We start from the raw sequence: 71583 nt of genomic DNA, 5'->3' as shown, positions 1-71583 counted from the left end.
AGGAGAGGGTGGTGGAGGGGATGTTGGGGAGGATGTATGGTGGAGGAGAGGGTGGTGGAGGGGAGGTTGGGGAGGATGTATGGTGAAGGGGAGGGTGGTGGAGGGGAGGGTGGTGGAGCAGAGGGTGGTGGAGGGGAGGGTGGTGGAGCAGAGGGTGGTGGAGGGGAGGGTGGTGGAGCAGAGGGTGGTGGAGGAGAGGGTGGTGGAGGGGAGGGTGGTGGAGGAGAGGGTGGTGGAGGAGAGGGTGGTGGAGGAGAGGGTGGTGGAGGAGAGGGTGGTGGAAGGGAGGGTGGTGGAGGAGAGGGTGGTGGAAGGGAGGGTGGTGGAGGCAAGGGTGGTGGAGGAGAGGATGGGGAGGGTGATGGAGGAGAGGGTGGTGGAGGAGAGGGTGGTGGAGGAGAGGGTGGGGTGGGGAGGAGAGGAGAGATGCAGGGAGAGGAGGCTGCTGCTGCAGCTATGGGCTCATCCTGTGACTCAGCATATTCCACAAAACAACAACTGTTCTGTTCACCTGGTGGTGATAGAGAGGCTTAATGTCACACCTCAGTTACTAGAGCAAACACACTCCTATATGTACTGCATACCTGTCCGGATGTAGTCACTGAATACTCTTCTTGTCTTGATACAGTACCTAACAGTCATTTTGTATAGGTCTTGTTCAGTTCAACACAGTAGCTACAATTGATCTGGTTCCTTTCCCAGTAAATTCTCTGATCTAATAATCACTAGTGTCTCTGTGATTCTGTTACCGTGGTAACGTAAATTAAATCATTGTGTGCAGGCACTGTTCAGTTACTATATGCGTTTGAGTTTGTTTGTTATTTATTGTTATCATTTACAATAACACCCTATGGACTGCTTTCTCAAAATAAATCACGCAGTGAATACATGTACACTGTACTGCTCTGTAGCTTTCTGTAGTAGAAAATGCCGATGTGCACCATTGTGGCACATGTATTTGTATGTGTAAATAAAACCAATGTATTGTAAGGGATTGTGTTGCATAGTATAGCGAAGGTGCATCAACCTCACACAAACTTAATGAGGCCAGAAGAAGGAACGTCTCTCAGCCTCAGCGTCGACCGCAGAGAGTGATAATCAACCTGATAATTGAGGTATTGATAGATCTGATAATTGATGTATTGATAGATTTGGGCCATGTCGTGACATTGATAAATGTGAGACTGAAGGTCTTGTATCCAATGGCAAGGATGGCAGTCAGGGAGAATATTGACTTGCTATTGAAATGAATCTCTACACCCCACAGGCCTTTCTCTCCACATCACATCACAGCTACACTACTACAACCTCTGGATGGGAGAGGAGGAGAAGGATTAAAGAGTGACAGAGAGTGAGAGAATGTGGTAGATATTTAAAGAGAGGGATAGGGAGAGGCTGAGACAGAATAAATAGAGGGAGAGCGAGAGAAAGAAAGAGAGAGAGAGAGAAAGAGAGAGAGAGAAAACGTGAGAGAGAGAAAAAAGAGAGAGAGAGAGAGAGAGAGAGAGAGAGAGAGAGAGAGAGAGAGAGAGAGAGAGAGAGAGAGAGAGAGAGAGAGAGAAACGTGAGAGAGAAGAGAGAGAGAGAGAGAGAGAGAGAGAGAGAGAGAGAGAGAGAAGAGAGAGAGAGAGAGAGAGAGAGAGCGAGAGAGAGAGAGAGAGAGAGAGAGAGAGAGAGAGAGAGAGAGAGAGAGAGAGAGAGAGAGAGAGAGAGAGAGAGAGAGAGAGAGAGAGAGAGAGAGAGGGAGAGAGAGAGAGAGAGAGAGAGAGAGAGAGAGAGAGAGGGAGAGAGAGAGAGAGAGAGATGCAGAGAAAGTAGGGTTTAAAGGTTCAGAGATGCCATTCTGTGTACTTGGACAGCCGTGTAGTGCAGGATGGCAGAACAGAGCTGAATGCTGTAATTCTTCGGTGCACTGGACCAAAACAGAACGTCCCTTCTGGCTAACTCACAGGAAGTGGCATGTTATTGCCAACTGAACACAAATGTGTGTATTCTTAGTCTCCATATGTGCATGTGTGTGTGGGTGTGTACTGTGAGTGTGTGTTTACTTGAGCATTTGCATCAGGGGATAAAACATTGGAACAGCTGAGATCCTCTTGCTGCATGACTTCATTTTGATATGCCCCATGAGTAGATGCAATGAGTTCTCTATCAAAATTGAAAAAATGATTTCTAATGTATGAGGATGATTAGGATGTCTAGATAAAGCTGGTGACTGCTGAGTAGACGAAGAGAGACGTTATATTGTTTTAAAGACCCTGTGAGAGAGTGCAGTCAGTGTGCCATTGGATCACCTCCATTTTTAGATTGACATTTTAGTCATGTAGCAGATGCTTTTATCCAGAGCAACTTACAGTTAGTGCATTCATCTCAAGATAGTTAGATGGGACAACCACATATCACAGTCATAGTAAGTACATTTTCCTCAATGAAGCACCTATCAGAGGCAGAGACAGAAAGGAAGGGATATTGTGCAAGTGTTGGTTCAGGAATAACTGTTATTATTATTTATTATTTTTATGTGTGTGTTCCCCTCGACTAACCTTGCAGTGCTCTTCGGGGGATACTTCATGCTCTGTGTTGGCCAGTGCTCTTCGGGGGATACTTCATGCTCTGTGTTGGCCAGTGCTCTTCGGGGGATACTTCATGCTCTGTGTTGGCCAGTGCTCTTCGGGGATACTTCATGCTCTGTGTTGGCCAGTGCTCTTGGGGATACTTCATGCTCTGTGTTGGCCAGTGCTCTTTGGGGGATACTTCATGCTCTGTGTTGGCCAGTGCTCTTTGGGGATACTTCATGCTCTGTGTTGGCCAGTGCTCTTTGGGGGATACTTCATGCTCTGTGTTGGCCAGTGCTCTTTGGGGGATACTTCATGCTCTGTGTTGGCCAGTGCTCTTTGGGGGATACTTCATGCTCTGTGTTGGCCAGTGCTCTTTGGGGGATACTTCATGCTCTGTGTTGGCCAGTGCTCCTCGGGGGATACTTCATGCTCTGTGTTGTCCTGTTTCTGGGTTATGGAGGTTAGCGTTCTGGTCAGTCAATCAACTCTGCCATAACCACCATCTCCAGGTCCATTACTGATGGTTGGTAATGTAGTAGTCTCTCCAGGTCCATTAGTGATGGTTTAGTAATGTAGTAGTCTCTCCAGGTCCATTACTGATGGTTGGTAATGTAGTAGTCTCTCCAGGTCCATTAGTGATGGTTTATTAATGTAGTAGCCTCTCCAGGTCCATTACTGATGGTTGGTAATGTAGTAGTCTCTCCAGGTCCATTAGTGATGGTTGGTAAATGTAGTAGTCTCTCCAGGTCCATTACTGATGGTTGGTAATGTAGTAGTCTCTCCAGGTCCATTAGTGATGGTTGGTAATGTAGTAGTCTCTCCAGGTCCATTACTGATGGTTTAGTAATGTAGTAGTCTCTCCAGGTCCATTAGTGATGGTTGGTAATGTAGTAGTCTCTCCAGGTCCATTACTGATGGTTGGTAATGTAGTAGTCTCTCCAGGTCCATTAGTGATGGTTGGTAATGTGGTAGTCTCTCTTCAGGTCTGGTGTGTGGGGGGGCTATATTGAGTGTGTGTGTGTGTACATGTTGTGTGTGTGTGTGCATGCACATGTGAAACGCTGTTAACACCACTACGTGCATGAACATGTTTTATCTCCACAGATTGAACACGAGATTAGCTACACCTGCACCTGCATGTTGCTATGGCAACAGGGCATCCTCTCTGCGTCACCTGCAACCATGTTTGGTTAGGTTTCCTTTTCCTTTTTTTCTAAAACAGAGAGAAGCAACATACTTCTGTTCCTCTTTTCTCTAGTTTGTGACATAACATAGCATAGCATTATTGTCCTTGAGAATAGAGAATATAATCGAGTTTCTGTGTCTTTTATCCACACAGATGTAAACAAATGATCATTATGAAATAGTGATGAAAGAATGGACAGTACTAATACAATAAGCAGCCACAGCTGTGGAAAAGTCACAGTTCAGAGAAGCTATTTAGCGACAGCTATTTTCTAGAAAGAGAGAGAGCGAAAGAGAGGGAGAGAGGAAGGGAAAGAAAAAGAAAAAGAAAGAGTGAGAGAGAGGAGAGAGAAAGAGAGTGAGGGAAGGAGAGAGAGTGTGAGAGAGAGAGAGAGAGAGAGAGAGAGAGAGAGAGGAGGGAGGGAGGGAGGGAGGGAGGGAGGGAGGGAGGGAGGGAGGGAGGGAGGGAGGGAGGAGAGGGAGGGAGGGAGGGAGGGAGGGAAAGAAAAAGAGAGAGTGAGAGAGAGAGAGGGAGGAGAGAGAAAGAGAGTGAGAGGGAGAGAGAGAGAGAGGAGGAGGGAGGGAGGGAGGGAGGGAGGGAGGGAGGGAGGGAGGGAGGGAGGGAGGGAGGGAGGGAGGGAGGGAGGGAGGGAGGGAGGGAGGGAGGGAGGGAGGGGGAGGGAGGGAGGGAGGGAGGAGTGAGTGAGAGTGAGTGAGAGAGAGTGAGAGAGTGTGAGAGAGAGGTGGGGCAGGGCAGAGAGTCTCCACTGCAGTGAAACAGTACCCCTGAACCCCAACCAGCCAACCAGCTCTATTGATTCAGTGTAGCAGAGGGGGGAGCAGGCGCAGGTTGGCACATCCACGCTTCAGGCTCTGCAGCACTACACAGTTTGAGGAAAACACTCCACTCTCCCTCCCTTGCCAGAAAGAAACCTCCATTCCTCCTCACCTCAGCTACCTTTCAGAGATTCTCTCTTTCTCTTTTTCACCAAGTCCTCATTCAATGTCTCTCAGTTTGTGGTCAACTAAAATAAGTCAAATGAAATCTAATTTGATTTGTCAATAAAACCCAGTTTACAACAGGTATAAAAGGTGCAGTGAAATGCTTACGTGCTAGGTCCCTTAAAAAAGAAGAGATAATTAGAAGAATCACTCAGTCTGTGTTCCACATGGCACCCTATTCTGTAGTGTGCTACTTTTGACCAGAGTCCAATGTGCCCTTTGGGATGCATCCATGGGCCTTCTCTTGCCTGTCAGTTGGGGTGATGTGCTGTCGGTCAGACCATTCCCTACAGCAGCTCTCCTCCTCCGTTTGTCTTTACATAACAGCCCATTGCATTATACATAGAGTCATCAGATGCACTTCCTCATCCAGGATGACTTATATAACATTCATTTTTTGGGAATGTGTTTCCCTGTTGCAGTAGTTTGATTAAAGGTTCTTTACCCAAGGGTCCATCTGTTGTGTTTGCATATGAAATGAAACCCTAGTTTTCCACATAAGGCATTACTTTAGCCATAGGCCCTGGTCAAACGTAGAGCACCATGTGGGGAATAGGGGGCCTTTTGGGACACCGTCTCTCATCAGGGAGAGGATTTGGCCAAGGAAGTTGTTGTTGTTGATGCTGTTGTTGATTTGGCCTGAGAATGAGACAGTTTGGGACGGGCGGGAGAGGCTGATGGAGCTGCAGGAAAGAGCCATTTGCAGTTTAGAATGCATTATTTATTTATTCCATTTATTTATTATAGGAATATTAGCTGTCTCCCAGTCATCCAGAAATTACAACCATTTTGAACATTTCATTTCGTTATGTAACTCCTGTTTGTTCCAGCATTATTATTGTCTTTAGGTTAAGATTGATGTGCATCCTTTTGGATGGATTAGGCTTTGTGAGTCATAAGAGCCTCTGCATCTTACCAAACTATTTAGAATCAGAGTCATCATCAAAGAAACTCTTCGTCTTGCACCAAATAGTTACTTATATGTCTGGACTTTTTTGCAACTGAAAATGCTGAATCATTGGTTCCGTAAGAATCAATCACTGCACAGAGCTGAGGACAGAGGGCTATCCTCTAGTAACAGCCCTATAAGCACAGTCAGCCAATCTTACGTGAAATATGACCTTTCATTAATAATGTATACGAGTCGCATATCACATCCACAAAGCAAACATTCCTTTACTATACAGCTCATTCCTATAGTGTGTAGTGTTTTTAGAGTTGAGAACATTCCTCTACTATACAGCTCATTCTTATAGTGTGTAGTGTTTTTAGAGTTGAGAACATTCCTCTACTATACAGCTCATTCTTATAGTGTGTAGTGTTTTTAGAGTTGAGAACATTCCTCTACTATACAGCTCATTCCTATAGTGTGTAGTGTTTTTAGAGTTGAGAACATTCCTCTACTATACAGCTCATTCCTATAGTGTGTAGTGTTTTTAGAGTTGAGAACATTCCTCTACTATACAGCTCATTCCTATAGTGTGTAGTGTTTTTAGAGTTGAGAACATTCCTCTACTATACAGCTCATTCTTATAGTGTGTAGTGTTTTTAGAGTTGAGAACATTCCTTTACTATACAGCTCATTCCTATAGTGTGTAGTGTTTTTAGAGTTGAGAACATTCCTCTACTATACAGCTCATTCTTATAGTGTGTAGTGTTTTTAGAGTTGAGAACATTCCTCTACTATACAGCTCATTCTTATAGTGTGTAGTGTTTTTAGAGTTGAGAACATTCCTCTACTATACAGCTCATTCTTATAGTGTGTAGTGTTTTTAGAGTTGAGCTCTACTATACAGCTCATTCTTATAGTGTGTAGTGTTTTTAGAGTTGAGAACATTCCTTTACTATACAGCTCATTCCTATAGTGTGTAGTGTTTTTAGAGTTGAGAACATTCCTCTACTATACAGCTCATTCCTATAGTGTGTAGTGTTTTTAGAGTTGAGAACATTCCTCTACTATACAGCTCATTCTTATAGTGTGTAGTGTTTTTAGAGTTGAGAACATTCCTTTACTATACAGCTCATTCCTATAGTGTGTAGTGTTTTTAGAGTTGAGAACATTCCTCTACTATACAGCTCATTCTTATAGTGTGTAGTGTTTTTAGAGTTGAGAACATTCCTCTACTATACAGCTCATTCCTATAGTGTGTAGTGTTTTTAGAGTTGAGAACATTCCTTTACTATACAGCTCATTCTTATAGTGTGTAGTGTTTTCCTCTATACTACAGTTGAGAATACAGAGAATGCATTTCAAATGGCACCCTATTGCCTATAGAGTGTATTACTTTTGACCAAGGCCCATAGTGCATTGATCAAAAGTGGTGCACAATGTAGGGAATAGGGTGCCATTTAGGATGCAGAAGAGAAAGCAGAAGTAAAGGACCTTTATAGCTAACGTATGATCCCTGTAGAATGAGATGAATGGGTCAGCAGATAAATAATACAACAAGCTCTATTGGAGAACCTTTCACCTGGCATATGTATTGTTAGTTCAAGTGCATTCATTCAATAATAAGAGGAGAAGCATTATGACCCCTTGACCTTCTCAGACACTGAGTCATTTATGGATGACCTTCAAAGTAATCACGTGTTGGCTTCAATGCATCTTGTCAACTCTTTGACAAAAAAAAAAGTGGATCCTACTTGGCTGTTGCTAATGGACTGATTGATAGGTTATTCCTGGCCGTCAATAGGCATGATGTTGTTGGGTAACACTGGAGTGATGATGGCTCAGCTCATACATCACAATTCTGCCACCTGTTCATTTCATCTTCTGTTATTCATGAATGTCTCCAATGACGACATTCTTGTTTCCTTTGTCAGTAGTGCTACACTAATCAAGCAGGTCTTTACTTTCTGTAGGCCTATAGTTATCCACACCGTGACTTCAGGTCTCTCTCTCGCTCTCTTTCTCGCTCTCTCTAAGATATGGAAACAGGGAGTGAGAGAGCGATAAATAGTGACAGACAAAGAGAGAGAGAGAGAGAGAGAGAGAGAGAGAGAGAGAGAGAGAGAGAGAGAGAGAGAGAGAGAAGTGAGTGAGTGAGTGAGTGAGTGAGAGAGAGAGTGCTATGTTCTGCTCATGAGGAAGTGTAGTGAATGAGTACAGAACCTGGCCAGGCCAGAGCTGTCCCAGTGGGTAGTGGGAAGTGAAGGAATGCTGAGTAAGCATTGCGTTGTGCTCCGGGTGCTCTGAAACACTGCAGTGCTGCGGGGAGCTCCAGACATTGATCTCAGACAGCAGCATAGTAGAGCCAAGGCAAGGCCCAGACAAGACTGTTCATCAGAGAGAGAGCACACAACCAGACAGGACTGTTCATCAGAGAGAGAGAGAACACACCCAGACAGGACTGTTCATCAGAGAGAGAGAGAACACACCCAGACAGGACTGTTCATCAGAGAGAGAGCACACAACCAGACAGGGCTGTTCATCAGAGAGAGAGAGAACACACCCAGACAGGACTGTTCATCAGAGAGAGAGCACACAACCAGACAGGACTGTTCATCAGAGAGAGAGAGAACTCACCCAGACAGGACTGTTCATCAGAGAGAGAGCACACAACCAGACGGGACTGTTCATCAGAGAGAGAGCAGACACCCAGACAGGACTGTTCATCAGAGAGAGAGAGAGAACACACCCAGACAGGACTGTTCATCAGATAGAGAGAGCACACACCCAGACAGGACTGTTCAACAGAGAGAGAGAACACACCCAGACAGGACTGTTCATCAGAGAGAGAGCACACACCCAGACATGACTGTTCATCAGAGAGAGAGAGAACACACCCAGACAGGACTGTTCATCAGAGAGAGAGAGAACACACCCAGACAGGACTGTTCATCAGAGAGAGAGCACACACCCAGACAGGACTGTTCATCAGAGAGAGAGCACACACCCAAACAGGACTGTTCATCAGAGAGAGAGAGAACACACCCAGACAGGACTGTTCTTCAGAGAGAGAGCACACACCCAGACAGGACTGTTCATCAGAGGGTGAGAGAGCACATACCCAGACAGGACTGTTCATCAGAGAGAGAGAGAGAGAACACACCCAGACAGGACTGTTCATCAGAGAGAGAGACAACACCCAGACAGGACTGTCCATCAGAGAGAGAGCACACAACCAGACAGGACTGTTCATCAGAGAGCGAGCACACAACCAGACAGGACTGTTCATCAGAGAGAGAGCACACAACCAGACAGGACTGTTCATCAGAGAGAGAGCACACAACCAGACAGGACTGTTCATCAGAGAGAGAGAGCACACAACCAGACAGGACTGTTCATCAGAGAGAGAGCACACACCCAGACAGGACTGTTCATCAGAGAGAGAGCACACAACCAGACAGGACTGTTCATCAGAGAGAGAGCACACAACCAGACAGGACTGTTCATCAGAGAGAGAGCACACAACCAGACAGGACTGTTCATCAGAGAGAGAGAGCACACAACCAGACAGGACTGTTCATCAGAGAGAGAGCACACACCCAGACAGGACTGTTCATCAGAGAGAGAGCACACAACCAGACAGGACTGTTCATCAGAGAGAGAGAACACACACCCAGACAGGACTGTTCATCAGAGAGAGAACACACATTCAGACAGGACTGTTCATCAGAGAGAGAACACACATTCAGACAGGACTGCTCATCAGAGAGAGAGAGAACACACCCAGACAGGACTGTTCATCAGAGAGAGAGAGAACACACCCAGACAGGACTGTTCATCAGAGAGAGAACACACATTCAGACAGGACTGCTCATCAGAGAGAGAGAGAACACACCCAGACAGGACTGTTCATCAGAGAGAGAGCACACAACCAGACAGGACTGTTCATCAGAGAGAGAGAGCACACACCAGACAGGACTGTTCAGACAGGACTGTTCATCAGAGAGAGAGAACACACCCAGACAGGACTGTTCATCAGAGAGAGAACACACATTCAGACAGGACTGCTCATCAGAGAGAGAGAAAACACACCCAGACAGGACTGTTCATCAGAGAGAGAGCACACAACCAGACAGGACTGTTCATCAGAGAGAGAGGAGCATCACACCCAGACAGGACTGTTCATTAGAGGGGAACACACACCCAGACAGGACTGTTCACCAGAGACACACACAGATAAGACTGTTCATTAGAGGGGGAACACACACCCAGACAGGACTGTTTATTAGAGGGGTTAGAGGGGGAACACACACCCAGACAGGACTGTTCATTAGAGGGGGAACACACACCCAGACAGGACTGTTCATTAGAGAGAAAGAGCTTACACCCAGACAGGACTATTCATCAGAGACAGAGAACACATCCAGACAGGACTGTTCATCAGAGAGAGAGAACACATCCAGACAGGACTGTTCATCAGAGAGGGAACACACACTAAGACAGGACTGTGCAGCAGAGAGAGAGAGAGAGAACACACCCAGACAGGACTGTTCATCAGAGAGAGAGACAACACCCAGACAGGACTGTCCATCAGAGAGAGAGCACACAACCAGACAGGACTGTTCATCAGAGAGAGAGCACACAACCAGACAGGACTGTTCTTCAGAGAGAGAGAGCACACAACCAGACAGGACTGTTCATCAGAGAGAGAGCACACACCCAGACAGGACTGTTCATCAGAGGAGGGTGCACACACCCAGACAGGACTGTTCATTAGAGGGGGAACACACACCCAGACAGGACTGTTCATTAGAGGGGGAACACAAACCCAGACAGGACTGTTCATTAGAGGGGAACACACACCCAGACAGGACTGTTCATTAGAGGGGAACACACACCCAGACAGGACTGTTCATTAAAGGGGGAACACACACCCAGACAGGACTGTTCATTAGAGAGAGAGAACACATCCAGACAGGACTGTTCATCCGAGAGAGAGAGCACACAACATGACAGGACTGTTCAGCAGAGAGAGAGAGAGAGAGAGAGAACACACCCAGACAGGACCGTTTATCAGAGAGAGAGCACAGATCCAGACAGGACTGTTCATCAGAGAGAGAGAACACACCAAAACAGGACTGTTCATTAGAGATAGAGATAACACACCGAGACAGGACTGTTCATCAGAGAGAGAGAGAGAGATCACACCCAGACAGAACTGTTCATCAGAGAGAGAACACACCCAGACAGAACTGTTCATCAGAGAGAGAGAGAGAGAACACACCCAGAAAGGACTGTTCATCAGAGAGAGAACACACCCAGACAGAACTGTTCATCAGAGAGAGAGAGAGAGAGAACACACCCAGACAGAACTGTTCATCAGAGAGAGAGAGAGAGAACACACCCAGACAGAACTGTTCATCAGAGAGAGAGAGAGAGAACACACCCAGAAAGGACTGTTCATCAGAGAAAGAGCACACATCCAGACAGGACTGTTCATCAGAGGGGGAACACACATCCAGACAGAACCATTCATCAGAGGGGAGCACACACCCAGACAGGACTGTTCATCAGAGAGAGAGAGCACACATCCAGACAGGACTGTTCATCAGAGAGAGAGAACACATCCAGACAGGACTGTTCATCAGAGGGGGAACACACACTAAGACAGGACTGTTCATCAGAGGGGGAACACACACTAAGAAAGGACTGTTCATCAGAGGGGGAACACACACTAAGAAAGGACTGTTCATCAGAGGGGGAACACACATCCAGACAGAACCATTCATCAGAGGGGAGCACACACCCAGACAGGGCTGTTCATCCGAGAGAGAGAGAACACACCCAGACAGGACGGTTAATCAGATAGAGAGAACACACCCAGACAGGACTGTTCATCAGAGAGAGAGCACACATCCAGACAGGACTGTTCATCAGAGGGGGAACACACACTAAGACAGGACTGTTCATCAGAGGGGAACACACATCCAGACAGAACCGTTCATCAGAGGGGAGCACACACCCAGACAGGACTGTTCATCAGAGAGAGAGAACACATCCAGACAGGACTGTTCATCAGAGGGGGAACACACACTAAGACAGGACTGTTCATCAGAGAGAGAACACATCCAGGCAGGACTGTTCATCAGAGGGGGAACACACACTATGACAGGACTGTTCATCAGAGGGGGAACACACACACACATACCGTTTATGCAGACATGTGCTCTGACACGTACGCAATTGTCCTACAGACACAAACACCCTAACACACTCACTGCGTCATAGCTTTCTGACCGACAATTAGAGCCTCCGGCCTTGTTTACTCCTACTAACCTGTATAGCATTGATTGTGGTAGAACAGCCCTCCTCTCTCCACCCTCCTCCCCGCCCTCCATCTCCTCCTCCCCCAGCTCACTCACCCTTACTGACTCACCCTGCACTGCTCTCACTCCCCTTCTCTCCATCTCCTCCTCCCCCAGCTCCCTCCCCCTCACTGACTCACCCTGCCCTGCTCTCACTCCCCTTCTCTCCATCTCCTCCTCCCCCAGCTCCCTCCCCTCACTGACTCACCCTGCCCTGCTCTCACTCTCCTTCTCTCCATCTCTCCATCCCATTACACACATGCATGTCACTACAAGGCTTTCTTTCTCTCTCTCTCTCCCTCTATTGTGTTAATTCAGTCATCTTTTCTTTCTTGCTCTTTGCCATCTCTCTCTCTCTCTGCTGTCTCTCTCTCTCTGTCGTTTCTCTCTCTCTCTCTGTCATCTCTCTTTCTCTCTCTCTCTCTCCCCGCGTCTCTCTTTCTCTCTATTTTGTATCTCTTGCTCTCTGTAGTCTCTCTCTCTCTCTGTCGTCTCTCTCTCTGTCGTCTCTCCCTGTCATCTCTCTCTCTCATCTCGCTCTCTCTCTCTGTCGTCTCAATCTCTTTGTCATCTCTCTCTCTCTGTTGTCTCTCTCTGTGTCAGGTTTAAGCTACATCCCTGTCTCACCCCAAGCCCTGTGGAAAGAAATGTGTGAGTTTATTGACAATGTTAACCACACACTTGTTGTTGTGTACATGAATTTTATAACGTATTATGTTTTCCCCCCAACACCACTTTCCATCCATTTTTATAGCAGACCCTCATGCCAAATTGAGTATAAAGCTTTTTTGAAACCAACAAAGCATGAGAAGACTTTGCCTTTGTTTTGGTTTGTTTGTCATTAGGGTGCGCAGGGTGAATATGTGGGTCTGTCATACGGTAATTTGGTAAAAAGCCAATTTGATATTTGCTCAGTACATATTTTTCACTAAGGAAATGTATGAGTCTGCTGTTAATGATAATGCAGAGGATTTTCCCAAGGTTGCCGTTGAGGCATCTCCCCCACACCCGGTATTTATTACGTTCAAATGTGTCTCCACTTCTGTGGATTGGGTGATCAGTCCTTGGTTCCAAATATTGGGAAAGATGTCAGAGCTGCAGAAGATGTTAAAGAGTTTACGTTTAACCAGTTTAACCAATTTGTGGTCTGTATATTTTATAATTTCATGTCGGAAACCATCAACACCACAGGACTTTTTGAGTTGGATGGTTTGTATTTTGTCTTGTAGTTCATTCAATGTAATTGGAGAATCCAGTGAGCTCTGGTAGTCTTTAATAGCTGATTCTAAGATTTGTATTTGATCATGTATATGTTTTTGCTGTTTGTTCTTTGTTATAGAGCCAAAAAGATAGGATAAGTTGTTTATCTATACATCTCCATTTTGGATAGATAATTCCTCGTGTTGTTGTTTGTTTAGAGTTTTCCAATTTTCCCAGAAGTGGTTAGATTTGATGGATTCTTCAATTACATTGAGCGGATTTCTGACGTGCTGTTCCTTCTTTATCCGTAGTGTATTTCTGTCTTGTTTTAGTGATTCACCATAGTGAAGGCGTAAACTCAGGTTTTCTGGGTCTCTATGTTTTTGGTTGGTTAGGTTTCTCAATTTCTTTCTAGGGTTTTTGCATTCTTCATCAAACCAGTTGTCGTTGTTGTTCATTTTCTTAGGTTGTCTGCTTGAATTTTTTAGATTTGATAGGGAAGCTGAGAGGTCAAATATACTGTTTAGGTTTTCTACTGCCAAGTTTACACCTTCACTACTACAGTGAAACCTTGTGTCCAGGAAATTCTCTAGAAGGGATTTAATTTTTGTTGCCTAATTGTTTTTGGTAGATTTCCACACTATTTTCCTTCCATCTATAGCATTTCTTAATGTTACTCAGTTCCTTTGGCTTTGATGCCTCATGATTGAGTATTTGATTGACCATGGCTCTGTTCAAGTAGTGTGATTTTGCTGTGGTCTGATATGGGTGTCAGTGGGCACACTGTGAACGCTCTGAGAGACTCTGGGTTGAGGTCAGTGATAAAGTAGTCTACAGTACTACTGCCAAGAGATGAGCTATAGGTGTACTTACCATAGGAGTCCCCTCAAAGCCTACCATTGACTATGTACATACCCAGCGTGCGACAGAGCTGCAGGTGTTGTGGCCCGTTTTTGTTGGTTATGTTGTCGGAGTTGTGTCTAGGGGGGCATATGGGGGAGGGAATGCTGTCACCTCCAGGTAGGTGTTTGTCCCCCTGTGTGCTGAGAGTGTCGGGATCTTGTCCAGTTCTGGCATTTAGGTAGCCACAGACCAGTACATGTCCCTGAGGCTGGAAATGGTTGATCTCCCCCTCCAGGATGGAGAAGCTGTCATCGTTAAAGTACAGGGATTCCAATGGGGGATATATGTAGCACACAGGAGGACAGTATTCTCTGTTGAGATCATTTCCTTATTACATTCTAGGCAGATGTACAATTTTCCTGTTTTGACTAAGTTAATAGAGTGGGTTAGGTCTGCTCTATACCAAATCAGCATACCCCTGAGTCTCTTCCCTGTTTCACACCTGGTAGTTTGGTGGATGGGACTACCAGCTCTCTGTAACCTAGAGGGCAACCAGTGGGTCTGTCTCCTCTATACCATGTTTCTTGTAGGATGACAATGTCTGTATTTCCAATTTCTTTGATGACGTCTGGGTTCCTGGTCTTTAGGCCAAAGCCAGATGACCTCAGACCTTGTATATTCCAGGATGATATAGTAAAAGCTTTGTGTTCCATAGTGTCTAGTGTTCTTTTATGAGTTCGCTATCTGTCGTCTCTCATCTCTAACTCTAACGTCTCTCTCTGTCGTATCTCTATCGTCTCTCTCTCTGTCGTCTCTCTCTGTCGTCTCTCGCTCTCGTCTCTCTCTCTCTTATCTCTCAGCCCTTCCTCATCCTCTCCTTTTCTCTCTCTGGTTGATATCATTAAGGTCTAGTGGTAATGCATATTCAACAACATCGGCCTCTATCACTAACCTCCGAGTTGTTATTTTTCCTTTTATTCGATCAAGTAACTATGTCCAATGGACCTTGAGGACACTGTAGTCTAATTTGATTTGGAGATGGAGAAAGAGTGTAGATCAGCATCAGCAAGTGCTAACACGTTTAACACAGATAGAGAGATAGCAAGAGAGACATAGAGAGAGAGACAAGATAAAGTAGTCTACAGTACTACTTCCAAGAGATGAGATACAGGTTTACCTACCATAGGAGTCCCCTCAAAGCCTACCAACTCTTTACATAACCAGCATATGTAAAGAGTCTGTTTGCTGATGATCTGGTGCGTCTGTCACCAACCAAGGAGGGCCTACAGCAGCACCTAGATATTCTGCACAGATTCTGCCAGACCTGGGCCCTGACAGTAAATCTCAGTAAGACCAAAATAATGGTGTTCCAAAAAAGGTCCAGTCGCCAGGACCACAAATACAAATTCCATCTAGACACCGTTGCCCTAGAGCACACAAAAAACGACACATACCTTGGCCTAAACATCAGCGCCACACATATCTTCCACAAAGCTGTGAAATATCTGAGAGACAAGGCAAGAAGGGCATTTTATGCCATCAAAAGGAACATAAAATGCAACATACCAATTAGGATCTGGCTAAAAAGACTTGAGTCAGTTATAGAACCCATTGCCCTTTATGGTTGTGAGGTCTGGGGTCCGTTCACCTACCAAGAATTCACTAAATGGGACAAACACCAAATTGAGACTCTGCATGCAGAATTCTGCAAAAATATCCTCCGTGTACAACGTAGAACACCAAATAATGCATGCAGAGCAGAATTAGGCCGAAACTCACTAATGATCAAAATCCAGAAAAGAGATGTTCAATTCTACAAACACCTAAAAGGAAGCGATTCCTAAACCTTCCCTAACAAAGCCATCACTTACAGAGAGATGAACCTGGAGAAGAGTCCCCTAAGCAAGCTGGTTCTGTGGCTCTGTTCACAAACACAAACACACCCCACAGAGCCCCAGGACAGCAACACAATTAGACCCAAGCAAATCATGAGAAAACAAAAAGATAATTACTTGACACATTGGAAAGAATTAACAAAAAAACAGAGCAAACTAGAATGCTATTTGGCCCTAAACAGAGAGTACACAGTGGCAGAATACCTGACCACTGTCACTGACCCAAACTTAAGGAAAGCTTTGACTATGTACAGACTCAGTGAGCATAGCCTTGCTATTGAGAAAGGGCAGACCTGGCTCTCAAGAGAAGACAGGCTATGTGCACACTTCCCACAAAATGAGGTGGAAACTGAGCTGCACTTCCTAACCTCCTGCCTAATGTATGACCATATTAGAGACACATATTTCCCTCAGATTCCACAGATCCACAAAGAATTCAAAAACAAACCCGATTTTGTTAAACCCCCATATCTACTGGGTGAAATACCATAGTGTGCCATCACTGCAGCAAGATTTCTGACCTGTTGCCACAAGAAAAGGTTAACCAGGGAAGAACAAATACCATTGTAAATACAACCCATATTTATACTTATTTAATTTCCCTTTCGTACTTTAACCATTTGTACATCGTTACAACACTGTATATATACATAATATGACATTTGTAATGTCTTTATTCTTTTGAAACTTCTGTGAGTGTCACTTTTGTATATTATCTTCCTGACTTTCTTTGGCAATGTTAAGATATGTTTCCCATGCCAAAGAAGACCCTTGAATTGAATTGAGAGAGCAAGAGAGAGCGAGTGAGAGCAAGAGAGAGAGAGAGAGAGAGAGAGAGAGAGAGAGAGAGAGATTTTTATTGTTTATTTCACTTCTGTATATTATCTACCTCACTTGCTTTGGCAAGTCATAGAGAGAGAGAGATAGCTGGAGAGGCATAGAGAGAGAGCAAGATAGTGAGAGAATTAGATAGATAATATACATACAGACATACACAGACAGACGGACGGACGGACGGACGGACAGACAGACAGATAGATAGATAGATAGCTAGAGAGAGATAGCTAGAGAGAGATAGCTAGAGAGAGATAGCTAGAGAGAGAGACAGATCAATATAAGAGCTCATACAATTTATTTTCTCGTTATTTATCGTTAGATTGAAATCTGGCAAAACATACAATTGTAAAGCAAGCTATGATGGCCATGGTGGTATTTATATAAGCAAGGTAAATATACACGGCTGCCATTTTACTTCATTCTGGGCTGTAAGACAAGAGCTCCCTAGAAGTTTCTATTCACCGCAATATAAACAACCACTTTTTTCCCCAGTAAAGTTAGCCAAACAGTGTCCTCTGCTGGTTCAGAGGAAGAACTGTGTATTGCATTGGAAACCATTACCTCTCAAACAGCCTAACTCTCCCAGTCAATTACAGGCACATGGATGTCTAACAAAGGATGAAACAGGCACATTACAGAACCAGTCAGGCAGTGACATCAACCATGTGGGATGCCATTCACAGGCTTATGGAGATGTGTGTATCTTAACAAGGTGTGTGTGTGTGTGTGTGTGTGTGTGTGTGTGTGTGTGTGTGTGCGTGCGTGCGTGCGTGCGTGTGTGCGTGCGCACGCGCGTGCGTGCAGTGCTTGTGGGTACCTGCAGAGTGAGACCTGCTGCCCAGCATGTCTGACAGATGGTGATGGAGAGACGAAGAGGAGGGGAGAGAGGAGATATTGACAACCACCAGCCTGCAGCCCAGATCTACATCCTCCTCAGCATATTTCACGTCATTGGGCTCTACCTCCAGCTCAGATCAGTAGAACTCTAAAGCTGTCTGGAGGAGAGGAAGCTGTCTGGAAGAGAGGAAGCTGTCTGGAGGAGAGGAAGCTGTCTGGAAGAAAGGAAGGTGTCTGGAGGAGAGGAAGCTGTCTAAGGTCTGAGGAGAGGAAGCTGTCTGGAAGAGTGGAAGCTGTCTGGAAGAGTAGAAGCTCGCTGGAAAAGAGGAGACTGTCTGGAAGAGGGAGCTTCAGGTCTGGAAGAGTAGAATCTGTCTGGAAGAGTAGAATCTGTCTGGAGGAGAGGAAGCTGTCTAAGGTCTGAGGAGAGGAAGCTGTCTGGAAGAAAGGAAGGTGTCTGGAGGAGAGGAAGCTGTCTAAGTTCTGAGGAGAGGAAGCTGTCTGGAAGAGTGGAAGCTGTCTGGAGGAGAGGAAGCTCTCTGGAAGAGAGGAGGCTGTCTGGAAGAGAGGAGGCTGTCTGGAAGAGTGGAAGCTCTATGGAAAAGAGGAGGCTGTCTGGAAGAGGGGGCTTCAGGTCTGGAAGAGTAGAATCTGTCTGGAAGTGTGGAAGCTGTCTGGAAGAGTGGAAGCTGTCTGGAGGAGAGGAAGTTGTCTGGAAGATTGGAACCTGTCTGGAAAAGTGGAAGCTGTCTGAGGGAGAGAGAGCTGTCTGGAGGAGTGGAAGCTGTCTGGAAGAGTGGAAGCTCTCTGGAGGGGGGGAAGCTGTCTGGAAGAGTGGAAGCTATCTGGAAGAGTGGACGCTCTCTGGAAGAGAGGAGGCTGTCTGGAAGAGGGAGCTATAGGTCTGGAAGAGAGGAATCTGTCTGGAAGAGTGGAAGCTGTCTGGAAGAGTGGAAGCTGTCTGCTGGAGAGGAAGTTGTTGGAAGAGTGGAGGCTGTCTGGTGGAGATGAAGCTGTCTGGAAGAGTGGAAGCTGTCTGGAAAAGTGGAAGCTGTCTGAAGGAGTGGCAGCTGTCTGGAAAGGGGAAGCTGTCTGGAAAAGTGGAAGCTGTCTAGAAGAGAGGAAGCTGTCTGGCAGAGTGGAAGCTGTCTGGAGGAGAGGAAGCTGTCTGGAAGAGTGGAAGCTACATGTCTAGAAGAGTAGAAGCTACTTGTCTGGAAGCATGGAAGCTGTCTGGAAGAGTGGAAGTTGTCTGGCAGAGTGGAAGCTGTCTGAATGAGAGAAAGCTGTCTGGAGGAGAGGAAGCTGTCTGGAAGAGTGGAAGCTGTCTGCAAGAGTGGAAGCTATCTGGAGGATAGGAAGCGGTCTGGAAGAGTAGAAGCTGTCTGATGAAGAGGAAGCTGAGTGGAAGCTGTCTGGAAGAGTGGAAGCTGTCCGGAGGAGAGGAAGCTGTATGGAAGAGGAGGAAACTAGGCACCGCTCATCACCTGGCCAATACCATCCCTACAGTGAAGCATGGTGGTGGCAGCATCCTGCTGTGGGGATGTTTTTCAGCATGAGGGACTGGGAGACTAGTCAGAATCGAGGGAAAGATGAACAGAGCGAAGTACAGAGAGAACCTTTAATGAAAACCTGCTCCAAAGCACTCAGGACCTCGGACTGGGGTGAAGGTTCACCTTCCAACAGGACAACAACCTTAAGCACACAGGCAAGATCCAGTGGCCCAGGCAGAACCCGGACTTGAACTTTATCGAACATCTCTGGAGAGACCTGAAAATGTTGAGCTGTGTTGCGACGCTCCCCATCCAACCTGACAGATCTTGAAAGGATCTCGAGAGAATGATGGGTGAAACTCCCCAAATGCAGGTGTGCCAAGTTTGTAGTGTCATACCCAAGAAGACTCGAGGCTGTAATCGCTGCCAAAGGTGCTTCAACAAAGTACTGAGTAAAGGGTCTGAATACTTTTAATTTTTAATACATTTGCATGGGGTGTGTGTAGATATTGTGTGTAGATTTATGAGGGAAAAAAAACAATAATCAATTTCAGAATAAGGCTTTAAAGTAACAAAATGTGGAAGAAGTCAAGGGGCCTGAATACTTTTGGAATGCATTGTATAAGCGGTCCTTCGTGTCCACCTGGACCCCCTGACTAAAGGCCAGGCTCAGAGACTCCAGGTCCCCCGTCTTCACACAGTAGTTGATGTTGATTTAGACCCTCTCTGGCTTGCCTATATACCAGGCCGAGTTGTCCTCGATGGGGTGGCCTGGCGTGCAGTCGCGGTCGAACCACGTGACGTCAATGCAGTGCTGGTATGTCTGGATCATGAAGTAGGGCGACCCGTCGTTGTCCCTCTGGTAAATAAGCTCAGGTGGGACGGTGCAGATAAGGGTGGGTGAATATAGCCTTTTTACCTTTCTTCTTCTTGGGGGCATAGGTGGCGATGGTAAATGGTTTATGGAGGTATTTGAGGCCATTGAAGAAGTCATTGACGTTGACTAGCCTTCCTCTCCTCTTGTAGTAGGCCACTACCACTGTATAGAGCTGGTCTGGTTCTACTGGGACCTGGAGCTTCTGCAGCACGGACATAAACATCTTCTTGTAGACCGTCTCCATGCATTCGGTTCCTCATTCATCAAAAAAGGCGTTCCGAAGGGCAGTCTCGTACTCGTGGGACATATAGTGGAGAGTCAGAGCTCAGGGAGTGTTGGGATTGGGCACACCGGGTTTGGAGTATGTTTTAGTATGGTCAGGGCATGAGTTGGGTGGGTTGTCTATGTTCGTTTTTCTATGATTTGCTATTTCTGTGTTTGGCCTGGTATGGTTCTCAATCAGAGGCAGCTGTCAATCGTTGTCCCTGATTGAGAACCATATTTTGGGAGCCTGTTTTCTATTGTGTTTCGTGGGTGATTATTTTCTGTTTTCTGTTGTGTGTCTGCACCAGCCAGAACTGTTTTTGGTCGTTCTCTTCGTTAGTTTTGTTATTTCCGTTTTCATTTAATAAATATGGACACATACCACGCTGCATATTGGTCCGATCTCTCATACTCCTCGTCAGAGGAGGACGAATCCCGTTACAGAAGGTCTATACCTCTCTGTGCTAAGAATCCGCAGCAGTCAGGCAGCGTAGTGAAGAGGTGTGTCCTCCGCTGATGTCATCACTCCCACGTCATCTGAGTTCGCAGACAGCACCTGGATCACCTTCAGGACAATTATAGTAACTGATGACGGTTGTATTCAAAACAACAGTTGACATATCGGGATGGTTTCCCAGACCAGAAAAAAGCCTTGTCCTGCTCAATGGAAAGTCTCTATTTAAAGGGCTTTTCAGTCCAGGACTATACTTAATCTGGGTCCAGGAAACCGGCCCATGGAGTATAGACATACAGTATATGTGGCCATGTGGGAATCAGACCCACAGCTAGACATGGTTAGCCTTCACTGACAGACATCTGACATTCAGATGCATTATTTAAGCAATAAAGCCTGAGGAGGTGTGGTATATGTCCAATATACCACGGCTAAGGGCTGTTCTTATGCACGATGCTACGAGGAGTGCCTGGACAAAGCCCTTATCTGTGGTAAATTGGCCATATACCACAAGCCCTCAAGGTGCCTTATTACTATTTGTTACAGGAATTAAATTCCTATGTTTTAATACCCAATTACAATTAAACACTCTGTCAATTCCTAAGAATTTGTAAGACTCATATTTGCATAAAATGGACAGAGACCAGTCTCAAAATCTATCAGCAGCGTTTATTCTCGAGAGTACTGAACATGATACAGTTTACCACAGGTTATAAACTGAAAATGACATCATTAGTTTTCGAACTGTCCCGTCTCTTCTCCACCCTGGTACAAAGGCAGTATCTCAAGCCTTCCCACATCGTCTCTCCTAATTTAGATCATTTATGACCTGAGCCAAGGTCTGCCTGTGTAGATAAGCATTCTAGCCAGTCTGGCGATAAGTTCATTAATTTCTACCAAGGAACAGACAGTCATTGTTCTAATTCTTGATTATATTTACACACATTATATTCAGTACTAGGATTAAAAGAGAATTCATACATCTATACAGCAACATAATAGTATTCTGATTAGTCAGTCCTGATTGAAATGTATACATAATTAGTCATTATTGATAAAAAATCCCTTAACACTATTATAAACTGGTTACCAACATAATTAGAACAGTAAGAAGTAATGTTTTGTCATACCCGTGGTATACCACAGCTTTCAGCCAATCAGCATTCAGGTTTATAATACTGTATAACCCACCTCATAGAATCCCCCCATTGCAGTGAAGTGTGTTCGCCCCCCTCAGTAGGATGGCTCTGATCAGCTGCACAGCCCCAGCCCTGGCTGCTTCCATCAACGCAGTGCAGCCTGTCAGTACGGCCTGTCAGTGCAGCCTGTCAGTGCAGCCTGTCAGTGCAGCCTGTCAGTACGGCCTGTCAGTGCAGCCTGTCAGTGCAGACTGTCAGTGCCGCCTGTCAGTACGGCCTGTCAGTGCGGCCTGTCAGTACGGCCTGTCAGTGAGGCCTGTCAGTGCGGCCTGTCAGTACGGCCTGTCAGTACAGCCTGTCAGTGCAGTCTGTCAGTGCAGTCTGTCAGTACGGCCTGTCAGTGCGGCCTGTCAGTGCGGCCTGTCAGTACGGCCTGTCAGTGCGGCCTGTCAGTACTGCCTGTCAGTGCGGCCTGTCAGTGCGGCCTGTCAGTGCGGCATGTCAGTACGGCCTGTCAGTGCGGCATGTCAGTACGGCCTGTCAGTGCAGCCTTTCAGTACGGCCTGTCAGTGCGGCCTGTCAGTGCGGCCTGTTAGTACGGCCTGTCAGTGCAGCCTGTCAGTACGGCCTGTCAGTGCAGCCTGTCAGTGCAGACTGTCAGTGCGGCCTGTCAGTACGGCCTGTCAGTGCAGCCTGTCAGTGCAGACTGTCAGTGCGGCCTGTCAGTACGGCCTGTTAGTGCGGCCTGTCAGTACGGCCTGTCAGTGCAGCCTTTCAGTACGGCCTGTCAGTCTGGCCAGTCAGTACGGCCTGTCAGTGCGGCCTGTTAGTACGGCCTGTCAGTGCAGCCTGTCAGTACGGCCTGTCAGTGCAGCCTGTCAGTGCAGACTGTCAGTGCGGCCTGTCAGTACGGCCTGTCAGTACAGCCTGTCAGTGCAGTCTGTCAGTGCAGTCTGTCAGTACGGCCTGACAGTGCGGCCTGTCAGTGCGACCTGTCAGTACGGCCTGTCAGTGCGGCCTGTCAGTGCGGCCTGTCAGTACTGCCTGTCAGTGCGGCCTGTCAGTGTAGCCTGTCAGTACGGCCTGTCAGAGCGGCCTGTCAGTGCGGCCTGTCAGTGCGGCATGTCAGTACGGCCTGTCAGTGCGGCCTGTCAGTACGGCCTGTCAGTGCGGCCTGTCAGTACGGCCTGTCAGTGCGGCCTGTCAGTGGGGCCTGTCAGTATGGCCTGTCAGTGCGGCCTGTCAGTGCGGCCTGTCAGTACTGCCTGTCAGTGCGGCCTGTCAGTGTAGCCTGTCAGTACGGCCTGTCAGTGCGGCCTGTCAGTACGGCCTGTCAGTGCGGCCTGTCAGTACGGCCTGTCAGTGCGGCCTGTTAGTACGGCCTGTCAGTGCAGCCTTTCAGTACGGCCTGTCAGTGCGGACTATCAGTACGGCCTGTCAGTGCGGCCTGTTAGTACGGCCTGTCAGTGCAGCCTGTCAGTGCGGCCTGTCATGTGATGAATGACATTAAGAAGATAGAATTCACACAGCAAAGTCTAAGTTACTTTATTCTATTCAACACAGGTATCTAGAGACTCAGAGAGTCAACAATTCAGACATTCAGGTCATTTACATTCCCAAATTTCAACAGTTCAATTTTAGGAATATAACCTACTTGAATCCAAAATGGCATACTTATACCACTCCACCAAACTCTACCTCATAACACTGAAGTAGTGCACTACATAGGGAATAGGGTGTCCTTTCAGATTTGGCCTTTGATCTCCCAGAACCCCTCATGTCATGATCAGCTGCGTCAGGGTCGGCGCCCTGCAACAGGATGCAGAGGCACAGGCCAGCCAGCAGGAACACGGGTGTCCCGGCAAGCGAGACGTTGTTGACATCGGCCATGCTGTGTAGGACACCTGCAGGCAGCGCATGGGGGGAAGACACAGCAGAGGAGCACACCTGGGAAAACAGCCAAGAGACACCGAGTCGGTGAGCCGATCAGATGGGATTACCCAGCAGGCTTTACAGACCAGGGAGAGGATCCCTTCTGATCTGTAATTAGATGTCCACAATCATCCCCTCAAAAGAGCCCAGCGTCATTGACTCTAACTGAAGACTGGACCGCACTGCAATTGAGGCTATTATCATAATTGGGTTTTATGGAGTTTGTATGAGTGTCGTTGCGTTGGTTCCTTTTGAGTGGGTGAGTCGATTTGAGTCGCTTGAAACACTGATCTCATCATCATGTAAACAGAGAGAGAGCGTGCATTTTTAAGAGTCAAACAGGCACGGCATTCAACAGCTCTTGGTGTAAGAGCTACATACAGTAATTTAGTAAGTAAACAAACCCTGTGGTTGATACATTTGTGGTTTAAAGGCCCATTTCTATCTGCAGGTGGAAAATAAAGTCCTTCTATTCAGTGGCTCAATATTCTACTCTATTCTATTCAATTCTATGCCATTCAGTTCTATTCTATTCAATTCTATGCCATTCAGTTCTATTTTATTCGGTGGCCCGAATTATATCTCTAGCACACACAGCAGAATCACCTACTCTGTGGCCTGACTGTATCCTCTCCCCTTTCTCCTGAGCATCCATCAGGTTCATGTCAGCGTAGTTCTTAGCCAGCAAGGCAACCATGCCGTCGTGCCCCAACTCAGCAGCTAACATGACTGGGGTGCAGGAAGCTTACCATGTTTGTGTTGTTGGCCACAGCGGCCAGGTGGAGGATGCCAGTGCCCTCACGTGGCTCTGTCAGGTTGATGAGGTCCTTTACGCCCATGTCCACCATTTTCTCTATCTGGTGCTGGTCTCCCTCACTGACATTCTGGAGGAGCCTCTAGGGTAATGAAGTCTTTATTATCGGTCAGTGGGCCAGGCCAGTAGGGAGCTCTCCGTCTAAACCTGAGTAAAATACTGTCAAAACTTTTAAATACTTTCAAGCATTTTTACAATGGAACAATGGAATACGGACTAATTTCAAGCTAAAGCACACACGCCTCAAATAATAGACTACCTTCATGTAAATGTATCTGTCCCAGGTGTGTCTTCTTGAGATGAAAATACATTATACTATCAATTCACTCAACTCTTGCAGCCTACCTTGTGGCCATTATTCCACGCTATTGTAAGCTGATTATGTTATTTTTATATACTTTATATCAAATCAAACACAAGTTTCGTTTAGGTTATTAAAAAAAGAATCATTTAAAAAAAACATAAAATGCACTATGCATTATGTGTCATGGTTCCTCCTGGCACCAGAGGGCAGCAGAGACCGCCTTAGAGACGTTTATTGGACTTCGGTATGTCTTATTATTTCATGATTGTGTCCCTGTTTTCTGTGGTCCTTTGCAGAAGCTTGAATTGCTTACTGTGTGTGTGTGTGTGTGTGTGTGTGTGTGTGTGTGTGTGTGTGTGTGTGTGTGTGTGTGTGTGTGTGTGTGTGTGTGTGTGTGTGTGTGTGTGTGTGTGTGTGTGTTTCTTGAGTGAGTTTTTGAGACTTAGTGTTGTTAGTGTTTGTTGTTTTCCCAGTGTACTGTGATCCTTCTGTTACCGTTTCTCAGTAAAGTATTATGTTTATCCTTAACCACTGATTCCTCATCTGGTCTCTTCTCTGTATCTGGGTCCAACCTCACCACGTCATATTATGTGGGGTGAATGCTGTAACAAACAGAATACAATTTAAAAAGTCCCATGATGGTTGTGACTGCCCATTAATGCTTATCACTTAACCATCATTTATTCACATTACTTTACTTTACTAAAATATTTCAGTTGTGTATATTACATTCATTTTACTTGATGAATGTATTATTTCATTCCAAGTCATCATCTCATCTCTATAGAGCTGCTGCCTGTGCTGTCTGACAAAATCACTATTTTGTAGTTCCTTAATGTAAATAAAACATACTTTTATGATAATATATTTTCAGGTAGAGATACCTCCCGAAGCAACAGCTGCTCTCCCTGACAAGTAGATGCGCAATGGATTATGTTATTGTAGCAAAATTCTGGCCTCCCTAATACATGGCACAGTTCAGGCTGGATCTGATTAATCTCTAGAGAAACTGTGCAATGTAAGCATTTATCTTACAGAAGAAAAAAATGAAATAAATTCAGATAATTGAACCAAAAATTAACCGCAATTTCGGTTAATGGCTCAGCACTATTTGTTGACAAATTCAGTCATCATTAGGAGTGAAAATAATCAGTAATGGAGGGAATAGTTAGGACACTACTTTGTTCAAAGCACAACCTCTGAAAAAATTCACTTAGCAACGGAATGCAAGGGTAAACTCACTAGAGGATAGTCCGAGTCAATATTCACATAATAATAAGGAATCCCTTTCAACCACACCCAGAAATTGGGGAAAAACAAACATTATTCCATATTGACCCCCAGAGTAAAAGAGCCAACTCTCTCGTTGATTTTTTAAAATACAGAAATAACTAAACAAGCCGAAAAGCTGCTGTTTTGTTCAATAAAGATGGAACAGTTCGCAATGCTCCCACATAGGGAAATAGACACCGCGAGAAGACCCATGTGGCTTCACTATTCCTCAGCGTGAGAGAGTGGGAAATTGTGGGGAGCCGGTGTCCAAGTAGGCTACACATGTAGCTGTAGCATGTAGCTATGTGTGTGGAAAAAAAGTCCTCACACGTAAGACATTTAACTTGTTTAGTATAATCCGTTTGTAACTCCATTCACTACTTGTAGCTGTATAGTTAAGTTTATTAAGTTGTTGGTCTTGGCTAGCTTAATGTTCCGGTCGGTAGCTAGCTAGCACTCACTCACTCACTCAGGTGGCTGCTGGCATCGTCATGAAAAGGGCCTCAGGGAAGCTCTATAATATTACGTTTTTCTAAGTAGTGAGAACGCTTGGGAGCGGGCAATGTTCAAAATAAATGGTATGCCAGCAGCATACCACCCTGCATCCCACTGCTAGCTTGACGCTGAAGCTAAACAGGGTTCGTTCTCCCTGGATGGGAGACCAGATGCTGCTGGAAGTGGTGTTGGAGGTCCAGTAGGAGGCACTCTTTCCTCTGGTCTGCAGTGATTGGGGACATGCCTTGTGTAGGGTGCTGTCTTTCGGATGGGTTATAACACCCTTATTGTAAAAGTGTTAACCCTGGTGTCCTGGCCAAATTCCCAATCTGGCCCTCATACCATCATCGCCACCTAATCATCCCTAGATTCTAATTGGCTCATTCATGCCTCCTCACTAAGTATTCCCCAGGTCAATTTTTATTTTTTATTTCACCTTTATTTAACCAGGTAGGCAAGTTGAGAACAAGTTCTCATTTACAATTGTGACCTGGCCAAGATAAAGCAAAGCAGTTCGACACATACAACAACACAGAGTTACACATGGAGTAAAACAAACAAGACACAAGATGTTACTAGTGCAACAACACTTTACTGCAAAGACAACTAAATTCATGGTCAAGTGTGAGTCATTGTGGCCTGGACAGAAACAGCTTTGACAGCCTATTGTAGGCTACTGGTAAAATATCAAATATACAGGCTAAAACGTAAATTATTTTTAGACCACAGATGAAGTTTTCACACAAAAGTGGGTGGAAGGAGGTGTGTCCCATATAAAGACGTAGTAGCATTGTAAATAATATAGTTACGGTCCAGATTAATCATTGTCAGACTCCGTATGCAGATTCCTATGTGACCTCTGAGTTATTTCAAGATTGAGATTAATAGTAATATTTATTTTTAGCATCGGTTGTGTCATCATTCATTGGAACAGAATGAGAAAGGGAAGTGCAGAATACAAGGGATATTGTCACACATTAGTCTGATGCAAGGCCATCAGTCTACTGTGTCTCTGAGCAACTCCCTCACTATGTCTCTTAGAAAGATCTTCTTGACCCTAACCAGTCAGGCTTCAAGACAGGTCACTCAACTGAGACTGCTGTTCTCTGTGTCAAGGAGGCTCTCCACACTGCCAAAGCTAACTCTCCTCTGTTCTCATCCTCCTAGACCTATCACCTGCCTTCGTCCCCGTGAACCATCAGATCATCTTCTACAGCCTATCAGGGCTGGGCGTCTCAGGCTCTGCACACTCTTGGATTGCATCCTACCTAGTAGGCCGCTCCTACCAGGTGACGTGGAGAGGATCTGTGTCTCCACCACGTACTCTCACTACTGGTGTCCCCCAGGGCTCCATCCTAGGCCCTGTCCTCTTCTCCCTATACATCAAGTCCGTCATATCCTCACAAGGTATTTCCTATTATTGCTATGCGGATGACACTCAACTACTTTTCTTCATCCCCCCGTATGACACCAAGGTGGTGACACGCATCTTTGCGTGCCTGGCAGATATCTCAGCTTGGATGTTGGCCCACAACCTCAAGTTCAACCTCGACAAGATGGTTGCTCTTCCTCCCGGGGAAAGCCTGCCCGCTCCAAGGCCTGCCTGCTCCGTCTGGACTTCTGAACTCGCTGTTGGTTGGGCTCCTTGCTTGTGCCATCAAACCCATGCAATTTATCCAGATTGCTGCAGTCCACCTGGTGTTTACCTTCCCAAATTCTCCCATGCCACCACACTCCTCTGAACACTCCACTGGCTTCCAGTCTAAACTTGCATCCAGAACATGACCGTGGTACTTGCCTACGGAGCAGTAAGGGAAACTGCCCCTCCCTACCTTAAGGCTCTGCTACAGTACACCCCAACCTCAATTCTGGCTTCTACTTTGACTCATCTGTCCTGGGCTTCCAAAGCCAATTCTTGGGCTACCCAAGAGGAAACGCTGAAGTTACAGAGGCAAGAGAGGGAGGATCCTGGTGAAATTAAGGCGAAGGGAAAACTGGCCAACTCTTCTCTCCGTTATCACTTGATAATAAGATGGATGACCTTCAATTGTGGATTTGCTACTCTCGAAACTGCAATATTCTCTGCTTTTCTGAAATATTGCTTCTGGAAAATATTGCTCTTGGCTATCCAACTCTATGGATTCTCTAATCACCATGCCGACAGGACAGTGGATTCAGGGAAATTGAGGGGGGGAGGGGTTTGCCTCTTCATCAATAACAACAGGTGTGCTGACCCGAGTGCGATGGAAGTGTCGACCCATTGTTCACCCGTCTTTGAATACCTGATGGTCAAATGCAGACCCTTTTTACCTCCAGTGGGAGTTTTCAGCTAATATTGTGACTGTTGTATACATTTCACCTCAGGACAAGAAAAATAACAACCGGGCACTTAACAAACTGTACAAGGCCGCTTTTCTGGTTGCTGCCGATTTTAATTCCACGTCATTAAGACACGTGAAGCCCAACTTCCATCAACATGTCTCCCGCACCACTAGGGGTGATAAAGTCCTAGACCACTGTTATTCTACCCACAAGCAAGCATACAAGGCCCTCCCTTGTCCACCAATCGGCAAATCAAATCAGGACAGGACTGCTTTGCTTGCGCTGATTGGAATATGTTTCGGGACTCCACCAATAACATCGATGAGCTAACCACCTCTGTCATCGGCTTCATTAGGAAACGCATCGGCGATGTTGTCCCCACAGTTAAGGTTCGCTGCTTCCCCAATCAAAAGCCCTGGATTAACACTGAGGTTGGCGCTAAACACATTTTTTACAGTTCCTGGGCGACACTGGGCCAGGATAGGGCTACCGCACACAGGGCCATCGCAGACAACCTTGAGACTACGGCTGTGGACAGGAACAAGTACAAGAAGTCCCGCTTTGACCTTCACAGAGTCATCAAATTAGCAAATGGACAATATAGGAATAAGGTGGAATCATATTACACAGGCTCTGACATGCGCCACATGTGGCTGGAGTGAGTAAAGTCTTTAATCAGGTCAATAACCGCAAGGCCGCAGGGCACATTCTCAGAGCATATGCAGAACAGCTGGCAGGTATATTCACTGAAATTTTCAACCTCTCCTTTCCCAGTCTGTACTCCACACATTTTAACATGATCACCATCATTCCTGTTCCCAAGAACCCTAAGGCTTCATGCCACAATGACTACCGCCCTGTAGAACTCACATCTGTAATCATGAAGTGCTTTGAAAGGCTGGTCATGGCTCACATCAACTCCATTATCCCAGACACCCTAGACCCACTCCAATTTGCATACCGCCCCAACAGATCCATAGACGATGCAATCTCAATTGCACTACACACTGCCCTCACCCACCTAGGTGTAATACCCATGTGAGAATGCTGTTCATTGACTACAGCTCAGCGTTCAACACCATTGTCCCCTCCAAGCTCGTCACCAAGCTTAGGAACCTCAGCCTGAACACCTCCCTCTGCAACTGGATCCTGGACTTCCTGACAGGCCGACCCCAGATGGTAAGAATTGGCAACATCACCTCTGCCATGAAGAAACTCAACACATGGGTGTGTCCAAGTTCCCTGCCATCCATGACCTTTACTGTTTATCAGGCGGTGTGAAAGGAAGGCCCAGAAAATCATTAAAGACTCCAACCACCCAAGTCACTGTTTTCCCTGCTTCAGGATGGCAAGCGGTATCGGTGCATCAAGTCTGACACCAACAGGCTCCTGAACAGCTTCTATCCCCGTGCCATAAGACTGCTAAATAGCTTCACGGATTATCTAAACTGACCTTTGTATTTTATTCTTATTCTCTATGCACACTCACAGGGCCCTACACACTACGCACATGGACACTCCAACACACACACAAACAGTCTCTCATTTGCTCACACTCACATACAATTATCATATATGCTGCTGCTACTCTGTTTATCACATATCCTGATGCCTAGTCACCTTACCCCTATACATATCTACCCCCATCACTCCAGTATCCCTGCACATTGTAAATATGGTACTGGAACTGACCCTGTATATAGTATGCTTACTTACTTTATCATGTTCTTATTATTTTATTGTTATTCTTATTGGTATATCTTGGTAAGGTAATGTAAAGGAAATGTAAATGTTGTAAGAACCACACTTTTTGGTATAGCTTAACTCAGAAAGTTTATTTCAAGGGAACCTTCAAGTTCTTACATCTCCACTTCATAGCCCCCTCAAATTAAAATCTGGACCTTGAAGTCAGTTCCATTCTTATTTGTTTCATTTAGACCCAGGACACCAGGTGGGTGCAATTAGTCATCAGGTATTCCAGAAAACCAACAGTACTCCAGACCTGCAGGGTAGGATTTGAATACCACTTCTTTACAGCCTCAATACGGAACAGTTCATGATTCAGGGTCATGTTCTGATGGTTGCATACTCTGTCTGTTGGTCTTTCTCCACCATCCTCCTACTAGTGGGAAGGTTGAACTCAGCATAGGTTATGTCTGCTCTCTGTTCCTACACACACACACACACACACACACACACACACACACACACACACACACACACACACACACACACACACACACACACACACACACACACACACACACACACACACACACACACACACACATTATATCCACAGTAACAATCAAAGGGAATTATTTTGTTGACAACCCATTTACTTACATCCCTGTTGTTTGCTTGCACCATATTTCCTGGGTTGACTGGCATCTGATTTCCTGAAACATAATCTGAGAACAAACGACCATGAATCATTCATAAATACACATTTAGCAAGAAAAATAAGGTTTTATTTTCTATACAACATTATAAATATCTACTGTATGAAGGAAATTAGTTCATTTCAGATAGAACAGAACCTGACTTCAGAAGGGTAAATAAGAGAGTTATAGTTGACTTACACGCCCTCCTTCTGAAGGTGACTGCGGTCACACACATAGCCACACACACCACCACCCCCATTGGCACCCAGATCAGCAGCGACTGTTTAAGACCTGATGGAGGAAGACAGAGAGCACACCTGTGTCACTTGAGATCCGCCTGGCTCACAACAAGGAGGTGAGTGAAGGAGGGACTGGCACACAATAGTCCATAGATGAAGCACAATGAGGTACAGTAGTAAAAGCGTTGCCTTGGTAAACAAAGTTTGAATTTGACTTAGTACACTGTAAATCCCAAGGCATTTTTAACTGAAATACTTCTAGTACTCAAAGTTAATGAAAAGTTATTAATACTTAAAATGTTTATGTGGTACTGACTCAGAACTAAATGAGAAGTCGCACCAACAAGTTTTTTTAAAGATATGCTAATAAATTAACTATTTTCTGAGCATGCTGTACTGCGGGTAGAGTTTTCTAAATAGTTTTAATATCTGTGTTTTTGCATGTGTACATTGACTGATTGATTGATTCAAAAGTTATGCTACATAAAGATAAATAACATTTTTTGAAACTAATCCGATCACCGAATATTTGCCCCATTACTGAAATGGTTGTTCCAGTTTAAATGGTTTAGGTCGTCTCCTCCCACTGTTCTGAACCCTGGCAGTCATCATGACTGCAGGTTGTGGATGAATACACATTTCAACTGTTGGATAGATGCATGATCAATTTCAATATGAGTTACACATCACTTTGCAAGCCAGCATGATGTGATTTAGAGTAAGGGTTGCAAAATTCTGGCACATCCTCGTTCGAAGATTACTGGACATTTTGCAACCCCACTTAAACTATAAGTTTCAGGCTACTGTATTACACTTTATGATATAGATAATGGTTTAATTATAATGTTATTATAATAATATTCACCTAGGAACTCACTTGAAGGCCATAGGACTGAAAATGAACAAATTCAACAACCATGTCTCACAAACTACAAGCTACAATTCAATCGAAGAGCCAAGGCACACAGGGAAAGTATTGGATTTGTTGCTTAGTGGGGGTGTTAAATTGAAGTATATCTTAGTCCAAAAAACTGCATTTGTATTACTCATATGAAGGTAGTACTGCTCGGTTCAGCTATTTTTAAGTTTCTTAAGTTCATATTTTTGAGGTAATCGTTTCCTCTGGCTGTTTGAACAGCCAGAACTTATCTGGTTTTACGGTGTAGATGGTTTCTTACCGTCGTTTTCCTCTCCACCGTCATCATCCGTGTCTTTAATATCTAGTTCAGGAGAAGAACATGCTCTTTTAAATAACTCTTCATTATCAGACTCATACAGTAGAGCAGTATGCGTGTTCACTCATCACTGATATCAAGACAAAGGATCAGGTTTGACATTCACTTTAATGTCATTAAATCTTGTGAACTTATGCAGATTATAGGAGCATAACAAGAACACATACCTGAGAATGTGGAGGTGAAGTCAATGGAGATCTTCATGTTTCCCTTTTCAGTCAGCGTGCACGTCCACTTCCTGTTGTTGTCCTCCTTCTGGAATGTCACAGTCAGAGTGATGTCACAACGAGGCCCTGTGAGCTGGTATCTGGAGTCTCCCTGCAGCTTCCTACCAGTCTCATCAATCCAGCTCAGATGAACTTCGCTATTGTGAAATAACCTACACTTTCCACGTCCTTCATTGGTGTGCAGAGAGCACCTTATTGTTACTGGTCTATCAGGCTTTAGATATGTCAGTAGTGTGGACAAGGAGACTGCAAGAGACATAAGAAAACATTCAATTTTACCATGGTTTCTCTTCAAGGAATAAAGTATTGTTGTAGGTCACTCATGTATAGAGTAATACTATAATGTCAATACTGTAATACTGCAATGCTATAATACAAATACTATAATACTGTAACCCTGTAAAACTATAATACCAATACTATAATACTGCAATACTATAACACTAATACTAAAATACTGTAATACTATAATACTAATACTATAATACTGTAATACTATAATACTGCAATACTATAACACCAATACTAAAATACTGTAATACTATAATACTAATACTATAATACTATAATACTGTATTGCATAGGTTTTACGAAGACAGATTTTCATCCTTGACTTTACTGTAAACTGAAATACTCACTGGTCAGAACAGACAGATAGGTATCAGTGTCTGAAAAGGGATTTTGGTGTTTTAAAATTCGACATGTGTAGCGTCCAGCATCCTCAGCTGTGACATTGTGAATATGTAGAGAACAGTCAGCGTCCACACTCAGTTTTTTAGCTCTCTTTGAGTTAACTTTCACCTTCCCGTTATAAACCTCTTGAATAGCATTTGGAAAACTCTCTCTGCTGTGAAGCCACATAATCAAGGAGCAGTCTGAATTAACCACATTATCACACAGCAGACTGACATCAGCCCCCTCATTGACGTATTGAGATAATTGTTTTCCATGCACACCTAACGAGAAAAACAAAATGTATCCATGTAACACAGTAAAATCCTTACTCAAATATCAAGGATCCATTATAAGTGGTAAATACTATGTAGATTAGTCTCTAGCCACCTGTTAGCAAACCTACACACAGCATGAATGGTTAATGAGCATGGCTGATCTTTTATCCTACAGTAGGTGTCCTCTTACCTGCATTGATAAGCTTTAGGATCAGCAGTGGAATGAGAGTGTGATGGGCCCCAGCCATGTTGCTCTTGCTCTGCCTTCCGTAACCGTTTCTTTCTCTGTTCTGTGTGGTGTTGGATTTGTCTTGTTTTTACGAACCAGACTTCACTTCTTAGATTGGCTAATACCCTCTTCTTCGATTTGAAGTTGATGCGCAAGGATGATGACATCAATTCTATCACAACAGGCCGTTTGGCTATAACTGTACATCACAGGAAATTGGTGCCGCCTTAATTGAGGCCTCGAGTTTATGGTAATGACTGGAGCGGAATCAGTGGAATGGCATCAAATACATGGTTTCCTTGTGTTTGATGCCATTCCATTTACTCCATTCCAGCCATTATTATCAGCCGTTCTCCCATCAGCACCCGACTGTGCTGGACATTCCCACATCACCAACCTCAAATAGAAGCTCAAAAGGATGGCTACATCAAAAGGATGGCTACATCAAAAGGATGAAAAGGATGGCTACATCAAAAGGATGGCTACATCAAAAGGATGGCTACATCAAAAGGATGGCTACATCAAAAGGATGAAAAGGATGGCTACATCAAAAGGATGGCTACATCAAAAGGATGAAAAGGATGGCTACATCAAAAGGATGAAAAGGATGGCTACATCAAAAGGCTGGCTACATCAGCACTTTAATTGTGGATGAATGATCACAACCAATGTGATTTAATAAATCATCAAGGATGATTCAGCATGATCCTGTCATGTCGACTAGAAACAGAACTTGGATTGCACAAGTTGGTTCTTTGAGTTACTGAGAATACGGAATGGCGTGTGTGGTCCATTAACCACTTGGTATGATGTTGCTTTACAAGCTGGCCTTAACATAGATTTAAAGATTGTGGTGGTGGTCTATCATCACGTATCTAAAAAGAAAAACAAACAGACACATTGCACACTCATAGACGTCAAGAATATACGAAGGGGAAGTAAGTGTAAGTAAGGGGAAGTAAGAGCTTCAGCACGGCTACACAGCTGTTTAGCTCTTCCTTTCTATGTTGTTAAAGCCTTTTTTCTTGTGTCTCCATTTTTTGGTTTGTTGCACGTTACTTTTACTCCCTAACCTAAGTTGGTGGGGGTTTTCTCTTCCCTTAGTTTGTCTGATGTCAGGCAAATCTAATGGGCTTCATGGTGGGTGTTTGTTAAGACGATGATGAGTGCAAACCCTGGATGACGGACAGGGGTGCTGTATTGAAGCCACAGGCAGCAATCTTGGCACTCCTCCTCAATTGTAAAATATTTTGGAAGCTATAGAAATGCATTTATTAATGTCTTCATTTGTTTTTTTACCCATTTATTCTATTACAGACACCTTTATGCATACCTTTAATGTATATTATGTGAGCTAAAATATTTTCCTTCAAGTATTTATTTTTTGTACTAATGTTACTGTCCTCACTACAACAAAAAAATACTTCAATACATGTCATTTTGTCCTTGAAACTTTTAATTGAAAATACTGTAGAATTCCATTCATTTCTATGGAGGACTGCTCCTATTAGGGAGTGCCAATATTGCCGACCGGTGGCTTCAAAGCATCTCATTGGCGAACACATAGCATCAGCAATCTAGGGTATATATACACTACCATTCAAAAGTTTGGCGTCACTTAGAAATGTTCTTGTTTTTGAAAGAAAAGCACATTTTTGGTCCATTAAAATAACATCAAATTGATCAGAAATACAGTGTAGACGTTGTTAATGTTGTAAATGATTATTGTAGCAAGAAAAGGCAGATATTTAAATGGCATATCTACATAGGTGTACAGAGGCCCATTATCAGCAACCATCACTCCTGTGTTCCAATGGCACGTTGTGTTAGCTAATCCAAGTTTATAATTTTAAAAGGCTAATTGATCATTAGAAAACCCTTTTGCAATTATGTTAGCACAGCTGAAAGCCGTTTTGCTGATTAAAGAAGCAATATATCTGGCCTTCTTTAGGCTAGTTGAGTATCTCGAGCATCAGCAAATGTGGGTTTGATTACAGGGTCAAAATGGTCAGAAACAAAGAACTTTCTTCTGAAACTTGTCAGTCTATTCTTGTAGGAAGGCTATTCCATGCGAGAAATTGCCAAGAAACTGAAGATCTCATGCAACGCTGTGTACTACTCCCTTCACAGAGTAGCGCAAAGTGGCTCTAACCAGAATAGAAAGAGGAGTGGGAGCCCCCGGTGCACAACTGAGCAAGAGGACAAGTACATTAGAGTGTCTAGTTTGAGAAACAGACGCCTCACATGTCCTAAAATATCCCAGGTCAGTGATTGGGGACATTGCCCTGTGTAGAGTGCTGCCTTTCAATCGGGATGTTTAAACAAGTGTCCTGACTCTCTGTGGTCACTAAAGATACTGTAAGAGTAGGGGTGTTAACTCTGGTATCCTGGCTACACTCCCAATCTGACCATCATACTGTAGCCACCTAATCATCCCCAGCTTCCAATTGGCTCATTCATCTCTCCTGTAACTATTTCCCGGGTTGTTGCTGTAAATAATGTGTTCTCAGTCAAGTTAACAAGTTAAATGATACATTTAACCGCTGCGCTGAGTGGTCTAAGGCACTGCATCTCAGTGCTAGAGGCATCACTACAGACCCATAGAGTCCCATAGGGCAGCGCACAATTGGCCAAGAGGTGTCTGGGTTAGGGTTTGGCCTGGGTTGGCCATCATTGTAAATAAGAATTTGTTTTTAACTGACTTGCCTAGTTAAATAAAGGTTAAACAACAGAGGTTAGGTGACAGTGTTGTAGAGGGAACTGGGGTCAGCAGAGTTCTCTGTCTCTCCTTATGTCTTGACTCCCTGAGGTTAGTTGACAGTGTAGTAGATGGAGCTGGGGTCAGCAGGGTTCTCTGTCTCTCCTTATGTCTTGGCTCCCTGAGGTTAGTTGACAGTGTAGTAGATGGAGCTGGGGTCAGCAGGGTTCTCTGTCTCTCCTTATGTCTTGGCTCCCTGAGGTTAGTTGACAGTGGAATAGAGGGGGGTTTGGCCGGCCATGATGTCCTTGTCCAAAAAATAGGCACGGTGGGCTTTTGGTTTCTCTCCCTCTAAAAACAGAAATAAATTTGCAAATAAATTAATTAAAAATCCTACAATGTGATTTTCTGGATTTTTTTTCCTCATTTTGTCTGTCATAGTTGAAGTGTACCTATGATGAAAATTACAGGCCTCTCATCTTTTTAAGTGGGAGAACTTGCACAATTGGTGGCTGACTAAATACTTCTTTGCCCCACTGTATATATATGTCTAGCCTATTGCCACCCTCTTGAAGGTGAATAGAAACATTAACTTAAAGTTATTTCCTGCAATTCTACACATTTTGCCATGGGTGTAGAGTAAATGTTCCAGTTTTTAAACAAGATTTTGGCCGTTGCATACATTTTGTCATGGGGCAGAGACAAGATGTTGCTATTTTATAAAAAATGTCATGCAATTCTACAAATTTTTCCATGGGGCAGAGATTCATTTTTGCATTTTTAAAGACAATTCTGCACATTTTGCCATGACTCATGACATGTTAATGATATCTGAGTAAGAATGACTAACAAAGTCAATACAAGCCCCCTGGAGGTCAGGGCCCCCTGGCATGTGCCCTGCGTGCCCAGTCGGTATTTGGACATGATTACTACAAGATTAGAAAGCTGGCTAGACTCATTTACAAATCTAAAAATTGTTAGCTGACATGGCAAATTTAGTGACTGTCATTCACTAACACAACAAGAGAAAAACTGCTGATGCACAACTAAAATTTCAAACTTTCACCTTGTGTATTCTACTATTCTAACTCTCAACAGTATGTTGAGACACTGGGTTTACTTTTTAAATTGGTTTCGTGGGGCCCCTAGTGGCCAGGAACGCTCCACCAGGCCGACATGAAATTCAGCAGCAGGTAAAGGTGAAAAAACTAAAAACTGTGTAGGCTACTGTATTGTGGAAGTGTATAGTAAAAAAACACCTCTGTACTGTACTGACAAAGAGTTAGACATAATACATTTTTAATCGTTTATTTTAAAACTGTTTCATAAATTAATTTAAACGTTAGAAAAGCATTGTGTTCATAAAAAACAAATAGGTTAGGAAAAAGAATATGGATAAACAAAATCTGAATGTCTCTTTGCTGACTTCCTTCATTGCTTCAGTGATGTCATGACCCCTACTGCATGCAACAACAAATATGTTAAATAGATTTTTATTTATTTTTTTATTTTACCTTTATTTAACCAGGTAGGCAAGTTGAGAACAAGTTCTCATTTACAATTGCGACCTGGCCAAGATAAAGCAAAGCAGTTCGACACTAACAACAACACAGAGTTACACATGGAGTAAAACAAACATACAGTCAATAATACAGTAGAAACAAGTCTATATACGATGTGAGCAAATGAGGTGAGAAGGGAGGTAAAGGCAAAAAGGCCATGGTGGCAAAGTAAATACAATATAGCAAGTAAAACACTGGAATGGTAGTTTTGCAATGGAAGAATGTGCAAAGTAGAAATAAAAATAATGGGGTGCAAAGGAGCAAAATAAATAAATAAATTAAATACAGTTGGGAAAGAGGTAGTTGTTTGGGCTAAATTATAGGTGGGCTATGTACAGGTGCAGTAATCTGTGAGCTGCTCTGACAGTTACTGATACTAAAGATACTAAAAGTTGAAAATACAACTATAAATACATCTTCCAACACACTCTACTATATCATACATGAACATCAGCTTTAAAAAACATGTATAATGCCCTCTAATCAATAAAACCACAGACAGTTTGAAAGTCTTAGTCCAGCACAGGGAGAAGAGTGAGGAACAAGGGGTCATTCCTCCAGGACATGAATCTCAATACCAGAGGCTTCTTCTATACAGAGAACAAAACAACACATCAGACAACATGTCTCACCATTCATTCTATAGCAGACCATAAAGATGAACTAGTTAATAGGGGATTAGATGGACAAGATGACTATGTCAAAGGACTATTTATGACCTGATTCCATTTCAGTTCACACGTCTGAAGATCAGAATATGTGAATGTAATGTGCTGTTTGCTCCATGTGTTCTATGGATTGATGGAACCATTCATAATGTTTAGGTCTATACAGTCCTTTCAGATCTGTGAACTCTGATGTTGTAGGAGGAGTTAGGAACATAAATGGAACTGGACCAATGCCTGTGACTCTCACCTGCTTGTGGGGGCAGAGCCTTGGGTGGGCGGATCCTCCTTGTGTAAATAGTGACGATGGCAGCCAAGATGGTCAGTGTCACAAAGAGCAAGATGTGACTGATGGGCAACTTAACAGCATTACTGGTACCTGGACAATGACACAGACAGGGATTAAACACAGTCAATCATTTAGATTGATTTAAATGAAAGTAAAGTTTGTATCACACACCGGTCAATAGAAGATGCTGAGGAACAATATCCATCAGCCAAACACCTCTACAACTTCTCCTCTGTCTGAACACCAACGATCTAGCTGAGTGTTTTAATTCATGCCTAATAGATTACTTTGATTGTTCAGACCATCCACTAAATAACTTTAGAGTTATATAACATCTTAAACATGGAGTAGTGGTATTAGGCATCACAGACAAGCATAAATGTCCACAGGATGTGAGTGTGAACTGCACCACAGCAAAGTAAAAAGCCTGAACTTGTAAGTTAGTTTAGCAGTAGATAGGTAGTCTAGGAAGGTAGCCTAGCAGTTAACTTCTCTAGGGTAGGGGGCAGCATTGGGAATTTTGGATGAAAAGAGTGCCCAAATTAAACTGCCTGCTACTCTGCCATAAAAGCTAGAATATGCATATAATTTGTAGATTTGGATAGAAAACACTCTGAAGTTTCTAAAACCTGTTTGAATGATGTCTGTGAGTATAACAGAACTCATATGGCAGGCAAAAACCTGAGAAAAAATCCAACCAGGAAGTGGGAAATCTGAGGTTCGACTCTTACCCTATCGAATACACAGTGTCTATGGGGTCATCTTGCACTTCCAAAGGCTTCCACTAGATGTCAACAGTCTTTAGAACCTTGTTTGATGCTTCTACTGTGATGTGGGGGTGAATGAGAGGGGATTGAGTCAGAGGTCTGCCAGCAGCCACAAGCTCAGTCTCGTGCGTTCAAGTGAGAGCGACCTGCATTCCATTGCATTTCTGAAGACAAAGGAATTCTCCGGTTGGAACATTATTGAAGATTTATGTTAAAAACATCCTAAAGATTGATTCTATACATCTATTTTCTATTCTCAGTCTCAAGCCGTTAAAGGTACCAACCCTGACCCAATATTTAAGAAACGTTGCTAACTTCTACATATCAAGATGGCACATGGAAGGTGTACTACAGTATATCTGCACACATCATACTGATGGAGTTTTTTAAAACCTGGGACTGTGGTGATGACATCACCATCTTCAGTGCCCTTGTCTTTAATACAGTGCCTTGCGAAAGTATTCGGCCCCCTTGAACTTTGTGACCTTTTGCCACATTTCAGGCTTCAAACATAAAGATATAAAACTGTATTTTTTTGTGAAGAATCAACAACAAGTGGGACACAATCATGAAGTGGAACAACATTTATTGGATATTTCAAACTTTTTTAACAAATCAAAAACTGAAAAATTGGGCGTGCAAAATTATTCAGCCCCCTTAAGTTAATACTTTGTAGCGCCACCTTTTGCTGCGATTACAGCTGTAAGTCGCTTGGGGTATGTCTCTATCAGTTTTGCACATCGAGAGACTGACATTTTTTCCCATTCCTCCTTGCAAAACAGCTCGAGCTCAGTGAGGTTGGATGGAGAGCATTTGTGAACAGCAGTTTTCAGTTCTTTCCACAGATTCTCGATTGGATTCAGGTCTGGACTTTGACTTGGCCATTCTAACACCTGGATATGTTTATTTTTGAACCATTCCATTGTAGATTTTGCTTTATGTTTTGGATCATTGTCTTGTTGGAAGACAAATCTCCGTCCCAGTCTCAGGTCTTTTGCAGACTCCATCAGGTTTTCTTCCAGAATGGTCCTGTAATTTGGCTCCATCCATCTTCCCATCAATTTTAACCATCTTCCCTGTCCCTGCTGAAGAAAAGCAGGCCCAAACCATGATGCTGCCACCACCATGTTTGACAGTGGGGATGGTGTGTTCAGGGTGATGAGCTGTGTTGCTTTTATGCCAAACATAACGTTTTGCATTGTTGCCAAAAAGTTCAATTTTGGTTTCATCTGACCAGAGCACCTTCTTCCACATGTTTGGTGTGTCTCCCAGGTGGCTTGTGGCAAACTTTAAACGACACTTTTTATGGATATCTTTAAGAAATGGCTTTCTTCTTGCCACTCTTCCATAAAGGCCAGATTTGTGCAATATACGACTGATTGTTGTCCTATGGACAGAGTCTCCCACCTCAGCTGTAGATCTCTGCAGTTCATCCAGAGTGATCATGGGCCTCTTGGCTGCATCTCTGATCAGTCTTCTCCTTGTATGAGCTGAAAGTTTAGAGGGACGGCCAGGTCTTGGCAGATTTGCAGTGGTCTGATATTCCTTCCATTTCAATATTATCGCTTGCACAGTGCTCCTTGGGATGTTTAAAGCTTGGGAAATCTTTTTGTATCCAAATCCGGCTTTAAACTTCTTCACAACAGTATCTCGGACCTGCCTGGTGTGTTCCTTGTTCTTCATGATGCTCTCTGCGCTTTTAACGGACCTCTGAGACTATCACAGTGCAGGTGCATTTATACGGAGACTTGATTACACACAGGTGGATTGTATTTATCATCATTAGTCATTTAGGTCAACATTGGATCATTCAGAGATCCTCACTGAACTTCTGGAGAGAGTTTGCTGCACTGAAAGTAAAGGGGCTGAATAATTTTGCACGCCCAATTTTTCAGTTTTTGATTTGTTAAAAAAGTTTGAAATATCCAATAAATGTCGTTTCACTTCATGATTGTGTCCCACTTGTTGTTGATTCTTCACAAAAAAATACAGTTTTATATCTTTATGTTTGAAGCCTGAAATGTGGCAAAAGGTCGCAAAGTTCAAGGGGGCCGAATACTTTCGCAAGGCACTGTATCTAGATCAGTAGAAGAACATCCACTTTTATATAACTCTTCATCAGACAAATACAGTAGAGAGCTGTATGCTTGTTCACCAATCACTGATATCAGGAGAAAGTATCAGGTTTGATATTCAACTTTAATATCATTACATATTTTATTCAGATTATAGGAGCATAACAGGAACACATACCTGAGAATGTGGAGGTGAAGTCAATGGAGGTCTTCACTTATCCCCTTTCAGTCAGCTGACATGTCAGCTTCCTGTTGTTGTCCTCCCTCTGAAGTGTCACAGTCAGAGAGATGTCACAGGGAGAGCATTGTGTTAGCTGGTCTCATCCACCCAGCTCAGAGTAACACCACTAATGATGAGTGGGTTACAGTTTCCATAATAGCTGAGCAGGGGCATGTTCATTTCACTGTTCCATCAGGCATTGTATCTCTCATTAACGTGGACTGGGAGACTGTGAAAGAAAAGGAGATGTTACAAATACATCTAATATACCAAACTTAATGTATTCAAACAGTAATACTCACTATTTAGAAGCGACAAATAAAAAGCTTCACCCACTACACATTGTCCCATTCTTAAGGTTCTCTTTAAAAATGTAGATTCCAGCATACTCAGCTTTGACATCACTAACATGTAGAGAAAAGTTAGACCCAACACTGAATCTGTCTGTCTGTTAGTTTGTTTTCCTTTTCTGACCTCCCCCCATTGACCTCTTCAATAGTACCAGTAGATGCATCTCTGTTATAGATCCATGTAGTTGAGGAGCAGTCTGGATAAACCACATTGTTACACGGTAGACTGACGTCATTTCCCACTCTGGAGAACATAGAGAGTGTGTCTGACACCTGGATAGGCAGAATAGGTCTCTAATTTAAAAAAGAATAATGATTTGGGCATCTTTTGTTGAACACAGTGCTGAACTTGTTTTTTGGACTTAATAACAACCTACCTTAAAACCTTCAGGTACTTCATCAAACATGGATACTAACTCATTGTTGTATATTATCATCCATTATAGGGGGAAAGTTCCTGGAGAGACAGCAAGTTATCAGTAGCACCTTCTTTTGAACATGCTAGTTGCTGAGACTCAAGTTGCCAGGGAAGTGGAAATAATCATACACATTAAACAAAAGATTCCAGCTATCAACCATTGAGCTATCTGAGGTCCCGAAGCTCCAAAGAGGCCCTTCAGCCAACCAGTAAACACCCACTCTGATTCCCGGGAATAAGACTTTGTAACAGTGGCAATGTAGTTAGCAAGACCAGTCACATTTGATGACACATCTGGGACAAAAGTGCAGCATTTGTCACCAATGAGTGCACAAATACCCCCTTGACCAGCCAATAAGTAGTCAAGTGCCTCCCTGTTTTGCAGGGCCACCTCGGTGAGTGCTTTTACTTCCTCATTCAGAGAAAACAAGGCATCTCTAGTAGCATTTCCCATTTTTCTCAGGGGGTGGGGGGGGGAGTAGCCAATGACAGTATTGGGGGACAGTGTAATTGTTAAGTTTACCCCAAAGGATACCCCTACATATGGGGACCCTTACCTACTCCCACATGACCCCACCCACATACCCAACAAGAAGTCTTATATGAGGTGACATTTGCCACCATTTCAGCTAGAGAGAGGAACAGATTCCCTCCCTCATCTTGACCTTATACTTCTCTTTTCCTTCGACTCACTTCTCGTTCTGGACCACTACTCCGGGTCTGTGGTGGTCCCTTCGGCTCTGGACTTTCATCTTCACCTGAACAGTCACCCAGTGGAGGGAAACAAACTGTTCCAATCAACACAACGGTGCAGATCCAGACAGCAAGGCCACACAACCTAAGGGATTGGACTCCCGCCATCCTCCCCAGGGGCAGGAACTCGTCTGCAGAGGAGATGTGTCGCGCTGCATGAGGCAAACGGTGGTCACACATTCTAGCTAACATCTGCTTTATCCAAAATACTGCCTATAATCCAAGTCACTGGGAGGCTGAGGTTGGTGGATCGAGTGAGCTGAGGAGTTCTGGGCTGTCCTCACTAAGATCGATATGGTGCTCCTGGGGGAGTCTGGTACCACCAGGTCGGCTATAGAGGGGTGCACTAGCCCAGGTTGGAAACTAAGCAGGTCAAAGCCCACATGCTGTCCAGCAGTGGGATAGTGCCTGTGAGTACGTGTTAAAAATATCTACTTCATGGTGGCAACTGCCTCTGCGATACAATAACTTGAAGCAGACAAACAATATTTAGCAGGTACTTTTCTGAAAATGTAGAATTACACTAACGCCTACTGACGAAGGGAGTGAATAACACATTCATATCAACGCAGCAGACATCTATTTTGTTGGGATGTGTATTTTACTATGTAACATAAAATGTAGTATAACAATAAAACTATTGTTTTCAAGGCACAGGAATAATGACACAGAGAAAGATCTTAATCTGAGTCAGTCGTTTATTGATTTTCAAATGTTCTACAAGTCAACCTTGATGAAGCAAAGCATGAGATACACTGACTGGGCTCAGCGTTGTTAGTTTGTTACAAAAATATATCAGTGTCTCCATCTTTTGAATCTTCCTTTTCCAAGCTCATCTTTGTAACAGCAATACCCACAAGTTAAGAGAAAGACAAAAAATATATATTCTGGTCAAAGTCAAACATTGAGGACATCACAACTAACAGATCGAAAAATATAGGTTTTATATATTTACATTTTCATTCCCCCTTTCAAAATGATCTAACAGATTATAATCACACAAAATCACATACTTTGTTCGCATCTTCACATTCCAAAGTCCAAATAATTTTCATACGCCAGTTTTTTACTTTAGCCTCGTGTCCAGGACTGGAGGTGTATGAGAACATTAAAATGATCACAACAAAGCCCAATAAAACATTATGGTGACAAACACAATGTGATTATACATTATATAAAAAAATATTAAAATGAACAATTAGCAATGGCAAAAACTGATTGGCATACTGAATGTCACTCAGCAACATATTTTATTATTTGTGGGATTCTGTGTTTTACCATATATATATATATATGATTAAATATGATCTGATGTTGGCTGTGTGAAGTATCTGCATTTGTGCACTTGAGCATCATCATGAGATTAAACAACTGCTTGCTACATCTACTTGCCTGTTTGTGTGTGTGACAAGAACTGAGTAACATGATGTGACCTGCATGTTGCAAAACTGTAGATAACAGCCCAGCAGATGCTTTGTCCTTGTGTTTGTATGTAACAATATTGAGCACATGGTGTGACTTGCTGTATCTTACAAAGTTGTGGTTAATCAGGTATAGGGAGGGGTGGCCATCACGAGGTTTAACTGAGATGGAAAAATACTGAACAACACAATACTGAACAACACAACAACTAACTAGGCTGCGATACCAGAACAGTAAGAATCTATACATCGACGGAGGGAGGACTCCAAGAAGCGCCAAGAGGCGGGGACCCGCCTGAGCGCCTGCGATAGGCTGAGCAAGTCTAAACCACGCTCAGCCTCTACTGTGATAGACATCGTTCCAACCCATCTGTTGGCCTATCACAGTATAAGAACAACTGTTTACATACATCCTGTCAGTTCCCTGTTCTGCCCTGCGTGGTATTACAGTGAGCCCATATATATGAAAGTTGCATTTGCCATTTATTGCTTAGCTAATAAAAAAAAATACATAGTATACAAATCAGTGACTCATTGTTATATTTATCCTGATACCAGATTCGAATTTACGCAACTCTAACAATTACCCCACAACCACAATCCCATTTCAGACTGCAGGACACCAGTATTTCAAGCAGCAAACTACCTCGAACCAACCAAAATATTTAGAAGAGAAGCTGATTGTTACAGGTCTCTGGTACATGTTTCTTCTCCTCCTGGTAAAAGTCAGAGACTATTTTGTGGGGGTAACATCTTGTTACATTCAACAATTCAGTACTTGTGGATATGTTCGTGGATATGTTAGAGACTAGAGTCACTGTTGCTGTTTTAGAGAACACCATTATGTCATAGCTCTTTTAAAGAACATTACTGTGGTGTCATCGTAGATTTTCCTGAATCCTTTGTTTCAGAAGGTTATGACAATGATAGTTATTTAGTGCAGCAACACACTAGAGACAATACAGTGTGTGTGTTCTTCCCTCCCCTCCACAGTGAAAGAATAAGAGAGAACAGAGTCATTAATAACACATGAATACTGTGTCAAAGCTACCATACTGTAGGTCCACTGATGTGTATAGCCTACTATATTAATACCCTCATACAGGAACATCATGCAAAATGTCCCCATCATACATATCGCAGAGAGATCTGCCAATCTCTGCTAATACGACTAAGTATCTCACAAACCAGTAAAAACATACAGTACCAGTCAAAAGTTTGGACACCTACTCATTCCAGAGTTTTTCTTTATTTTTTACATTGTAGAATAATAGTGAAGACATCAAAACTATGAAATAACATATATGGAATCATGTAATAACCAAAAAAAAAGGTGTTAAACAAATCAAAATGCATCTTATTGTAGAGATTCTTAACTGGAGCCAACCTGACAGCTTTGCATTCTCTCAACCAGCATCATGAGGGAGTCACCTGGAATGCATTTCGATTAACAGGTGTCTGCTTAAAAGTTCATTTGTGGAATTTCTTTCCATCTTAATGCATTTAAGCGAATCAGCTGTGTTGTGACAAAGTAGGGGCGGTATACAGAAGATAGCCCTACTTGGTAAAAGACCAAGTCCATATTATGGCAAGAACAGCTCAAATAAGCAAAGTGAAACGACAGTCCATTATCACTTTACAACATGAAGGTCAGTCAATCTGGAAAATTTCAAGAACTTTAAATTTCTTCAAATGCAGTCGCAAAAACCATCAAGCTCTATGATGAAACTGGCTCTCATGAGGATGCAGAGGATAAGTTCATTAGAGTTTACCAGCCTCAGAATTTGCAGCCCAAATAAATGCTTCAGAGTTCAAGTAACAGACATATCTCAACATCAACTGTTCAGAGGAGACTGCGGGAATCAGGCCTTCATGGTCGAATTGCTGCAAAGAAACCACTACTAAATGATACCAATAATAAGAAGAGACTTGCTTGGGCAATGAAACACAAGCAATGGACATTAGACCAGTGGAAATCTGTCCTCTAGTCTGATGAGTCAAATTTCAGATTTTTGGTTCCAACCACTGTGTCTTTGTGAGACGCAGAGTAGGTGAACGGATGATCTCTGCATGTGTGGCACCCACCATGAAGCATGGAGGAGGTGGTGTGATGGTGTTTTGCTGGTGAAACTGTCAGTGATTTATTTAGAATCCAAGGCACACTTAACCAGCATGGCTACCACAGTATTCTGCAGCAATACACCATCCCATATGGATGTTTCAACTGGACAATGACCCAAAACACACCTCCAGGCTGTGTAAGGGCTATTTGACTAAGAAGGAGAGTGATGGAGTGCTGCATTAAATGACCAGGCCTCCACAATAACCTGACCTCAACCCAATTGATATGGTTTGGGATGAGTTGGACTGCAGAGTGAAGGAAAAGCAGCCAACAAGAGCTCAGCATGTGGAAACTCCTTCAAGACTGTTGGAAAAGCATTCCAGGTGAAGCTGGTTGAGAGAATGCCAAGAGTGTGCAAAGCTGTCATCAAGGCAGCTGGTGGCTACTTTGAAGAATCTCAAATATTTTGATTTGTTTAACACTTTTTTGATTACTACATGATTCCATGTGTTCGTTTTGATGTCTTCACTATTATTCTACAATGTCGAATGAGTAGGTGTGTACAAAATGTATGAATGTGTCCTGTATATATCAACTCCCCATTACAAATCTTCTAAAATGACAGGAGTTAACAGTATCAGATATACCAAAGTCTACATTATGAGGAACAAGAGACACAGATAGATTAGTTAACATTCCGGCTCAAATAATAACACACACAAAAATCCTCTAGAATTTGCAATATTTAGAGATTTTGCCAATCACATCTTTAAAAACAAAATACAATGAATCTCACATTTATACACAAGTAAAACACCAAAGACAAAACTTCCCATTACTCAGTAAAGCACAAGCCTTGTCCCAAAACAAAACACACAAGACACATTACATTATTGCCAACTCTAATAGGGATTCACACTTTTGCTTCAAACACAAAACGTCACATTCGGGGCTTTCATTCAGCTTTCAGATATCGCTCAGGTGCATTACATGTTGCTTTTCAGTTAGAACTTTACTGTGCAAAGAGAGAGCTATAAAAGGATAAACTGCATAACCATACCATTACAGTGCTTGTTAGTATACATGTGGTTGTACCAGTTAGTACCAGCGACTTAACTTTATTTGAGCAATACTATGGTCTGAGAGAGAAAGTGGCATATTAAACTTTGGGTTCAATCTCAGTCTTTGTCACATCTTCCAAAGATATCAGTGCTTCGACTTCTCCATTTCAGTAAAACTGAAGGCAGGAAATAACGGTTACTTTAAACATTATACAAAATACCCCCAAAGTAAATTATTTATGCAAGTCAAGTGCAGTCTTAGCCTGCAAATCTATAGATTTACACTACTGTTCAAAAGTTTGAGGTCACTTAGAAATGTCCTTGTTTTTGAAAGAAAAGCACATTTTTAGTCTATTTAAATAACATCAAATTGATTAGAAATACAGCGTAGTACCATCAAAACACCAGTCTCAATGTCAACAGTGAAGAGGCGACTCCGGATGCTGGCCTTCTAGGCAGAGTTGCAAAGAAAAAGCCATACCTCAGAATGGTCAATAAAAATAAAAGATTAAAATGGGCAAAAGAACAGACACTGGACAGAGGAACGCTGCCTAGAAGGCCAGCATCCTGGAGTCGCCTCTTCACTGTTGACTTTGAGACTGGTGTTTTGTGGGTACTATTTAATGACGCTGCCAGTTGAGGACTTGTGAGGCGTCGGTTTCTCAAACTAGACACTCTAATGTACTTGTCCTCTTGATCAGTTGTGCACCGGGGCCTCCCACTCCTCTTTCAATTCTGGTTAGCGCCAGTTTGCACTGATCTGTGAAGGGAGTAGTACACAGCATTGTACGAGATCTTCAGTTTCTTGGCAATTTCTTGCATGGAATAGCCACAGGAGTCGCTGGTGCGCGATGAGACAAGGATATCCCTATCGGCCAAGCCCTCCCTAACAAGGATGATGTTAGGCCAATTGTGCGTCGCCCCACGGACCTCCCAGTCGCGGCCGGTTGCGATGGAGCCTGGGCGCGAACCCAGAGTCTCTGGTGGCACAGCTGGCACTGCGCCACCCGGGAGGCTGTTTCTGGCCATTTTGAGCCAGTAATCAAACCCACAAATGCTTATGCTCCAGATACTCAACTAGTCTAAAGAAGGCCAGTTTTATTGCTTCTTTAAAATCAGCACAACAGTTTTTAGCTGTGCTAACATAATTGCAAGAGGGTTTTCTAATGATCAATTAGCCTTTTAAAATGATAAACTTGGATTAGCTAACACAACGTGCCATTGGAACACAGGAGTGATGGTTGCCGATAATGGGCCTCTGTACACCTATGTAGATATTCCAATAAAAAAAAAAGAGCCGGGTCCAGCTACAATAGTCATTTACAACATTAACGATGTCTACACTGCATTTCTGATCAATTTGATGTGATTTTAATGGATTTTTTGTTGTTGATGTGATTTTAATGAAATTTTAAGTGACCCCAAACTTTTGAACGGTAGTGTACATATAGCTATATCAGGAGTCTATGGGTTTCCATACTCAGCGATTCAAAGGGCATTGGGTCCCAATGGGTTTCCCTCCCCCACCCCACAGTAGAGCAGCTTTGGTGGGAGTAACACCTCCAGACTCAGATCACAAGCTGGAAGCCTGGGTCTGCTGCGGTAGTTGTGTGTGGTGAGCTGTGTTTGGGGGCCCCAGCTCACAGTCTTTGGGCCCCTCTTCCACTCCCCGTGCGTACAGCAGCACCAGCGTGACGGTGGCGAAGGTGGCAGCATTGACGGGAAACGCCCTGAGCAGGGTGGAGGTAAGACCTCGCGTGAACACTCTGAGCCCCTCCCTCCTCACGCTCTGCCGCACGCAGTCAGCGATGCTGGTGTACTGGTAGACCCCACCCACCCCATCCGCCTGGAGGCGGGACTTAATCACATCCACTGGATAGGTGGAGAGCCAAGAGGCAATCCCGGACATCCCACCGGCGAATAGCAGTTTGGGGATCATGTAGTGGTCGTCAGGTTCACAGCCAATGGAGCGAGTCAGGACGTCATAGGCCAGGAAGTAGACCCCAAAACCGGGGGTTTCTCGGATCAGCGTGGTAACCATGCCACGGTTCACCCCCGACAGCCCCTCCCGCTTGTAGATACGGGCCAGACAGTCCAGGGAGTTCTTGTACAGCTTCCTCTTGGACTTCTTCTCCCCAGTGCCTTAGTAACACAGTATAATTATCAATACTAGTGATGGGTACCAATATGGAAAAGTTGACGCTAGGAGAAACATGAAATCGGTGGCCATACATGTTTTGTGTTAGTGTTTTGAAAAATGTTTTAATAGTTAGTGCCATTAGTGAACCCGTTAAAAACTGATACTATAGACGGGTGGGTTGACAATGTCACCAGAATTATGCATGCGCGTTGCAGAGGAAAAAGGCAGTGTGTTGTTATGATTCTGAATGGTCAGATCTCTAGCAGCAATGACAAGAAGCGGCCATGTGGAGAATCGTAGGTGGCTTGTTTCAGCTAGTTGTATGTTGTTCTTGATAACATGTCTTGTTTTTAGGTGTTTTCACTTATGTCACGTCAATGCTAATATGGCAAAACAATTGCTAGCTAGCTAACCAACGACTGTAACTATGTATTAGAGAAAAAATGTGTGTATTGTGTTACAGTTTACAATATAGTTAACATGTTGTCAATAATCCTTTGATACTAAGGCAACCCACTTTGTTTTGCCCCAAAGTTGAGTATGCATCGGCTTTGTTGCTAAACAACCCATCCGTCTATGGTACACACGCTTTCCAACAGTGTAGGGGCAGTGCACCGAGTACATTATGCTAGCTAGCTCAGATAAGCTAAAATGACAAACATTTGACAACTTAGCTAGAAACATTTGCTAACTAGAACAAAAACATCTGCACAAACATCAACTACACAGAATGTGCTTCTTAGAAATGATTGTTCGCTAAGGAGGTAGCTAAGTCGCTAGCTTGAAAAGGCAGAGTACAATCCACAAATTGTTTAACTTGCTGGCTAGTTAGTGAAGTTGCTCCACCACCAAATACTGGGGAAACCAATAAATGAAACATGGAACACTTTTGCCCAGTAAAGTATTCATGCAATTGTTGACAACAGTTTTTGTTATCTCAAAGTAACAAATACCTCATCAAATCAAGATATTGCACTCTCCTAAGGCAGTGTTGCATGCTTGCAACAACGGTAAGGTCATCACAACATACTTCACTCAAATCAATATATCGAATTATCAACAATGGTCCCCAAGGTTGTCAAAAAAAATGTCCAATACTTGTTCATGACTTTCTTCATAACATATAGCAACTTCAATTAAAATACGTGTGCATCTATTACATGCATGGGTATACAAGGACATCTAGTGGTCAGATGAACTGGTTTATACCTCACCATGACACACGTGTAAAGAAAAGCACCATTTTCTAATTCAGACCATTTTAAGCAGTTGGAGAGAACAGTAGTTATCTCCCCTATTTTCCTCGGATTAAAATGGTGCTTTCAAGACAACTGGGAAAGCAGAAAAAATTATGATTAAATTATGATGTTGACCTCCAGGTCGGAGCTCTAGAAAGATGCCGGAGTTTCCAGCTTGGAATTCCGATTTGGATGAGCGTTCAAAACTATTTTTCCCAGTCAGAGGTATTTTTTTCCTGAGTTGCCGGTTGTCTTGAATGCACTGAAGTCTGAGATTTTTGAGTTCTCAGTTGTTTTGAACGAGACATTAAAAGCCCATCTTTTTGATAATCCCTACCTTGCATCTGCATGCGTGTCTTGGCCAGCTCCATGGGGCAGCAGATGACACACTGGATGGTTCCGGCTGCGGCCCCGGCCAGGAACTGGTTCATAGGGGTGTCGTGGCCCAGGTAATGCATAGCGTTTCCCTGCACTCCAAACACTATGGCATTGATGAAGGTTAGGCCCATCATGGGGGAGGCGATGCCTTTGTACAGCCCAAACATCTGGGGTGGGGGGTGATGGAGGGAGAGATGGGTCAGGCAAAGAGAGGGAGAAAGGGAGAAATTAAAAACATTTTATATTTCAGGCTATGGACTCATGTGGAGCATGAAAAGAGTGAGACACATAATTCTAACTCAATGGATATTGTAGATTCATTCATAAACTTGTTAAAACCCTTAGAAAGTTAACAGAACACAAACCAAAATACATATTAACAATGCCCATATTTTGCTACAGGGCGCTACGCTTACCTTTTTTTAATTAGGAGCATGTGTGGAAAACGTAGGCACACAAATTTAGCAGCACAATGAAAAATATTTGGGGTAATAAGGGTAGAATCCTTCATTTTTCAAGGGACACTAGCGCTCTTAAATAAAAAGTGCTCTTGAATAAAAATTCCAGGTCGCACAGTTAAATATGTTTGCACTGTAGAGCTAGCTCTGTGCTACTGCCTCTCTCACACCCATCAGCTCTGTGAGTATTCTATCAGGCCCATAACAATCAGTCACAAGACAAGACAGGTGAGGTCGTCTGAAACAGACAGGTCTAGGATCAGCGCTTAGGACAAACTGACCTCAAGCAGAGCAGACTTCAATCTGGTTGTGTTGATGAGAGAGTGGCCAAAGTCTCATCAAACAAATCTGAAGCCTATAGGACTATAATATACCAAACATGACAACTTAACATGAGCTCATCGCCTGTTTAAAGTTAAATTGGAGACGCAGCTTCCACTTAATGATAAAGATTTAGGTAGGACTTACCGACTCCTGCCGAACGATGGACTGGAAACAGTGGTAGGTCCCGCGGTAGAGAGGCTTGTCCACATTCTGAACCTGGAGTCTCACCTGCAACACACACACACAGGTCAAGGTCAAAGATAACCTGGATGGCCAAACAGCATCCCTAATGAACAAACCAACACTTCCTGACAACAGTATCACAACATAGGAACAAAAATGAGGGAATACAGAATAGCTTACCAATACACACAATTATACACTACATGACCAAAAGTATGTGGACACATGCTCGTCGAACATCTCATTCCAAAATCATGGTCATTAATATTGCATTGGTCCCCCCTTTGCTGCTATAACAGCCTCCACTCTTCTGAGAAGGCTTTCCACTATATGTTTGAAGATTACTACGGGTACTTGCTTCCATTCAGCCACAAGAGCATTAGTGAGGTCGGTCACTGATGTTAGGCGACTAGGCCTGGCTTGCAGTTGGAGTTCCAATTCATCGCAAAGGTAATCGAGGGGGTTGAAGACACTGCTCTGTGTAGGCCAGTCAAGTTCTTCCACACTGATCTCGACAAACCATTTCTGTATGGACCTCGCATTGTGCACAGGGGGCATTGTCACGCTGAACCAGGAAAGGGTCTTCCCCAAACTGTTGTCACAGTTGGAAGCACAGAATCATCTACAATGTAATTGTATGCTGTGTATGCTAAGATTTCCTTCACGGGAACTAAGGGGCCTAGCCCGAACCATGAAAAACAGCCCCAGACCATTATTCCTCATCCACCAAACTTTACAGTTGGCAGGTAGCGTTCTCCTGCCATCCGGCAACCTCAGAGTCGTCCATCGGACTGCCAGATGGTGAAGCGTGATTCATCACTCCAGAGAACATGTTTCCACTGCTCCAGAGTCCAATGGTGGCAAGCTTTACACCACTCCAGCCGAAACTTGGGATTGTGCATGGTGATCTTAGGCTTGTGTGCAGCTGCTCGGCCATGGAAACCCATTTCATGAAGTTCCCAACAAACAGTTCTTGTGCTGATGTTGCAACCAGAGACATTTAGGAACTCAGTAGTGAGTGTTGCAACTAAGGACAGACAATTTGTACATGATAGGGGCTTCAGCGGTCCCGTTCTGTGAGATTATGTGGCCTACCACTTTGCGGCTGAGGTGTTGTCGACGTTTCCACTTCACAATAACAGTACTTACAGTTGCCGGGGGCAGCTCTAAGCAGGGCAGAAATTTGACTAACTGATTTGTTGGAAAATGTGGCATGCTATGACAGTGCCAAGATGAAAGCCACTAAGTTCTTAGTAAGGCCATTCTGCTGCCAATGTTTGTCTATGGAGATTGCATGGCTGTGTGCTCGATTTTATACACCGGTCAGCAATGGGTGTGGCTGAAATAGCCAAATCCACTAATTTGAAGTGGTGTCCCCATACTTTTGTATATAGTGTATGTACTGCCATGAAGTATATAAACAAGATTTTTCTGACACAACTTGGTAAACTCAGACATCAAAATGTTGATAGGGGATGGGGACGAGTCCTATTCTTGTTGTGGTTCAACAAAAATAAGAGTCAAAGTGACAGAGAGCGAGACAGGTGGATGGGTTGACCTTTGCTGTACTTACTACAGTGTACGGTTGTGTAGAAGTATCTACTAACACAGTAAGACCTTTTCTGTGAAACGAAGAAAGTCCTTGTTACATTAACAAGGAAATCTTCCACAATCATTAGACCTACGCAAGCAGGATGTGTATGAAATCAGTAGCATACATACAAACAAAATAGCATCTGTTATAGTGTGGAGAATTCAGTCATCAATTTCCCCTTACTACACTGTATTGCTGCTTTTTATGGTTGTTTGAGACAAGCAGCAACTATTGAACTTAGTGACTGCAAGCTTTATTTTCATATAATGGAAAGAAAAGCCCAAAAGGAGAACAACCAGACTCACCTTAACCGTGTCAAAAGGGTGCCCTACTAAGACACTCACCTTAACCGTGTCAAAAGGGTGCCCTACTAAGACTCCGGCAGCACCTGAAAAGAAGAACGAGACAGCAGTCAGACAGGATAGACTACGCTATACTTAACCGAGAGCAGATTGTTAAAAAAAAAAGACAAGTAAAAATGACCGTAGCCTATGTGATACACAGATAGTTTGAGAAGTTTTATTCTGGTAGGAAAAAAGAAGAAGTTATTTATAGCAACCATAACATTGTTTCTGTAAACTAAATAAATAGCCATGTCCGCTATTCAGATCTCAACGACAGAAATTGTAAACATAAGCCTTTTAATGTTGGCTCTCACCCCACAGAGGACATCACATCAGGAAATGGAAACCCTGTAGCCATCAACCTGTAGCCTAACTGTAGACCGACAGCAGACCTGGGTTCAAATACCATTTTAGAATCTTTCAAATAGTTGAAGCATTTGCTCCAGCCTGCCTTGCGTGCCAGACGGGCAGGGTTCACAGTTGAAATTATTATATTAGTCCATTAGCCAGGCTGGCTCAATCAAGCACCGGCAAAGTATTTAAAATGATTTAAAATAGTATTTGAATCTAGTTATGATGGACCGCTGCCTCATATATGGCAAGGCCACTGGGGAGAGACTGAGTCTCCTTCAGGAATAACTTTGTTCAAGCGACTGCTCTGGAAGGTACTGTACATAACATGTGTAGAAGCCCTCTCATCCACTCCCAATGGCTCTGAATACAGAGTGAAACCTTAGCCCCTGGGCCCTGACAGCAACTGTCCTGCTATAGGCCTTGATATTGACAGACTATACTCCAAACTGGCATCAAACGTTCCAAAACAAACAACATTATTGAAGGTTGGAATGTGTAGTGCACCAACAGAATGCTACAACCCAAACTGAGCTTGCAGAACTCTGTGGCTGTAGGCCATCTCTCTGTCTTTGGTCTGTCTGTGCCTCTCTGGGACTGGCTAGAAGAGTAAGGATAATCCTTACTAAGCGCCTGCTGTGCCACAGCCAGCCAATCAGAGCCGGCCTCCTTTTGTAAGCGAGGAAAAGAACAGCAGTTGGCATGTGATCCTTGGGATGTCCCTACCATAAATCCTTACCTTAAAAGAGAAACTGACACGATTACTTGTGCCCTTGGCAACCGGCAGGCAAAGGGCCATTTTGGTCATATTTTACAATACCTTAGGTAGCTACAGCAGAAAAAACTACCAGCAAACTAACAGTACCCTGGGTAATTTGTAAGTTGAGTTATTTAAAATTCTCTTTCACTTTTTGCATCTATACCGAACAAAAATATATAAAAATGTGAAAATGTCAACGATTTTACGGAGTTACAGTTTATATAAGGAAATCGTAAAATGAAATAAATTCATTAGGTCATAATCTATGGATATTACATGACTGGGCAGGGGTGCAGCCATGGGTGGGCCTGGAAATGCATAGGCCCACCCATAGGGGAGCCAGGCCCACCCACTGGGCAACCAGACCCACCCAATCAGAAAGAGTTTTTCCTCACAAAAGAGCTTTATAACAGACAGAAATGCTCCTCAGTTTCATCAGCTGTTCGAGTGGCTGGTCTCAGATGATCCCGCAGTTGAGGAAGCCGGATGTGGAGGTCCTGGGCTGGCGTGGTTACATGAGGTCTGCGGTTGTGAGGCGGGTTGCGGACGACACAACAGTGGTAGGCTTGATTACCAACAACGACGAGACGGCCTACAGGGAGGAGGTGAGGGCCCTCGGAGTGTGGTGTCAGGAAAATAACCTCACACTCAACGTCAACAAAACTAAGGAGATGATTGTGGACTTCAGGAAACAGCAGAGGGAACACCCCCCTATCCACATCGATGGAACAGTAGTGGAGAGGGTAGCAAGTTTTAAGTTCCTCGGCATACACATCACAGACAAACTGAATTGGTCCACTCACACAGACAGCATCGTGAAGAAGGCGCAGCAGCGCCTCTTCAACCTCAGGAGGCTGAAGAAATTCGGCTTGTCACCAAAAGCACTCACAAACTTCTACAGATGCACAATCGAGAGCATCCTGGCGGGCTGTATCACCGCCTGGTACGGCAACTGCTCCGCCCTCAACCGTAAGGCTCTCCAGAGGGTAGTGAGGTCTGCACAACGCATCACCGGGGGCAAACTACCTGCCCTCCAGGACACCTACACCACCCGATGTTACAGGAAGGCCATAAAGATCATCAAGGACATCAACCACCCGAGCCACTGCCTGTTCACCCCGCTATCATCCAGAAGGCGAGGTCAGTACAGGTGCATCAAAGCTGGGACCGAGAGACTGAAAAACAGATTCTATCTCAAGGCCATCAGACTGTTAAACAGCCACCACTAACATTGAGTGGCTGCTGCCAACACACTGACAATGACACTGACTCAACTCCAGCCACTTTAATAATGGGAATTGATGGGAAATGATGTAAATATATAAACAATGCTACCTTATATAATGTTACTTACCCTACATTATTCATCTCATATGCATACGTATATACTGTACTCTATATCATCGACTGCATCCTTATGTAATACATGTATCACTAGCCACTAACTATGCCACTTTGTTTACATACTCATCTCATATGTATATACTGTACTCGATATCAGCTACTGTATCTTGCCTATGCTGCTCTGTACCATCACTCATTCATATATCCTTATGTACATATTCTTTATCCCCTTACACTGTGTATAAGACAGTAGTTTTGGAATTGTTAGTTAGATTACTTGTTGGTTATTACTGCATTGTCGGAACTAGAAGCACAAGCATTTCGCTACACTCGCATTAACATCTGCTAACCATGTGTATGTGACAAATAAAATTTGATTTGATTTGGGTTGGACGTTCTGCCAAATTCTCCAAAACAACATTGGAGGCAGCTTATGGTAGAGAAATTAACAGTAAATTATCTGGCAACAGCTCTGGTGGACATTCCTGCAGTCAGCATGCCAATTGCACACTCAAAACTTGACACCTTTGGCATTGTGTTGTGTGACAAAATTGCACATTTTAGAGTGGCCTTTTACTTTCCCCCGCACAAGGTGCACCTGTGTAATGATCATGAAGTTTAATCAGCTTCTTGATATGCCACACCTGTCAGGTGGATGGATTATCTTGGCAAAGGAGAAACATGCTCACCAATAGGGTTGTAAACATATTTGTGCACAACATTTGAGAGAAATAAGTTTGGGTGCGTATGGAACATTTCTGGGATCTTTTATTTCAGCTCATGAAACATGGGACCAACACTTTACATGTTGCATTTATATTATGGTACAAAGTAACTACGCAAGTTTTTCATTCCCCTAAGGTCAGCTTGGAATGATTGCTTTGAAAGCCTAATGCATGTTTTAAGAAAAATTGATTCACAAATGCTCAAAGGCTTGGTTTGTCATCATTTACATTTGAGTCATTTAGCAGGCGCTCTTATCCAGAGCGACTTACTGGAGCAATTAAGGTTAAGTGCCTTGCTCAAGGGCACAGGCACATTTTTCACCTAATCAGCTCGGGGATTCGAACCAGCAACCTTTCAGTTACTGGCACAACGCTCTTAAACACTAAGCTACCTGCCGCCCACTTTTGCAGCGTGCCATGTTGGCAGCAAAAGTTCCAACATAACCACATTCTAGTCGGAATAGCAATTAGAATAGTATTGTTATGGAACACCTGGTGCCAACATGGAGGATAGTTTACACTCATGTATGTTTATGGCTCACCTCCAAATAGTGGATCTAATAGCCTTTACATTCCCACATAATACTAAAGTTACCTTCTGAGTTGAGTCGGGCTTTTCACGCCATTCCACTAACGTTGAGCATGCGAATCCCTCCCCTATCGGTTTACATGTACACTAGACCCTTCCATAGCAGACCAGTGACAGCAGGAGGGAGAGTGTGATTGGTCTGTGAAGGGGTATGTGTAGATACATATCCTTTTTACAGTAGAGCCATCTTAGGTTATCTGTTTCAGTCTGCAAATATTTAAAAAATGTATGCACGTAAGTCGCTCTGGATAAGACCGTCTGCTAAATTACCAATGATCAAAGTGTCAAATGTAAATGTAATGCTACAGGACATAGGACTAAATGCTTTCCATTCTTCACAGGGTGTACAGAGGACATTAAGGAGGCTTGTGGGTGGCTGGAAAACACCTGTGGTAGGATTTCTAGACCATGTCCAAGTGAGAATGAAGGAAGGAAAGAAGGAAGTAATTTGATCTTTCTCCAACGATAGCCAAGTCATTGAATTTTGACAAGTAACTTTGTATGCCTGTTATTTGACGTATAAATCATTGATTGACAGTAACTGAAACCACAGGATGTATCACTTATCATAAATAATTTCACCAGAAGTAGACCTTTAACTTTCAACAACATAAACTTAGTCTTCCTGGAGAGAAGGGCCATCCATCTACTTTATGAACCAACCACCTATAAACAAATCTAATCAAGAAGAATATCACCAAGGTAACATTGGAGACTACTGGCATCAGATTCCTAAATAAGGTCTAACCCTGAAATGTTGACGGTGGTTTCCCTTATCCCCTGGTATCCAGCTTTTATGACACATAGGGCCTACTTTTTTCTGACACCAGATAGCAGACTAAATATGGCTTGCACCGACCTGACTTACCAAATAGGCATATATCTACATTGCAACAATGTCATGGCTAACAATTATTCAGACTGTAGGCTACAGTGTCTTATGGTGTTAAATTGAGTTTGTTATTCCTGGTATATGATGTTACAATCATAGCGAAGATGTTTGGGTATGGGGGATGCTGTGATTTTTACTGCAGTGCACTACCTTAATAAAAAAAATGTAATAATAATAATAATAAAAATGTATAAATATTTTTTATTTTCAGGGAGTTCAGCACCTCTACTTCCCGCGGCTATGGTTACAATCACACAGAGTCAGTTACTGGTTTTAATGCAGTCTGAAAAGTTCTAGACATCTACATTATGTCACACGTTTTCCCATTTATATAGATATCATTTGGAAAATTAACCTTGCGTGCCCTGTCGACCCACTTGCGCCAAGTACAAAAATGCGGTTTAAATCGCTGAATGGGATTGCATCGTCACACACTATCGATTTAACTACCTACAGTAGTTAGCCGGGTGATCATGTGAACAAGGCTAGAGTTGAACAATCTCAATGACATACATAGCTTACACAAATTGACACAATGTAAGAATTAATTTCTCAAATTGGTTTAAAGACAATTATCTGTGTGTGTGTGTGGTGTGACGATAGGTAGCATATGACGATGGATGGGTGCGCTTGCCTTCCCTGATTGGCTTAGTGCAGCCAGTAGTTAGCTAAAGCTGCCTCCTGGGTTGATGTGCTTCAAATCTGACTTACCGCCAATGCAGCCAGCGAGAAAGTCCATCACCACTCTTCAGTACAAATTTGCGATTAAGAGTGTCAAATATCGGTTAATTAATACTTTTTGATGCCGATTCGTTTGCCACTTACACAGTTTGATGAAACACAGCTGCGCTAGTTGGCAACAGTCTTCGTCTCGTAGCTAGGCTAATGTACTATCAACTTACTAGCTAATATTTCCTTGTTGCGGCCGTTAGAATCACTGAGGTATGAATAGAGTAGCTACACGACCTCCATGAACTATCCGAGCTAAGTGCTTTTACGATCCCCTCTCTGTAGTAACCTCGACCCTGTGTCTGTTTGACCAACGTTTTGACAGATGGCATTGGAGGTGTTTACTACCTGCTTCGGGTAAACATCGTATCCAATCACATTACAGTGCCGAAGGCACCACCCCTCTTTTCAATCTTACCCCCAACGTTTATTGGTTGTGTATGAAAATAATCGCACTTTCAAGTTTGCGTCAGCAATACGGTGTGACGCTTTTGGTCATTGATGAAAAAAAACCCACAACCAACTCTCGTTTTAATCATTGTGGCAGGTTTGAAATAATATCGATTGTACATAGGGAAATAGATGTTTCTACGAATAAGCAAACGGGCTGAAAAACATTTGGCTGCTGAAAATTGCGATTACCATATCATACATATGCCAAACCTAGACAAAATAGAAACTATTCCATATGTTATGGCTTAACTACCTACATTCAAGGTCACGTGTGGGCGAGCATATCATGGAATAGCTACCACCTTTCAAACTTCTCGTTTTAACCTTATCAATGACATTATGAATTTCAGAACAGTTCTCCGTTTTAGACACTCGTTTAAGACACAATATGCCTTTATGCCTCTTTCTAAGAGAAAAAGCTGAATTGTTTCTCAACGTAGCATTACTTCAATGAGTATCTTGAGATATTTAGCATTAAACAATTACTGGTTGTGTGCTAGAATAACATTTGCTTAGAGGGCATTTGTAAGGATAGTTCATTTTTATGTTGAATATGTTGTTATAGTCCTATTACATTTGTAATTTTTTCAAAAGCTTTGATAAAGCCATTCAATGTCTGTTTCAGTGTGTCTTTGACACTTCATATACTGTCATTGCTTAGACACGACGGCTGTTTTGAAGCGCACGAACCTATCAATGGCAACTTCGGCATTATTCGGCTACACTCGGCTCCTCTGTTTCGTAACCCTCAACCGAACATACACGTGGTATTTTGGTATGAAGGACGCAGAAGCTTCACATAACTGGCTCGAATAGTCCTTCTATAACAGGGAAAACAGTTTACACAACGACAATCAGTGGAAGCATGAGAAACATGCAGTGATATCGTTTTCACACAAGTTATCTTATGATTGAAGAATGCATATCGCCGATTTCGCGGCAGGATCCATAGGAGGTACGTAACCTATTGCGATCTCGAGGCTGTATAGCGTTATTTATAAACAACGTCGCCTAATATTAATGTCGGTTGCCCGAGCCCTGAATAACAAGCTCATGGAAAATATAATTCATAGGAATTATGTGTGCGTCGTCAATAATATTTAGAGGTTCGTTCGTTATAGAAGTTTGTGACCCCACTCCTTTTGGGAGCTTTTGAGGTTATACCGTAACAGCCTAGGCCTCTGCGTATATAGAGAGTCTATATATATAATAGTCTATATAATTGTACAGGAGAATGTTGCCTGGAAACCCGATTTAGAATTGCATTGAAATCTCTGTCGGGCAGTAATCTGCATTTGAATCAGGAAAGTTTCCTTTCACGACCTCAATATCCCAGAATGTTGAATAAAATTATATTTGAAGGTACATTACCTTTTGTCCATGTTCATGCTGTTGGTTCTTTTGGCGGTAGGGATGTAAAGACAATATGTACACAGAGAAGTATAATTACATACACTTTTCAAAGCACTGGTAGTGCCTTCAGATTTATATGACCTGAAGCATGCGCTCAATATGAAAATACATGTATACAATGAGATGCATGCATACAATTACATTGTTCTGTGCATGGTGATAGAAATCTGAACACACTACCAGCGCTTTGAAAAGTTGATGTAATTATACTTTCCTGTGCATATATTGTCTTACATTCCTACCGCCAAAAGAACGAACTGCATAGACAACAAATTGTATTCAACATTCTGGCTTGTAGAGTTCGTGAGAGGAACATTGCCTGATTCAAACCCAGTTTTTTTGTCCAACATTGAATTCAATACAGTTCAATTCAGGAATGTCCAGAAGGCCTCAAAACCCAAATCCTAATCCTTTTCTAAACATAGTAACATCTTTGGCAGTCTATCCTCCTTGATTAACCAGGCCACCTCATGCACCTACTGTATGTTACTTTGTGTCAAATACGTTTTTTACAGTATTACAAAGTATCAATTTAATGTTGTGTGGCAGTCAAAATTGATATGCCATCACAATGTTAGGATGTTGTAAACAAGGATCAGCATGGCAGACTGATATGTACTCTCATACATGTATCTAGTCGTCTTAGCAACTCCTTCATTTACATTTGGTGATAGAAATGTGGTCATGTTACCACAGTAACACCTGGAGTTTGCTTAATTAAGATGGTTAGCTAACACAGATGTCATCATTCACCAATCAAGCTAGCTATAATAACATTGTAATAACAATGTCACCTAGTCTGCTATGTGTGTGGTCTTTATCATTTCCATTCCTCTGTCTAAACACAGGGGCATGTGGTGTTGCTGTGGGATATCCGCTTGATACAGTAAAGGTAAGTGTTTTGATGTTAATGTGTTTTATTGAAGTGGAGAAAAAACATACCAGTCAAAAGTTTGGACACACCTACTCATTCAAGGGTTTTTCTTTATTTGTACTATTTTCTACATTGTAGAATAATAATAGTGAAGACATCAAAACTATGAAATTACACATAGAGAATCATGTAGTAACCAAAAAGTGTTAAACAAATCAAAATATATTTTAGATTCTTCAAAGCAGCCACCCTTTGCCTTGATGACAGCTTTGCACACTCTTGGCATTCTCTCAACCAGCTTTCTGAAGAATGATTTTTCAACATTCCTGAAAGAGTTCCCACATATGCTGAGCACTTGTTGGCTGCTTTTCCTTCAGTCAGACCAAAGGACAGATTTCCACCTGTCTTATGTCCATTGCTCGTGTTTCTTGGCCCAAGCAAGTCTCTTCTTATTATTGGTGTCCTTTAGTAGTGGTTTCTTTGCAGCAATCGGACCATGAAGGCCTGATTCACGCAGTCTACTTTGAACAGTTGATGTTGAGATGTGTCTGTTACTTGAACTCTGTGAAGCATTTATTTGGGCTGCAATCCGAGGTGCAGTTAACTCTATTGAACGTATCCTCTGCATCAGAGGTAACTCTGGGTCTTCCTTTCCTGTGATGGTCCTCATGAGAGCCAGTTTCATCAAAGCGCTTGATGGTTTTTGCGACTGCACTTGAAGAAACTTGATAAGTTCTTGAAATGTTATTTATTGACTGACCTTCATGTCTTAAGGTAATGATGGGCTGTCATTTCACTGCTTATTTCAGCTGTTCTTGCCATAATATGTACTTGATCTTTTTACCAAATTGGGGCTATTTTCTGTAATTGAAATGTTAATTGTTAATTGAAATGCATTCCAGGTGACTACCTCATGAACCTGATTGAGAGAATGGCAAGAGTCTGCAAAGCTGTCATCAAGGCAAAGGGTGGCTACTTTGAAGAATCTCAAATATAAAATATATTTTGATTTGTTTAACACTTTTTTGGTTACTACGTGATTCCATATGTGTTATTTAATAGTTTTGATGTCTTCACTATTATTCTAAAATGTAGAAAATAGTAAAAATTAAGAAAAACCCTTGAATTTGTAGGTGTGTCCTAACTTTTGACTGATACTGTACATACCTAAAGATGTTGCCATGAGCCTTATTCTGGTGATGACATAACTCCTGCTAGGCTGAACTCTTCCTGACGTTGACAGGTGAGGATACAAACTCAGAAGCAGTTCACTGGAATTTGGCATTGCTTCATAACAACATTATCTAAAGAAGGGGTGAGTGTCAATCCTTTCCGCCATCAAGCAGTCCTAATCAGTTGGTTCATCAGTCACCTTATCTTAATGTCTAAACTGAGAAGCACACTGACCCACCCTCCTCTCTCTCCTGTACCTCCAGGTCCATGGCTTCTTCAAGGGGATGTCCCTGCCTGTTACCACGGTTTCCATGACTTCCTCTGTGGTGTTTGGGATGTACAGGAACTGCCGTCAGTGTCTCAGTCAGCTGAGGGGAGGACCAGGAACCCCAAACACCAAACCAGAAATCTTCCTCTCCGGCCTGGCCGGGGGTGTGGCTACGGTGAGGAGTATATATATTCTTTTGTTGTTGTTTTCCAGAATGAACTTTCACAGGATTTGTGATTGTATGACCAATGTATTTACTTTCTAAGGGAGGACAATGTCATGTTATCCAGACTTGGACCTTATTGTTCACCCTGCTACCATCTAGAAGGCGGCGACAGTACAGGTGCATCAAAGCAGGGACCGAGAGACTGAAAAACAGCTTCTATCTCTAGGCCAACAGACTGTTAAATTGTCACCACTAGCCGGCCTCCGCCCATTAACCTGCCTTGAACATAGTCACTTTTACTAGCCGGCTACCACCCGGTACTCTACCCTGCACTTTAGAGACTGCTGCCCTATGTACATAGTCATTGAACACTGGTCACTTTAATAATGTTTACATACTGTTCTATCCACTTCAAATGTATACTCTGTATTCTAGTCAAGGCTCATCCAATGTAGCTACTGCTGTACACACCTTTTCTATTCACATACTGCCCATACTGTCTGTACACACCATAATATACATATTTATTTATATTCTGGACTCTGACATTGCTTGTTCTGATATTCCTTAATTTATTTCTCAATTTCTTGAGGGAATTGTGTGTAATGTTTTGTACTGTTAGGTATTACTGCACTGTTAGAGCTAGAAACATAAGCATTTTTTTGCACCTGCGATAATATCTGCAAAATATGTGTACTCGACCAATAACAGTTTATTTGATTTATTGACATTATTTGGTTTTAAAATATGGTAGTCCTGTTACAGTGTAATTAGTGAGTAACTGCCAACCTGTATGTGAATTCACTGACTGTCGCGTTTCCTTATTCTGGTCTCTCAGGTGACAGTGATGTCACCAGGCGACATAGTGAAAGTCAGGCTGCAGTGTCAGACAGAGTCTATGCGAGCCAGAAAAGGGGCCAACTTGCCCAAACCCAAGTACCGCGGCCCCGTCCACTGTCTCCTGACCATCGTCAGAGAGGAGGGGGTACTGGGGCTCTACAGGGGAGCTCTGCCTCTCATGCTGAGAGACGGACCGTCCTACGCCACCTACTTCCTGACTTACAGCACACTCTGTGAGTGGTTCACCCCGACTGGAAAGAAGGGACCAGGTGGGTGAGATTCTATTTGGTCCATAGCTTACCTTTTGACCCTCCAGCTGGTTTTCTATTGGTCCAAAGCGTGGGCTTCTGTCCTCAACAGGATACAACGTTGGCCTCTTATGAATGTGTTCTACTCTACAAATGGTTAAAGTAATTATTGTTGTAGTTCATAGATAGAGCATTTAACCCTAATCCCTATCTCTTGCGATTCTCAGAGTGGACAGGGGTGATGCTGGCTGGCGGGGTGGCTGGTATGACCGGCTGGACAGTGGGTACTCCCATGGACGTGATTAAGGCTCGCCTCCAGATGGACGGAGCCAGGGATATCAAGAGATACAAGGGCTTTGTCCACTGCATCACAGAGACAGTCAGGATGGAGGGGTCAGGGGTGTTCTTTAGGAGCTTGGGTATCAACTGTCTACGTGCCTTCCCTGTCAACATGGTGGTGTTCGCTACCTATGAACTCCTGGTCGGCTTCCTCAGAACACAGCCTGATGCTATAGAACCCCCCAAACTAGAGTTTGAGTAGACACTGAGTGATTAACCGAAATGTTGGTTATTTTTTGTTTTTTAAACAACTAATTGACCAATTAGTTCAATTATTTTAATTCCATTTCATTCGTTTTTTTCTGTTAGCTCAATGCGCACATCGCACAGTTTCTCTTGAGATAAATCCGATCCCGCCTGAACTGTGCAATGTACAGTAGTAGGGAGTTGAAATTTCCAATAGGTTAGAGCATAAAACGCTGTAATTAACTACAATGACCTAAATCCATTGCGCAGATGACTTGGAATTAAATAATAAATTAATCAAATAAAACAAATGTAATATATACAACAACTGAAATATTTTATTAAAGTAATGTGAATAAATGATGGTTAATGAGTGATAAGCAGTAATGGGAAGTCACTACCATCATGGGACTTTTATTAATTGTTTTATTCTGTTACAGTATTCAACCCACAAAATGCATAGTGCATTTAATGTTTAAAAAAAAAATTGAAATTGAAAACTGTAATTATTTTGTAATAATCTAACGGAAACCGAACCGACCTCAAAAGGCATAAATCGCTCGGCACTAGACACTGGACTTGTTAGACAAATGTACCTCTCTCTCTTGATTGTACTCCTCCTCTCTCTTGATTGCACTCTCTCACACTCCCGGTTTGTCTCTCTGACCGTCTGTCTGACCTGTCTGACTGTGTTTTTCTCTCTTTCTGTTTCTCTCTCTCTCTACTCTCTTTCTCTCTCTCTCTCTACTCTCTCTCTCTCTCTCTCTCTCTCTCTCAGGTCAATAGAGGGGTTAGATCAGTGGTCACCAACCGGTCAATCGTGATCGACTGATCGATCCCCAAGGCATCTCTAGCCGATCCCCAAATATTTCTGTAAAAAACCCAACTCTAAAGCATTGCGTTCCTATTTTTTTTGTATTCCTCTTGTGCAGTTGGCTGTAGGTGCACCCGATTCAGCTGCCCTGCGTGCCGGGAAGCCGAAGTGTTCAGATTTTGAACCGTTTCATGTGTCTGAAGGGACAAACTCTGTCTTCCCCACAGGCCCCTAGAGCAAATCAAGTGCAATATAGGCCTACCGCTGACCAATCGGATGGCTCAGATGACCGTGTCTGCAGTAACGTAGCAGGAATAAAAGGAAGCTACAGCAAAGTTGAGATTTAAAACCATGACTAGATGGTTTAAAACCATGACTAGATAGAGACTGTCTACAAATACAGCAAAGAAATGCTGTTTTTATGAGTGAGTTTATGTTTAAGTTCTTACTCAGCACATACAGTTGATGTCGGAAGTTTACATACACTTAGTTTGGATTTAATAAAACTCTTTTTTCAACCACTCCACACATTTCTTGTTAACAAACTATAGTTTTGGCAAGTAGGTTAGGACATCTATTTTGTGCATGACACAAGTAATTCTTTCAACAATTGTTTACAGACAGATTATTTCACTTACTGTATCACAATTCCAGTGGGTCAGAAGTTTACATACGCTAAACTGACTGACTTTAAACAGCTTGGAAAATTCCAGAAAATTATGTCATGGCTTTAGAAGCTTCTGATAGGCTAATTGACATAATTTGAGTCAATTGGAGGTGTACCTGTGGATGTATTTCAAGGCCTACCTTTAAACTCGGTGCCTCTTTGCTTGACATTATGGGAAAATCAAAAGAAATCAGCCAAGACCTCAGAAAAACAAGTGTAGACCTACACAAGTCTGGTTCATCCTTGGGAGCAATTTCCAAACGCCTGAAGGTACCACGTTCATCTATACAAACAATAGTACGCAAGTATAAACACCATGGGACCACTCGGCCGTCATACCGCTCAGGAAGGAGGTGTTCTGTCTCCTAGAGATGAACGTACTTTGGTGCGAAAAGTGCAAATCAATACCAGAACCACAGCAAAGAACTGTGTCAAGTTGCTGGAGGAAACAAGTACAAAAGTATCTATTTCCACAGTGAAAACGAGTCCCATATCAACATAACCTGAAAAGCCGCTCAGCAAGGAAGAAGCCACTGCTCCAAAACCGCCATAAAAAAGCCAGACTACAGTTTGCAACTGCACATGGGGACAAAGATCTTACTTTTTGGAGAAATGTCCTCTGGTCTGATGAAACAAAAATAGAACCGTATGAACATAATGACCATCATTTTGTTTGGAGGGAAAAGGTGGGATGCTTGCAAGCTGAAGAACATCATCCCAACCGTGAAGCACGGGGGTGGCAGCATCATGTTGTTGGAGCCTTTTGGTCCTAGACTTGGCGCTCCGGTACTGCTTGCAGTGCGGTAGCAGAGAAAACAGTCTATAACTTGGGTGACTGGAGTCTCTGACAATGTTATGGGCTTTCCTCTGACACCACCTATTATATAGGTCCTGGATGGCAGGAAGCTTTTGCACTACACTCTGTAGCGCCTTGTTGCTCAGATGCTGAGCAGTTGCCATACCAGGCGGTGATGCTACCAGTCAGGATGCTCTCGAGGGTGCAGCTGTAGACCTTTTTGAGGATCTGGGGGCCCATGCCAAATCTTTTCAGTCTCCTGAGGGGGAAAATGTTTTGTCATGCCCTCTTCATGACTGTCTTGGTATGTTTGGACCATGATATTTCGTACGTGACGTGGACACCAAGGAACTTGAAACTCTCGACCCGCTCCACTACAGTCCCTTTGATGTTAATGGGGGCCTGTTCAGCCCGCCTTTTCCTGTAGTCCACGATCAGCTACTGGTCTTGCTCACATTGAGGGAGAGGTTGTTGTTCTGGCACCACACAGCCAGTTCTCTGACCTCCTCACTATAGGCTGTCTCATTGTTGTCGGTGATCAGGCCTATTGTGTTGTCGGCAAACTTAATGATGTTGTTGGAGTCATGTTTGGCCACCCAGTCATGGATGAACAGGGAATACAGGAGGGGACTAAGTACACACCCCTGAGGGGCCCCAGTGTTGAGGATCAGCGTGGCAGACGTTTTGTTGCCTACTCTTACCACCTGGGGCGGCCCGTAAGGAAGTCCAGGATCCAGTTGCAGAGGGAGGTGTTTAGTCCCAGAGTCCTTAGCTTAGTGATGAGCTTCGTGGGCACTATGGTGTTGAACACTGAGCTGTAGTCGATGAACAGCATCTGTCACGACTTCTGCCGAAGTCGGTTCCTCTCCTTGTTCGGGCGGTCGATGTCACCGGTCTTCTAGCCATCGCCGATCTATTTTTCATGTTCCATTTGTTTTGTGTTGTTTTCACACTCACCTGGTTTCAATTCCCTAATTACATGTTGTATATGTTCCCTCTGTTTCCCCCATGTCCTTGTTGGGAATTGTTTATTTGTAAGTTATTCGTGCTATGTGTTACTGGTGCGCTATGGTTTTCGTACCCATGTGTTTGTTGTTTTACTTGCCGTTAGTTTTATATTTTAAACTGCTCCGGCTATTCACCACGTTCTGCTCTCCTGCGTTTGACTTCCCTGCCACCAGTTACTCACATCTTACAGCATCCTCACATAGGTGTTCCTTTTGTCCAGGTGAGAAGGGCGGTGTGGAGTGCAATTGAGATTGCATCATCTGTGGAACTGTTGGAGTGGTATGCGAATTGGAGTGGGTCTAGGATGTCCGGATGCTGTTGATGTGAGCCATGACCAGCCTTTCAAAGCACTTCATGGCTACCGAAGTGAGTGCCATGGGTCGATAATCATTTAGGCAGGTTACCTTCGCTTCCTTGGGTACAGAGACTATGGTGGTCTGCTTGAAATGTGTAGGTATTACAGACTCAGTCAGGAGAGGTTGGAAATGTCAGTGAAGACACTTTACAGTTGGTCCGCGCATGCTTTGAGTACACGTCCTGGGTTTTGTTCACATCGGCTACCGAGAGCGTTATCACACAGTGGTCCAGATCAGCTGGTGCTCTCGTGCATGCTTCAGTGTTGCTTGCCTCGAAGCTAGCATAAAAGGCATTTAGCTCATCTGGTAGGCTCGCGTCACTGGGCAGCTCACATCTGGGTTTCCCTTTGTAGTCCGTAATAGTTTTCAAGCCCTGCCACATCTGACGAGTGTGAATATTTTTTTTTACACTGTATTGACGCTTTGCTTGTTTGATGGTTTGTCTGAGGGCAGAGCGGGATTTCTTATAAGCATCCGGATTAGTCTCCCGCTCCTTGAAAGTGACAGCTCTAGCCTTTAGCTCGATGTGGATGTTGCCTGTAATCCATGGCTTCTGTTTGGGATATGTATGTAAGTAATGTATGTATGTAATGGATATGTATGTAAGGTCACTGTGGGCACAACGTCATCGATGCACTTATTGATGAAGCCGATGACTGAGGTGATGTATTCCTCAATGCCATTGGATGAATCCTGGAATATATTCCAGTCTGTGCTAGCAAAACCGTCCTGTAGTATAGCATCTGCGGCATCTGACCACTTCCGTATTGAGTGAGTCACTGGTACTTCCTGCTTTAGTTTTTGCTTGTAAGCAGGAATCAGGAGGATAGAATTGTGGTCAGATTCGCCAAGTGGAGGGCGGAGGAGAGCTTTCTATGCATCTCTGTGTTCTCTGTGTGTGGAGTAAAGGTGGTCTAGGATTTATTTTCCTCTGGATGCACATGTGACATGCTGGTATAAAAAAAAATGGTAAAACTGATTTAAGTTTACCTGCATTAAAGTCCCTGGCCACTAGGAGCACTGCTTCTGGGTGAGCATTTTCTTCTTTTTTTATGGCCTTATAGAGTTGGTTGAGAGCTTTCTTAGTGGCAGCTTCACTTTGTGGTGGTAAATAATATAGATGAGAACTCTCTTTGCAGATAGTGTGGTCTACAGCTTATCATAAGGTACTCTACCTCAGGCGAGCAATACCTCGAGACTTCTTTAATATTAGTCATCGAGCACCAGCTGTTATTGACAAAAAAGACACACAGACCCACCCCTCGTCTCACCAGAGGTAGCGTCTCTGTTCTGCATGGAAAATCCCGCCAGCTCTATATTGTCCGTTTCTTTGTTCAGCCACGTCTCGGTG

General features: G+C 43.4%; 3 protein-coding genes and 1 pseudogene across 7 annotated transcripts; 1 reads left to right on the top strand and 3 right to left on the bottom strand.

Annotated features, from left to right (window-relative positions):
* Window positions 1-19690: 19690 nt before the first annotated feature.
* On the bottom strand, window positions 19691-20225 carry LOC112217988 (annotated as a pseudogene).
* Window positions 20226-30748: 10523 nt separating this feature from the next.
* LOC112217854 lies at window positions 30749-34371 on the bottom strand. Of its 2 annotated transcripts, XM_024378440.2 has the most exons (7): window positions 34203-34371; window positions 33701-34018; window positions 33003-33308; window positions 32779-32820; window positions 31560-31652; window positions 31324-31388; window positions 30749-31146 (listed from the first exon to the last, which is right to left on the bottom strand). In XM_024378440.2, the coding sequence occupies exons 1-7, from the start codon at window positions 34258-34260 to the stop codon at window positions 31045-31047; spliced, it is 984 nt and encodes a 327-aa protein (XP_024234208.1). In that variant the 5' UTR covers window positions 34261-34371; the 3' UTR covers window positions 30749-31044. The 2 variants fall into 2 exon arrangements, with proteins under 2 accessions (XP_024234208.1, XP_024234209.1); XM_024378441.2 differs by lacking the exon at window positions 33701-34018 and having other exon boundaries at window positions 30777-31146; window positions 33003-33090; window positions 34203-34282.
* Window positions 34372-49948: 15577 nt separating this feature from the next.
* Window positions 49949-60960, bottom strand: LOC112217855 (mitochondrial basic amino acids transporter). Of its 4 annotated transcripts, none has more exons than XM_024378442.2 (5): window positions 60614-60960; window positions 55203-55285; window positions 53265-53348; window positions 52298-52505; window positions 49949-50724 (listed from the first exon to the last, which is right to left on the bottom strand). In XM_024378442.2, the coding sequence occupies exons 1-5, from the start codon at window positions 60639-60641 to the stop codon at window positions 50156-50158; spliced, it is 972 nt and encodes a 323-aa protein (XP_024234210.1). In that variant the 5' UTR covers window positions 60642-60960; the 3' UTR covers window positions 49949-50155. The 4 variants fall into 4 exon arrangements, with proteins under 4 accessions (XP_024234210.1, XP_024234211.1, XP_024234214.1 ...); XM_024378443.2 differs by having other exon boundaries at window positions 55242-55285; XM_024378446.2 differs by having other exon boundaries at window positions 55242-55285; window positions 60728-60960.
* Window positions 60961-61723: 763 nt separating this feature from the next.
* slc25a47a (solute carrier family 25 member 47a) lies at window positions 61724-66914 on the top strand. Its single transcript, XM_024378713.2, has 6 exons — window positions 61724-62039; window positions 63346-63389; window positions 64615-64686; window positions 64808-64987; window positions 65817-66087; window positions 66294-66914. The coding sequence occupies exons 1-6, from the start codon at window positions 62003-62005 to the stop codon at window positions 66605-66607; spliced, it is 918 nt and encodes a 305-aa protein (XP_024234481.1). The 5' UTR covers window positions 61724-62002; the 3' UTR covers window positions 66608-66914.
* Window positions 66915-71583: the final 4669 nt, after the last annotated feature.

The sequence above is a fragment of the Oncorhynchus tshawytscha genome, linkage group LG18 (genome assembly GCF_018296145.1).
Source record: "Oncorhynchus tshawytscha isolate Ot180627B linkage group LG18, Otsh_v2.0, whole genome shotgun sequence".
Classification (NCBI taxonomy): domain Eukaryota; kingdom Metazoa; phylum Chordata; class Actinopteri; order Salmoniformes; family Salmonidae; genus Oncorhynchus; species Oncorhynchus tshawytscha.
The sequence above is the reverse complement of the archived record's forward strand: the minus strand, read 5'-3'. Positions and strand labels throughout refer to the sequence as shown.

Bases quoted from the DNA above. Each gene is read 5' to 3' on its own strand.
- LOC112217854 (XM_024378440.2), bottom strand. From the start codon at position 34,260: ATGGCTGGGGCCCATCACACTCTCATTCCACTGCTGATCCTAAAGCTT. The intron at 31,653-32,778 runs GTAAGAAACCAT...TTCCTCCATCAG, and splicing joins CGGTGGAGAGGAAAACGACG to GTCTTAAACAGTCGCTGCTG. The intron at 31,389-31,559 runs GTAAGTCAACTA...GTTTGTTCTCAG, and splicing joins CACCTTCAGAAGGAGGGCGT to ATTATGTTTCAGGAAATCAG.
- LOC112217855 (XM_024378442.2), bottom strand. From the start codon at position 60,641: ATGGACTTTCTCGCTGGCTGCATTGGCG. The intron at 55,286-60,613 runs GTAAGTCAGATT...TCTTCTTTTCAG, and splicing joins TCTCGCTGGCTGCATTGGCG to GTGCTGCCGGAGTCTTAGTA. The intron at 52,506-53,264 runs GTAAGTCCTACC...CCCCCACCCCAG, and splicing joins CCATCGTTCGGCAGGAGTCG to ATGTTTGGGCTGTACAAAGG.
- slc25a47a (XM_024378713.2), top strand. From the start codon at position 62,003: ATGCATATCGCCGATTTCGCGGCAGGATCCATAGGAG. The intron at 62,040-63,345 runs GTACGTAACCTA...GTCTAAACACAG, and splicing joins CGCGGCAGGATCCATAGGAG to GGGCATGTGGTGTTGCTGTG. The intron at 66,088-66,293 runs GTGGGTGAGATT...TGCGATTCTCAG, and splicing joins GACTGGAAAGAAGGGACCAG to AGTGGACAGGGGTGATGCTG.